This window comes from Chenopodium album, chromosome 17 (assembly GCF_948465745.1).
Source record: "Chenopodium album chromosome 17, dcCheAlbu1.1, whole genome shotgun sequence".
In the NCBI taxonomy this organism is placed as follows: Eukaryota; Viridiplantae; Streptophyta; class Magnoliopsida; order Caryophyllales; family Amaranthaceae; genus Chenopodium; species Chenopodium album.
This window is the reverse complement of record NC_137850.1, coordinates 40795741-40854146: the sequence shown is the minus strand read 5'-3', so window position 1 is coordinate 40854146 and position 58406 is coordinate 40795741. Positions and strand designations below refer to the sequence as shown.

The window sequence follows — 58406 nt, the reverse complement described above, 5'->3', positions numbered from 1 at the left end:
AATATGGCTGTCCAAAACGAATAAATCAGGGGCCCAATAAGCCATTATGAACTCCAACATGCATTTTTTTTAAATTTTATTTCTATTGTAATTATGTTTGAAGAGATGCATGCGTAATTGCGTATATTCGCTTATAGGTTTAGCTTGTAATCCTAGTACAGAAATATGTGACTATGTGCTGATCAACTGTGTGGGTTGGGTTAAGAATCAAGCCATATTTTATTGAATTTGAGTTGCGTCGGTGCTTTCATACATGTTGGATTTGAGTTGTAGTCATTTAAAATATAATCAAGTTGCACTCAAATTAAATTTTTGCCCTTCTGTAATCTCTTCTTATATTCTCATATACATATTGTCCATTGATTAATGAATGACATTCTACTTTTCTTTTAAAAAAGGTTGCTCTCAAATTGGGTAAGTACATTTTTTTTTTGAAGTCTACAATTACGGATTTATGGAGATGCTTATTTAAGACCAATCGTCTTAAGAAGAGGGGAAATAATTGTTTTTGATAATGAGAGTGTCCAAATAAGAAGAAATTGGAGAGAAATAATATGAGGGGGGATGGTAAAGGATTCAAGTTGAATGTTTAGAGTTAACATCACAATCAAGCCCTCAATTCTCACTTTTTTCACTCTTTGGGTACTCAATTTATTTTTTTCACTCTTTGGGTACTCAAATTCATTTTCCGGCCAACTAACTTACCTTTAACTCACCCTTAACTATATGTAATTAAATACTAATTAAATTTAATAAAAATCAAATGCAAAAATAAAAATAATCTGATTTCCAAAATAAAACTAGTCATTAGTGGCTATTAATTTGAGTTTTTTTTTTACGGGAAGCTCGACATTTATTAATTAGCAGGTGGGCATAAATTTGCCATTACATACTCAACAAGACCATGAGGAAATTCCTCTAACCACACTGTAAACCCATCAGGCCATCATACATTGGACTCAATCTAGCAAGGCTATGAGCCACATAATTACCCTCCCTCTTCACAAAAGAAAAAGAACAATAAGAACACTTGCTGGAAAGATGCAATATGTAGCAAACAATCGAGCCGAAAACAGTTGGGCAAACCGTGGAGCAATCCGTTTCCAGACACACGTTATGGAAACCCGAATCAAGAGCAATGATAAGGGCATACCGCAACGCCATTGCTTCAACTACGTCAACCTCAGCTACACCCTTCACCACCATACACGTTGCTACCACAACTTCTCCTTCAAAGTCCCTCATCACACCACCCAATCCTACCTGGCTATTAATTTAAGTTTACAGTAGCCAAAAAAAGCCATAAAAATAACCTTCTTCACCCCAAAAAAAAAACCATATCAGTAATGCAAAATTCAAAGCAAGATTTCCCCAAACAAAAAAAAATTCAGAACAAAAAATCCAGAAAATCAGTCCAACTTTCTCAAGAACAGATATCCTTCTCCCTTCTGTGTTCAAGAACCTCCCTCAAAACATTTTGCCTAAACAAATCAAAATGACCATAATCTAAAGTTAGCAACTTCAAATTGACAACAAAAACAACCAAATTTGCAACATTCGCCCATAAAATTATCGAGCAAAACTTTCTGATTTGCGACGCACAAAAACATTTATGATCAAACCCTAGCGCAATTTCTACAACAATTACCCACAATTCAACAAAATCAATCACACATAGCAGCAATATAGTACATCATAAGCACAAATTAATCGGAAAACAACAGCAAATCACCATTGCACTGTCGTTCTCAACCCATAAACTATAAACCCTAACTTGCAAAACTACACTATTCAAACACCCTAAATAATCGAAATAAAGAAGTAAAAAACAAGTAGAATACTGAAGAATCATACATACCTCAAAAAATGGCTGAGATTCTTCCTTTTTTTCCCCAAATTTGGCTACAATCCAAGCCCTTTTCCTCACCAAACCTCGTGACAATTTTCCAGAAAATGAAAAGAATATGAATAGGGAAGGAAGAAGAAGAAAGAAATGCTTTTTTTGGTGGATCCCAAAAGTTAACCCAAGGTACTCAATTTTTTTGAGTGAATTAATTTTTATGGCCGAAAATAGGGTAAGAGTACACAAACGGTGAAAAAAAAAATTGAGTACCAAACGATGAAAAATCAACAATTGAGGGCCCATTTATTGTGTTAACTCGAATGTTTAGGGTATAAAATTATAATGCATTGTATACTTCAAATCTATATCTATATATCATTAATTAAAAGTGGAGGCTAATGAGAGAAGAGCAAACCCCTAAATACTCCGCTGTTAGAGTGTCACCTCACTTGTCAATTTGTCATATCATATCAAATACGGAGTAATAGGCGACCAAATTAATTACACTTTTGATAACTTTAGCAATTAAGCAAGAAAAAAGGAAAAATTATCTTCAATCAACCTATAAAATATTTTTAGAAGATTTCAATAAAAATAAATTATATTTCCTTCGTTTCTTTTTAGTTTAAACGTTTCTTTAGTCACGTTTGTCAATGCACATATTCAACCGTTAATATCTTTAATTATTGAAAAACAAAAATTCTAAAAAGTTGATATTTTGAAAATACATATCATGACGAATCTAATAAAAGTATAAAACCTCACATGACTATATTTTCATTACGTATAGATCACAAAACACGGTTAAAGGAAAGTATGTGAATAATACTAAAGTCAAAATATATCAACTAAAAAAAATAAAGGTAGCACATAATACATCCGTGCAAAAATAGTAAGGCATGGATGCATACAAGTATCTTTTGATTGTTTTTTTTCAAAAAAAAAAAAAAAAACCCTTTTAAGTTTTAATTGATAAAATTCGGTAATCAAGAAAATTGTCTAGCCAACGCTAAAAAAGAACCATTGTGAAGATAAAAAAAAATGCCCACAACGGCCACAAGGCCACAATGTTCCATTTGGGTCAAGTGGGTGGTACGTCCGGCTATTATATATCGTGGTGTCTCTACTTTTTAACTTTTTGTGTTGAAAATAAATTCGAAAAGGGGAGGTTACTGGGTTTATCTTTTCTGGAAAAAATTCCCAATTATTCTCAAACTCAAAAACCAGACCAAACCCTAACCCTAGACAACGCCCAATCATGTCTAAGCAAGGTTCCTCTCTCATCTTTTTCGACAATTTACTTGAATCGATCGTCGAATTTTGCTTTGAAACTGACAATTTTTGCCCTAATTTTTTGCAGGTGGAAAGTTGAAGCCCTTGAAGCAACCTAAGAAGGATAAGACTGAGTTGGATGAGGTATTTAATTTTACGTATCTTTATTTTTTTTGTTTAGTATTGATTTGTTTGTGATTTGGATCGGAAATTAGGCTTTGATCTGTATTGATTATGCTTTGATTTGTTTTTTTTGGTGACTGTCGAATGAAAAGTTGTTTGATTTTTTTTTAGATTACTTTGAATGTTAATTTAGTTATTTTGCCAGTCTTTTTCTTTTAAATCAGTAATTTGTGCCTTATTTATTTATTTATGTCACTTGTGGAACTTTTTTACATTGGAGGTCCAGAAATTGATCCCTTTATAACTTAATAATCGAGCTAATACTTATTTAGTTATTTCGGAGATTTGATAGTATGGTATAGATTGGCTCAAGAATCTGTTCATCAATCCTTCGTTGATCGAGGTATTACTTCTAGACTGCATCTGTTTTCCCTGGATGTAGTAAATCTTTTAGTTAAGTTTGTATATGAATTAGTAACTTTAGTGGTCCTGATTGATCCATGATGATTACCGAGAAACCTAAGGCGGGGTGAGAGCTCGGTTGTTTGTCTTTTGCCTCAAAAATTGAGGTGAGTCATGATTGATCATTTCGTTGTCTGTGAAGATATAGGTTGGGTTTCATACCTGATGAATACTGTTTATTGTAAGTGGTGTACTGGAGTATTCCATGTGTTCTGCTACCATGATCTTTGCTCCAAATTGTTAGTCTTACACTTAACAAAGTGTAGTGGCTTTGTTTTAGCACTATGTTTAAACTATGCTATCCCAGGACACATAGTCGAGTATTACGAGGTCCACGTCTAACGCAGGGTATGAGGGTAGGGAGTCATAGTAGTCTACGTCTGTATTTCCTTGATTTGATCAATCATTTCCTTCATTGGCCCTCTACTAGATAATTTTTCCTAATATTTATTTTTTGTGAGGCATCAATTGTTCCATATGTCTATGTGGCTACTTTGGGAAACATTACTATGAGCTGTTCTCCTACTCCAAACTGCAACAATTAATTTTTCTTATTCTCGTTACCAAGTATTAGGCTCTTGTTATTTCCCTCCTATGCCAAGGATCTCCTAGTAGTGTTTTTTAAAATGTGCTAATTTATCTCCATGTTGGATGTATGCCATGTATTTGGTTTTCCATGGTATCTCAAGTATAATCGTATCTTCTTCTAGCTGTTTATAAAATGTTTTCTTCTGTTGGGGACAGGTTGTATTTGTTATTTTTTGGTATGTGTGATATGAATAGGACTTTGTCAGTATTATGTATCTAGATCAGTTTTTGTTGAAATACTTTTATGACTTCATTTGTTTGTGATGTAGGATGACAAGGCCGCTCTTCAAAGGAAGAAGGAAGAGGAGAAGGTGAGTACTTTGGATTTTTTTTCCTAGGTGTTGTGGCTTGTGGGAAAGACAGTTATATGATTTGATTTCTTTGTCTTGAGCAGGCTCTTAAAGAACTTAGAGCAAAGGCATCTCAGAAGGGACAGTTCGGAGGCTCAGGACTGAAGAAGAGTGGAAAGAAGTGAGGATGTTCCTGAAACAATATTCAATGAACCTTGCAATTATATGGTGTGATATTGTTATTGTGATAACTATCGTAATTTAATGGTTGATGTTATAATGCTAGTCCAACTCCTGAAGTTGCTAATGGTTTTTCTTATATAAAACTAATAATTTGAAGGCGAATACATTATCTTGGTCTGCATTTTTATTCACAGCCTATTTCTCTTTTTATACCTTTCTTGCCCCTGATGATCATCTGTTTTATTGTTCTTCGCTCGGTAACTGAGATATGTTCATACTTTGTGCTTAAGATATGCTTGGTCTTGCCTAGGTTCATTTTTTATACTACGTAGATCAGTATTGGTAAATATAAGTCGGTGCACATGTCTACTTTTGTCCATAGCCTCGGAAGATTAGAATTAGCAATTCTAACCTGATATTTATGCTTTTTTGGCCGATTTAATTTCAACTGATGATGAGGCTATGATTGTGTGAGAGGTCTGAGAACTCCAAAACTATTGATGCCGTAATAACTATCTTTTTCAAAAGTAAATTCAATTCATTAATAAACAGTCATACATCATTCACAAAAGAAATTGAATTTAACAAATACATAATCAATTGATTTTTTGTACTACCTCTGTTACATGTTAAGTGCAACAAAGGAGGTTGCACACTTCCCAAGAAAAAAAATGAAAAGGCTAATTAGCAAGAGCATGAACATGTGATTATGGAATAATTAAGTAATTAAGAAGCTCCACCCCCATCATCACTAACACCCACTGTACCACCACCACCACCACCAGCACCTATGTACAACACCCACAACAACCACCACTAAAACCACCATACCAACCACTAAACCACCGAAATCACCATACCGACCACCGAAACCACCATAACGACCCCCGAAATCACCATACCGACCAACAAAAACACCGAAATCACAGACCAACCAGGGAAACAAACATATTGACCCACCAAATCACCACATCAACCACCGAAACCACCATACCAACCACTGAAATCACCATACCAACCACCGAAATCACCATACCAACCCACCCACTACCACCAAGATTCAAAAACCCACCTCTTATCTACCCAAAACTTGCCATAACAACCCTATCACCACCACCACCACCACCACCAAGATCCGAAACCCACACCCATCCCGTAACATCACCGTTCCTTTCCTCCGGAATCGTCTTACCTTCCACCGTTTTTATTTTGGATCCGAGTTTTCAAGCTAAATCTCAAATTCGATTTTCTAGGGCTTCAATTAATGGTGACAGCTGTAACAGATGAAGAGTAGCGACGGCGGCAGTAATGAGGGGGAGGAGAAAGTGTCGACGACTCGGACGATGAGGGGCGGCGACTGATCTGGATGGTGATGGTGATGGTGGTGCGGTGGTTGTAAAAGGAAATTGAAAAGAAAAAGAGAGAGAAAAGTGGTGGTGGTTGAGAGGGAGGAGAGAGAAATGGTGGTACGGTGGTAGTGGTGGTGGTGGAGGTGGATGTGGAGTAAGGAGAGAGTGAGAAAAAGAAGTTTAATAAGTGATTAATTAATTTTAGTTAATTAGTTAATAATATGATTTGATGTGTTTATCAAAGTTAAGTAAGGGTAGGTTGGTAATTTCAAACAAAAAAATTTACTAAAAAAGGAAAGTTTTTGTTTGTTGTAGATAATGTGTAACATCCCTTTTTGGAAAATGTTGCACATAATATGTAACGGAGGTAGTATTATACCTTAGTACAGTATGACCTAAGTTGCAATGCGACATACCAAACAAGTCGCGGTTAATTACACTACTTCTGTTTATGCTACAAACAAGTTACGGTTAAAAGAACCTGGGTACCTTGTACAGTACGTGTAGTTCGGGTTCAAAATTATCTACTTGTAGCTAATAGTTTTGGTACTTTGGGAATAATATAGTCCTTGGAATAAATAAAAATGAGATTAGAGAGTATGATAAATCTTAATTCACAAGTATAATATGAAGTATGATTTTGTATATACAGAACAGTATTATGCTCTTATAAAATCATACTCCATAGCTTCTTAGCTAATTACAAGTAAATTCTAGGTAACTATAATTAGCACAAAGAAAAACATGCAAGTTAGAGAATTAAAACCAAAATATGAGGGAGACTTGGTAGTTGGTAATTTGTTTATACATTCTAATTTCTAATTAAGGTTATATCATCAGTCTTCTAAGTAACATTCGACATGGTCAATCCATGAGCTATTCCTGTCACATTTTGCTATTAAAAACAATTAACTTGACTGATTTGCCACAAAGGTTAGCAAGCCTAAATAAATTACTAATTAGAAGTCATTTATAACTATAACGATGGAAATTAAAAAGATACTTGGTATAAATTAGTCTTCAAATTGCGCCAAATTTTCATTTTCAAAGACGTGACATAATTTTATATCTTTATCTTTTTCAAAGGGTTACTTATGTCTCCTTTCTCCCATCGTTTTATTTTTATTTAAAAAGACTCTATTGCCATCTTTATATGTGACTATTAATTTTGGACAGGTACACGGTGTAATAGTGGAGATGAATTTACTTTTTTTACTATGTAAAAGCAAACATAACTGAACAAATAAGTAGAAGTAATAGCTTCATAGGCATATTTTGCCTCCAAAAATCGTCTCCTTTGCTCCCATAGTTTCCTGTTTTAGTTTTGTAACTTTTGTTACTTTTGCGTCTCTGCAAGTTATCTGAATACCGTTCTCTTGGTCTTTGTTATCTGCAAGATCAAGCCAACAGGGCTTGCTTACACTTATTTTCAGGTTCTGTTTCGCACTGTTATCATCTAATCTCATCGATCTCTTTACATAATATGATGAATTATTTACGATAAAGGTCAGATGAAAGAGGGAGCGAGTATATCATGTGAGAAATTGCATACACTCTGCATAAATCAAATGATAAAAGTTAAAACACGAGTACACAACAATCAGAAAATCATACATCAGAGATAATTTCCTGAGACTAAAAACAGGTTTAATTTGTAAACTATGTAACAAGATTTATGTAGTAGCAAGCATTTATAAAACGTATTTAACTCTAAAACTGTTAAGCCACACTATCCATCTTCATTCTGCATGAACTGATACACCCATGCGCATAGCCTTGCTTTGGAAACAACTCACTCTGCAAAATAACAGGACAAACAATGAGAATATATACTGTATAATGTATATCTTAAATTGTTGAATCTATTGAAGAATGTATGAATAATGAATAACGATTATGAATGTCAAAGATCTACCATAGTCTTGAAGGTTAGGATGAGTGGGTTGAAGGCGGTAGGGATAATACTGATGAGGCGATGAAGATGAAGTACCAAGCTGAAGTACGGTACTGCTACTTGGCTGGTCTTCTCCATAGATAAACGGCATCTGGCCCATTAGTTGTTGCTGCTGCTGCTGCTCTTGAAGTTGCCCACCTCCCATCAACTATGATATCGAATTAATTTCTATATTAAGATAAACGCGGTCTAGTGTAAGTTTTATTGTGACTTGCTTACCCAATGATACATGTTTCCATTGTCAGTCTGCAACAATTGTTCCTGCAGTACAGTCAATTATAACCCAATATGAATAATAATAATAAAATTATGTAATTAGTTTTAAGAATTTATGGTTAAGAGAATTAGTCCTGGCCTAGAAGAAATGGATTTAGAATTTAGTACAAACATAATCATTTATTAATTTGATTAACCTTTCTGCGAAGATTTTCCATTTGCTGTTGCATGAGCTGGTTCTGGAAGACCAGAAATTAAACATTATTTCAGAAATTTTTTGACATGATTATAAAAACATTTTTTTACTAAACAAAATTCTAAATAAAATCTCAAAACTTATAGTCCATTTCTTCCAGTACATGAAAAAAAATACGGAGTATTAAACAGCAGTGAATTTTCTTGAGGTTCATCCAAAAAAACAAATTAAGTCAGGAAAATAAAAAAAGACAGATTAATCACCTTTCGTACTCGAACAACATTCAAGGAGGACTCAAGCTTTTGTTCATGTTTATGCAAGTCCTCAAGGGGTAGAGGACCCAAATCCTCACCCAAGTAGTTCCTTATCCTTTGCTCGGCGTTGTGAATGGCTTCCCTTAACGCTTGCAGCTCGGAAAATAGTTCTGCCTGGACAAGGTATAATCCAACATTTTTTCTTTATATTAGACTTATTATAATTCATGCTAATCATGATCAATTTGGATTAAAAACAAGGGATTAATTAATCATCGTGTTTGTAATTAATAATTACCCGATTATCCTGTACTGGAAGCTGAATGCCTTGAATATTCATATACCTCTGTATGGTTTGCTCTAGACTGCTGTCATGCACACATACATAACACCTTTATAAGCTCGATCACTCTAGTTCTTACAAAAAACACTCGGACCGTGACACTAAGGCCATGTAGTCAATATCAAGTTATACACAACTGATTAATAAATATTTAATAAACAATAAATGTTTTTTTTTTTTTTAATTTTAAATTAGTATACATGCATTTTGCTATCAAATAAAAGCAGCTGACTAAATTTTGTAAAAACACAACAAAATTCCTCTTGTATAGTAGAGGGATTATATTTACCTCTTTGTAATCCTTACAAAATGACTAAACTTTTTAATAAAACGGATGTTCAGTAAATTACTGAACATCCGTTATAAAGTGACAATAAAATGCGCAAAAGTTACACTAAAACGCACAAAAGTTACTCTGGCATACATAAGTGTTATTTCTGCTTCATTGATAAATTTGACAAAAGTGACACTAAATTTGACAAAAGTGTACCCGATGTACAGTAAATTACTGAAAACCGGGTGTATACAAAAGCTGTTGTTTCTAGAAACTCGTTGAAGGGTCTACGAATCGAGTAACTAAGAGCCGATAATATAAGCACATAGAGGTCAAGAAAGCATTGAGGAAGTTGAGCTATTATTCAACAATTTAATTGAATGTGTGTATGTTACATTGTTACATAATTATATAACATCAAGGTCGTAGCAAAATTAACAAATAAAATGAATTTATATAATTGTATTAATTGATTAGTTGAGTAATGATCTTCTTATCGCCCCTCAAAATTAATTTTTAGAAATTGAGGATAGGGAGAAGCATGTAACATTTTCAATATAATTTACCAATAAATTAAGGGCGATATTAGACATACAAAACGATTACATATGCTAGGCAACTAAATTTACCAATTAATAGAATTATAATTTAGGTACATCACATGGAATAATCATTTTAGTAAGGATTAACCAAGTTATGCTTTAATTAAGTAAATTAACAAAACAGTATATATATTAGAAGAAAAAATAGGGTAAGAAAAATTAGATTAATTTTTGAAACCAAAAAAATTAGATTAATTAGTATAACATAATATAATTTTTTTTTTAAAAAAAAAAAAGATATCAGGAAATTGGTCAAAGATCTCCAGAGATCTGCAGTGAAATTAAAATAAAACTGAGTAAAAGTAATCATTTCAAAACCACATGAAAAAACATCAGAAAATTAATTAATGAGAGGAAAACCCTAGCTAGCTACATATAATCATACTACGTATATACTTACAATCAGATGCACAAGAAAATCATGTCAAATTTTATCATAAAATAATTGCAGTTAAAAAAGCTTTGATTTCCACTAAATCTAATTAATTTTATAAAATCCACTTTTATAATTGACATTGACCTGTTGGAAGATTCAGGAAAAGTATGAAGTTTTCCAGTTCCAGAAAAGATGATGAGACCAATTTGAGCATCACAAAGAATGGCAAGTTCTTTGGTCTTCTTCATTAGCCCTTGCCGTCGCTTCGAGTAGGTCACCTGCCTATTAGTCCTGTTCTCTATCCTCTTCATCTCTATCTTTCCCCTTCCCATGTGTGTATGTGTTGCTCAATTTTCTTCCTCCAACAAAACCGAAAAAAAAAAAAAAAAAAAAAAAACAAACACTAGTCAGAAATAATGTATGTTATCATTATGTAGGTTAATGTTAACAATTCGAGAAATAAACTTAGCTAGCTTCGTTTAGAATTTATTTGTTGAAGATATAAAGAACAAGAAATAATGTTGCTAAGTACATAAAATGCTGAGTAAATATGTCAAAAATAACCACACATTACAAGGTTTAAGACAAAGCCCATGTTAAGTAAATTTGTCAAAAATAACCATCATCCTCCAAAAAAATTTACAAGCATAAACCACCACATTTAATACCATACTATTATGATCGGAAATATAAAGAAACAAATTGTGTAGTAGCTAATTAGGCCGCGTCTTGTAGTTAATTAGACCGCGGTCTAGCTTAGTACTAATGGTGTGATTGATGAAGGATATCAAAAACAGGAATATAAAGGGGAAAGGGATCAAATTCTAGGGGAAAAAAAGGCAAAAATAAACATAACAATAATTAAAAAAAGCCCTTTCATTTAACACCATTTGAAGAGATGATCAAGGAAGGTAGCAGAAAAGTCTTAGAAGCTTACTCTTTTCTTTCCTGAATTTACACAAATTGGCCCTAATTTGGATTTCTTGATTTCTCTTTCTTACTTCTTAAACTCACTTCTACTCCTCAAGCAAGAAATCATAACTATATGTAATAAGAAAAAGGGTTTGTTTTTATTTATTTTTTTATTAAAATAAAGGCTTTTTTTTAACAATAATTGTATGTGTTATATATAGTTCATATTGTCTATTTAAAGTTAACCAACTTTTAAGTTTCTGAAATATAGTCTTTCTATTCTAGGAAAAAGTAGGGTTGAGTTCAATAAACCTAAGTTAAATTTATACCTTTGTTTTGCTTTCACATTATGTGAAAACTAAGAATCAACATCCAACCAACCCACTCTTCCCTGACTAATTATGTTTAATTTGTGTGATGAAGACTTATAAGTGGAATCATAATCAGATGAGATTGTTCATATATACTATCCTCTTTATAATAAACGCGTAATTTTTGGGTTTACTTTATGCTCCGCGTAACTAATAGTCTTATACCTTAGTGTGTTATGACCTGTAACGCAACAAGTCATACTAATTACACTATTTCTATTTATGCAACAAGTCAGTGTATTAACTTGTAATTTTGGGTTCAAATTTATATACTTGTTGCGTATAGTCTTGTACCATAAAAATGTGATCGAGTTCAAAATACAAAGACAATGATTATTGATTAGAATGACTTTTTATTGAACAATAATGCAACACTACAAAAACATGGAAATAAACCTCCTAAAATTGGCCTAAGAAACCACTTTAGAGCGGGTATTAAGCTAGAGATCTCTTAGAGAAATCACCTTTTTTAGGGGGTTTGTTTGCTTAACATGAGAAACCCCTTTTTACTGTTTCTTTTGGCCATTTTTGTAGTAGTGCAATGAGATGAACGAGGTTAAAGAGTACAATCAATTAACTCATAGCTACATAGCTAGTTACAAGCTAAGTAATTTTAGGTAGCAATAATTAGCATATAGAAATATATAACATATTAACATGCATGTTATAGAGAACTAAAACCAAAATATCACAATAAAAACTTATTAAAAGTTTGTACATTAATGTTTTTTTTTTGTAAAGATTTGTACCATGAATTATACTCCCTCTGTTTTTAAATACCTTGCTCCATTTCTCCATGTGCGGAGTTTTAGGAGAAATTGGAGAAAGTAATAAAATATGGAGGTAGTAGGGTCGGTGGAAGAATAAAAAATTGTAAAAAGTAAAAGTAGTGGAAAGAATTGGAGGAGAGAGAATATGAAATTAATAAAATATGATTAATGGTGGGTCCACTTGGTGAGAGAAATTAATTAAATATTGTAAAAACTTTCCAAATAAGGAAATAAAGCAAGTATTTAAAAACGGCCATAAATGGAATGTGAAGCCGGTATTTAAAAACGGAGGGAGTAATTGATAGTTTTGGTTGATAATACACTTTTTTTTAGTTGATCGACGAAGGATATCAGTTTACACCTTTCTTATTTTTATCTCCAAATTCCAAGCACGAGACAATAACATGTAATTGTGGTGGGGATTTGCTTATCGTCTTCCACAAAACAAATATCATCCAAGCCTCTTCACTTACTAATTACATTCTAATCCACTTGATCCTTTATATAGTTTAGGTCTTAATTTAGAGTCAATCAATTTTATTTGATCAATTTTTGCTAAATTGGTGTTAAAAAATAAAGAAATTACTAAAATAGTGTTCACTTTAAAATATTTCTCAAAGTAGTGTTCAATTAGGATTGGAAAACTCTAAACCTAATTTTTAACGCTTCGTATTTAAAGTCTAACTAAAAAAAATCATTGGAGTCTCAAAACTATTCTCTAAGGGTTGTAATTCACCATTGTTCCAAACATTGATGTTTTATGTTACATATTTTTTTTGACAACTTATATCCATTACAAATATGCTAGAAACACACTGCAACAATCTATTCACTTATTTGAAGCAGGGGAAGGAGGAAATGTCTAGCTTTGGTCGTATCATTGTTAGGGACATCCTTAAGCTAGCTTCTTTGTGCTCCTTTATTGATTACTCGCAACTCGCAAGTCAGCAAATGTGGGAACGTGACTGCCCACAAACGTGCTCAAAATAGTAGAAATTATGAGGATTTGAGAGTTTGGGTGGAAGAGTATATATCCTTCTTGTATTAGCTCTGCTATTTTGTTAGATATTTCTAGCTTAGCTTAATAAAATTATTGGTTACTAGCTATGCTATTTTGCTAGATTTTTCTAGCTTAGCTTAATAATATTCTTGGTTACTTACTGTAAAAAAATGCTAGAAAATTTTTAAACATTTGTATTACTACATCATATTCATAATCCATAGTGCTTATATCCATTTTTACTATTAATAAAATACAAAAGCATTAATGATGAATTGATGAGGCTCAATGTTAAAAAAAAATTAAGATATTGTAAGCATTATTTAAGATAAAAAATTTGATGTTTGACTTGATAAATTTAGATATATCTTATGCATATATAAATGAAAGTTTAGCTTAAAGAAATCCCACCTACTGTAATCTCTAATATGTTTTCCTTGATTAAGGTTTAAGTAATTAATAAAAGGAACTCTCTTTGTGTCAAAAATAAAATAATAAAATAATAAAGAATTTGATGGTATACATATTAATAAGGATTTTATTAGAAAAAAAGTTCTCTTCAATAATTTTTTAACCATAACCTAGGTTCGTAATTTCCGAACCTAAATGGACACTAAATTGAGAATTATTTTTAGGTGAACACTATTCTATTAATTCTTTGTTTTTCAACACCATATTAGCAAATCACTGCCTAATTAATTATACGCTATGAGTATATGTTTCATTTTTATATTCTTTAAAAACAAAAATTAATCAAAACACACAAAAGACATTGCGGAGTATTACTATATCTTGAGAGGGTGGAAAATTAGGTGAAACATAAGTCAATATCATAAACATGAAAAGCTAGTGGTAACATAATAGTAACATGAATGGTAAAAAATGATTGGAAAATTCAGAAGAGTTAGTGGAGAATAAAGTGGTAAAAACATGGGACTTTCTAAATTTAGTAATTACAAAAATAAAGGGTGGTCCTTCCAACTAGAGGAAGCTGGCATACATACTTCAACATAATTTGCATTCTATTTGTAGTATGTTTGTTTATCTCTTTTGTCCCTCCAAAACAGTTTTTTCACATGCACCTATTCCTAATCTTCTTTTCAAATTTCCATGGGATAATACTATGGTTAATTATTAAATCCGAGTAGCAACAACAATAAGACAAAGAAACCTAAATCTCTCTGTGATAGGCCGGGGTCGGCTACATAAACCATTATTTTATCATAAAGTTCTTTTAAAATTCTCAATTATTTTAACTAAAATGTCGATAAACTATATCCAATACAGTTGTTCCAACAGTCATAGTAGAAGTAGCCTCTGTAACTTGAGTGTACCAATGATATTTAGTGACATTTATAACCAGATCGAATACAAACTTAATTTTTACTTAGTCATGCCGTCAATAAGTTGCTAGGGGTCAGTCCCCGTATCATCGGGTTGTGACATGCTAGTATGCTACCAACCTCCATATTAGTTTGTCTTGAAGTTTGTCATGTCAAGTTTTTCATGGCTCGCGCCATGCCCAGCTGGGTGAGGTTGTCTTGGTTGTTCAGTATTTGTGTGGTTTATTAGGCCAGTTTGTCATAAAGCCAACCTACCAACAAAGTAGAAAAATTTCCTACAGCGCAGCTTATCTCAATAAATAAGTATTTGAATGTGAGTACAATCATAAATATGATTAATTTACTCCATAACTAATCAAAATATTGTTTACATATACATAGATAAACCAGGGCAAATAAATAGAAGATAAACATTTCTCGGGACAGTGCAAATTCCTCGATCATTACTTGAATCCAACAGGTGACAAAGGCCGCTGGAAACTTCTGCAATTTGCACTCAAGCTCGGGCGCTTGAGCAATTCCTCCAAATCTACACTACTTGAATTGAACAGGTGACAGAGGCACGCGGTAAGTTTTGCAATGTGCTCTGAACTGTCATCATTTGATCTACATTTGCACTGGGATCCGGGTATAAGACCAAATTCTCCAGAACTAATGCATTTGTCAGGAAAAACTGGATCAAATCTATTTCCCTGTCATATCCCAAGAAATTTTTAATCACAATTTTTTTAAGATGATATCTGCAACATGTAGGAACATCTACCAGAGCTGTTCTACAAAACTGTTGTTCTGAAGCAAGTTCCTCCTCGTCATATAACTCAGGATATACAGTTAATCCCTGCAAATTAGATTGACAATAAAAGTAAATTTGTTAAACCATTCCTGAATTCAATCCATGTATGTGAAAATATATCAAGTTAGAACAAAGCGACATGTACACTAACCTCAGGGAATACAAGTGTTTCCAAGACAGGCGAACGATTAAGAAATCCCAACAATATACTATCCCAAAAGCTACCTTCATTGAAACCCAGTTCTAAACACTTCAAATAACAAAAGACAGGCAGTTGATCCTTTAACTCTTTATGGTTTAATTCCTAAAGATAACAAGCAGTCAAATCAGTTAATCAATTAAAATCAAATTGATGACAGAATGGAGGCAAGATCAGAAATTGAGACAAATTAAACCTCTAAGAATGTATCGTTCACAGTCAAATGCTGAACATTAGACAATGGCCTCAAAAGGCTGAGTTTTACTTGGCCAGAAACCTCAAATGCAATCTCCAATGAGTCATTTTCAATAACAAAGTCTGCTTTGACAAGGCGATCCATGTTTGTGATGTTGTAATGTGATGCTAAATCACCAAAGTAGTAAAGATACTCCAAATTAGGAGTATGAATAAGCACCAAGTTACTGCTGTGATGCTCCTCATATTTGTTCAACACTGTCAGAAATAGTCTCCGAAGAGAAGGCGAAGAGATACTTATATAACAGGCATGTTTCCAAGTTGCAAGCAAAGTGAGATCTTCAAGTATAGGGCAGCTTGAAACAAGCCTTGTCACAAGGCCATCGTCGGGAATCATAGCAGCATGTAAGGAGAGTAGTTTCAGGCTAGGAAGACAGAAGGATGTAGAGGTTGAAGCTTGATCAAGACCAAGGTTAGTATCAAGCTTCAAAATCTCTAATGTCTCACACGTGAAAACTTCCGGTGGCAGCTGAATAACCCCTTCTTCCCTCACATGAATACGGAGGTTGAGCTCCTTGAGTCCAGAAAAGGTTAAAGGAAAAGAAATCCACGCATTAATATGCGTGGATTTCAAGTCTGGACAACAGCCGTTAAGACACCGATATTCTCTATGCTTGGGATTATCCCTGGACCTCTCAAGAAAGGGCGCACCCACTCCAAGACTAAAGCTTGTAAGATAGCAAGAGTGGTATGATTGGAGAACAGAGTCTACAAAGGCAACAAAAGTGGGGAAACGTTCGATTGCATAGGGTGTCACCGAACAATGACTTATAGGCGAATCATCAAAGTTAAGGTGAGTAAGCGAAGGGAATATATTGGTAATCATCCTCTTAGAGGAGGCGCAAGCAGCAGCAGCATCCTTAGTAGGAAGTGAAGAAATAATATAAATTAACAATTCATCAGATAGGCAAGTAAGTCTATCAAGGTTTCTATTATCAACGTCCTCTTGCAAGGTAGTAGTGGTGCCGGTACAACGTTTCAACCTCATATCTATATGATGTCAGATTGGGTTGGCCTCGTTTAACCTCAATAACAACAACAACAACAACAACAACAACAACAACAAATTAGACAACAATAACAGCAAAAGTTAAACAACAATAAAAAAATTCAACATCTTGTGCAATAACAACCAGAACTATTATACTGTGATTGAGATTGGAGATCAAAGATTATCAACATTAAACCAAAATTCTGAATTTAACTTTAGAATTTCTACCCCTTTTCTCGAGATACCTTAATCAAGTATAAGATTTAAATCAAACTCAACCACATTATCAATTCCTTTTAAAAAACTCACAAGATCAAGGTAAAAAAACAAAATCAAAACAATCCAGACCAACATTAGCACAAATTAAACAAGCAAGGGAAAAAATACATAATTTTAGGGATATTTGATTCAATAATCGAATTTGGCTCATAATTTTGGTTATGATGTTTCATAATCTAAAAATTTTAAACCCTAAACTTAAAGCACTGATAATTAAATTAGATTGTGAAATTGATATGATGATAACAACAACAAACAAGTTACCTGAAATAACTCTGAGAGGTGGCCTTGGATCCCTGTTAAAAGCCATGACCAGCTAGTTATAATTAAATTAGATTAGCACAAATTCAACAACCAAGAGGAGAGAGAACAGAACAAGGGCAAAGACTTTAACTTTCCTAAACTCAAACCAAAATTTGATACAAGTTATTATCCTTAAAAAAAAACTTTAAATTGAATTTAGGAAAGTTTAGAATCTTTGTCCTTGTTAGAGTCTAACAAAGGCAAAGACTCTAACTTTCCTAAAAAAAAAACTTTAAATTTCAGATCTGAAATTGAATTTACTTCTTTACTGCTCATATGATGTTGATTATCTCAAAATGCTTGATTATCACCACCTGTTTCAAGTATTTTTTAAAAAAACAGACAAAATTGCTAATTATCAAATAATTTGATAATCACGCCAATTACCTAATTCGATATTCTAGGCACATGGCGTGAATCAACAAATAATTTGATGATTTAAAAAAAAAACCCAATTCTACAAGACAGTAGCACTAATCGATAATTGTTGATTGAAATGAAAAAAACTCACCAAAAACGGAGAACACGGACAACGTTTCAATGGAGAACCAGCGCGGAGAAAATCAATAATTTCTAAAATTAAAATGGAGTTTTATTGCTAAAATCAAATTAAAATGGAGTTTTATTGCTAAAATCAAATTAAAATGGAGACATAATTAGACAAAGAAAGAGGATAGAATAAGAATTAGAGAAAGTGACCGAGAAAGCCTGAGATGAGAGGAGTTAAGTGTAAAGAGGTGAACTTTGGCTTGATTTCATTAAACCATGAGTAGCAAAATACGGAGTATATACAAAGTACTAGTAATACAAGAAGACTAGTTTCCTAATCCTACACAAAAACGTGTGTTGCTAGCTAAGGAAACTAAACATAAATATTGGAAAATATATCCTTGAAATTTTCTATAAAAAAAAAATATCCTTGAATCTAAATATTCACCAAATTTAATAAAAATTTGTAAATTACAGCCATTTAAAACATATACTCCGTATTTGGCAAATTGAAGTCATTTAAAACTTGTATTTTGCAAATTGAATCCTAATCGAGTAATCCTTGACTTAGTAATCCACGACCAATTAACTCAATTAATCCCGGCCATACATAATAATTTATGTAAAAATTTAGATTGTGCAAATAAAAAATTGTCATATAAACTTCAGGAATTTTTTTTAAAACACTATTTCCATAAATTATTTTCACGTAAAACGGTCAATCACCACACCGTCTATGAAGTAATTCACCCGGATTTAACACATTACGTGATAGCAAGTACCGAAAGCTACACCTGGGTTCGCTTAAGAATTTGCAAGACACCCTAGGCTTTGCACACGCCTTGAGGATAGGGTATAGTTTAGGCATCAAATGATGCCTCGGGGCTTGGTCAAGGACAGAATGTTAGCTTGGTCCTTTTAGTGGTTGGGAATATTGAAGCAACAGGATTAGCTCTTTCAGTACCAAGAGAAGACCACTGCACAAAGTACCTGAGTCCCTGATGCTTACGCGAGAATAAAGAAGTCCAAACAGCCCCTCAATCAATATATATTTAGAAGTTGATAACTCGAAAGGAGATCAAATCAGACAAAATGCAAGAGGAACAATGCTAGATAACTGCTTCAACTCAAATAAGGACGTGTACTGGTGGGGCAACTCGGCTTTATGAAACAAAATTGTTTCTTCCACCAGCCATTTACTTATGAACAATATACATCTCCTACAGTCCTACCATACAAAAAACATTTCATAGGGGGCAATACGATATACACCTCATTAATCCTAGAGTCTAACCAAAATTTTGAATGAGATAACTGCACATTCATTTACACACAATAACTGGTTCTAAGATGAATCACATGTAACAAAGTTTCAGTGTTTTGCCATCGGCAATATTAGTGAGGAAGAAACCTCATTTCGGAAGCTGATTGATCAGAAGGGTCTCAAGCTGGCGAGCTACACTCTTTCCTTGGACTACGAATGAAAGGAATGCAGCATTCTGCATGCCATCCTTTAATCGATGTGCTTGGACTCGACCTTGGAGACCATCAGTAACAGCATTATAGATTTCTCTCTTTAGAATTTCCACTTGGGTAGCCAAGTTTAGGTCAGTAAAGGAGGTACTCATGTCGCACCAAGCTTCATTAGCTTTATTCACAATAGCAGTAGAACCAAAACAATCAGATTTGTCATATTTCAAAGGCATCTCATTTGCATATACAGAGAGATGTAAATCTTCAGCTCGTTTGACTAGAGTTTTAGGTACCCCTTCTCTTTGGGCAGTTTCAAATGCGAGGCTCTCTTTACAGATTCCATCAACTAACTTCCAAGTTGGTATTGTTTGACCATCAACAAATTCTGCAGTCATTGCTTTGTTAACAGATTTGCATCTTCTCAGTGGCAAATCTATTCCATGCAAGTGAGTTGATACAATACCCAAACAGCCAACTGCATCCAGAGTTTCAACAACACTACCTGCAATACAAGCTCCCTTTGCTATTTCTGTTCCTCGGCAGATTTCATCTACGAGAACAAGACTTCTTGAGGTCGTTGCAGATAGTAGTGAACGCATCTCCGACATTTCTATCTGTATTTTTGTATTTAAAAATTTCATTTAAATCAGAAAATTGAATGCCACCCAAGCATAAACAACTGAATGTAATTGCAAACTAGCCACCAGGTATTAATTCTTTTAAATCTTCTATTTTATAGATATCCCAGGTGACATACCTGAAAAGAGCTTTTCCCATCAACAAGGCTATCATAGGATTTCGTGTGAAGTATGACAGCATCAAAATAAGGAATTGAAGCAGACTCTGCAGAAACCATAAACCCACATATTCCAAGTAAAGCGGCTGCACAGACTGATCTCAATAAACTTGATTTACAACCTCCATTTGGTCCTGTTAGAAGAAACAATGATTTCATGTTGACAGTATTGCACACTGCATTGCCTTGAGCTATATCAAACCAGTACAGGAATAGACAGGTCATCTCCATGCTTAAGGATTCACCATCCAGCTTTCCATTCTGTATACAAACATGGATACATCAAATACCCAGTTTCGTAAGTAAAAAAATATTAATAGATCAAATGTGGCCAAGAGGAAGGATCAGCACGTCAGGAAAGGGCAGGAGGAGTGATTCTCCTTTTTTTTTTTGGGGGGGGGGGGGGGGGGGGGGGGGGTAGAGGGGGTCGGAATCAGGAACACTACCTGTGAGCTGCTAAATTCCACCAGAGTAGGAAAGACCCATTTCCTTCTCCTTCTGTCACTGTAAATACAAATGAAGATTGGCATGTATTAATTGCATTGCTTGATCTTGTGTCAAAATTTTCCAACTCTCGGATGGCAAAAATGTAGTCCTAATATTAGAAATTTTGCAAAGATACAAATAAAAAGAAACTAAATTGCACATGTATCAACTGTGAAAGCATTGCAACTGGCTGGATACAACTACTAGATGTTTTATTTTTTTTGGGACGGGCAACAACTAGTAGATGTTAAATGCCAAAATGTTTAAATTTGATTAAATATGAAGGCATAAACAGTGCTCATATTATCACTTTTGCCTAATGTCCTGGTACACAGATATAAGAGTCATACACCTTAGCAATAAAGCCATTAATTACATCAACCAAAGAATACCATCCTATGTCAACTATTAAGGATAACTTAAACTGCTTCAAAAGATAGCAAGAGTACCGACTAACCTGACAAGAACATTGATTTTATGTTGTAACTCAGCAGACAGACCCCTCAGCAATCCAAGAACTTTGGCTCTAGCCTTTTCATTAGCTTCATGGTACCTGAAACCCAAAACTTATTTCTTTAACATTTTTCATAGTTAAATCAGAATTCACCTCAAGTTACAAATCAGAAACAAACCTCATCAATGCATCCTCCACCTTTGTCCTGGTAAACCATTCTTCACAGACTTTCATCCCTTTCAAATCTAATACATGTTTCAGCTGTTTAATTTGTTGCTCCCCTGGGGACCCAGACCATACTGATGCTACAAACTGCTTTACTTTAAACCACCAAACAGCCACATGTTCTCGAGCATAAAGAATTTCACCCTTTGGCCCCCCAAGTGGCGCTATAGAAGCTCTTATCCTTGAAATAATGGGTAGAAAATCCTCCGACACCTAAAATATGGAAAAAGGCACAAATGATCATTGGAAGGTATCTCTGTAAATTCCGGTAAGAAACTCTATCAAATACAAAAAAGACACAGCAACTGGGTCATGTTGAGTGATGAATAGATGCATATAACAGCTACAATAAGCATCCCACTCAATGTGTTTGTATACTCCAATCCTAGGCAAACTAGAATGGTACTCAATTCTTTGGTCACAGGAGCAAGGATACAAACAATTATAATTTAACCCCCTGTCAAGGTAGAATCCTCATGTGAGGAGCTTGGTTGATAGTTTCATATACTTTTTTTCCTTGGAGAAATCAGGTCTTGTCACATACATTTGAACATGACTTTGCTCAAATTACATCATGATCCCCATATGATAAAAAGAGAACATGATACACAGGAATTGCGTATAAATGATATTCAAGTGTGTGAAAAAACACATTAAGGTGTATAATTGGTCTTGAATTCAAGATCAAAATCCTAACAAATGAAAAAGATTTCATGTGCAACTTAGTTATTTTTATTCTTTCTCATTCTATCAAAATCAGAAACTATTTTCAGCCAGAAAAATATACTCACATCAATATCTCGAGCAGCTTCTCCGATTGCTGACCACAAAAAAAAAGATAAAAGATAAATAAATAAAAAAATAAATCCATAATATAATATAATTGTAAAGTTAATGCCCTCAATTAGAAAATCAAGATCTCTCCAAAGTATCAAAATTAAATTTTATTACCTGAAGAAATTGGAATTGAACCCAATTTAGTTCCCAAAAACAGTATCGCAGAGGCGTCACCGTCGATGGGCGGAAACCCCACTATGCCGCCGTTCCGAGGAACCCGAACGGAGCGCGCTTTCCGGGGAACAACCAAAAGGTCCAAAACCCTAAGAACACGGAGCAAAAGCCTTCTTGGGTTGAGTTCCCATGAGAATTCGACCGAGTCACCTTCTCGAACGCGCAGCTGCCTCAAGAACATACCCCATTCGGTTTCAAGAGTCCGAACCTTTATACGTTCGGAACCCTTGTGCTTGTGAGTGAGGGAAAGATTATAAAATCTGTGATTTTCGGCGGAGAAAGCGTCGAAATACACCCTGTGTACGTCGACGGCGGGGTTAGCAGTGAAGTCGTGAACGCCGTGAAGTTCTTCCGCCGTAAGAACCGGCAGGAAAAACTCGTTCATTTCTCCGTCCCGAATGTTGAGACGCGATTGCCATTGCTTCCCCTGCATCCGACGAGTTATCGGATGCGGCGGTTGCGGAGGTTGCGGTGGTGGTTGAGGCGGTTCCATTTAACGGTCGTTGTTTTTGAAATTTTTTAATTATTTTTTTTAATGATTTTGAATTATTTTGTTTTTTTTATTTTTTTTTATTTAGGGGATGAAGATTTTGAACGTGATAAGTTAAAACTGTGAATTTATATAACTACTGTAAAGTTATTGGCTACTCTCCATTATGGCTTATTTTGGATGATGTTTATAATCTTGTTAAATCTTTTCATACTTTTAAAATTTCTCTACGGTTGTAATAAGGTGGGATATCGGTGATAGTTCGGAATTAATTTGTATTAACTCTTTCCCGTAAAGTCTCATAGACTTGGCAGATCTTGACTTGAAATAAATGCCTGCTAACGTCTTTCCTTAAAAAAAAAAAATTGGATGATATATCAATTTAAATTTTTAAATGAGAAAAATAAATTTAAAAACACAAAACAAAATTAAATTAGAATTTTCAAAAAAAGGGTAAGATTTGTGTAAAAAAAAAGGGTAAGATAAGTCCTTATTTTTTTTTGGTGCTCTAAAACAAGTCCTTAATGTTAGAGTAAAGATAAATTAGATAAATTATCAGAATATTTTTTTTTTTTTACATCATAAAATTGGTCAACACATAGAGGTCAAGAGATCTGCAATTTTTTTTTTAAAACCTCAAGAGATATACAATTAAATTAAATCAAAACTAAGTAAAAGTAATTATTTCAACGCGTAATTTTTGGGTTTACAACTTTATGTTCCGCATAACTAATAGTCTTATACCTTAGTGTTACAACCTTTATTGCAACAAGTCATACTAAGACCCTGTTTATAAGTTCAGATAAGATAAGTTTAGGAAAAATAAGTTCAGATAAGGGTTAATCAGGGCTACCAAGTTTAATGTATAACTAAAATAAGTTCTAATAAGGGTTAATAAAATCAGATAAGTAAAAATCAGGTGAATAGAACACACCCTAATTACACAATTTCTATTTATGCAACAAGTCATAGTTAGTAGAATAATCAAAGTACCTTGTATAATGTTTCATCAACCTTCATTCAAAAATAAAAGTTGCTTTTATATTAAAATTATCAATGGGTGGGGCGGATGCACGATCCGCATGGTGCATCCGCTGCGGAATGTACATTATGTTGTATCATAATGTACATGGTTGTAGAAAGAACATATTGTTCAATTCTAATGTACACGAGTTATATTGAGCTTCTTTTTTGTAAAAAAACAAAAAGATAAATAGTAATTATTTTTTTACCATACAGTAATTTCAAAACATTTTAAACTATACTCTCTCTAGAATTTTTCTTTCTCTACAAGATTTCTCTCCCAAAAAAGAAAAAACTGAAAACCACTTCAAGTTCATCAAACCTTAATAAAGAAATCGTTAATTTCAAACTTCTTGGTGCAAAATTGTTCAAGGTGGATGACGAAAACAAAAGGTAAGTACAATTTCGACATGCATAGTTGTTCAATTTGAGTTCGATTGGTAGTTTTTTTGCAAGTTCTTGGTGTGTATATTTGTAATTTATGTGGTTTTGGTGTTGCATGAAGTTCTTGAAGAAAACCAACCAATTATTACATTTTGAAAAAAGAAAGCAAACAAATTAGCAAATCTAGAAAAAGTTGTAGATCTAAATAATACAATGTACATTAAAATACAGTAAAATGTTTTTTTTTCATATTTTATAAAGCGGATGAACATATTATAGAAACATAATGAACATATCTATATAGTTACAATGAAAAGAACATACTATTAAAATACAATGAACATATACCTTAAGTGAAAAGAACCTACTATTAAAATATAATGAACAGATACCTAGAGTGAAAAGAACATGCGTGCTATTTAATAATGTTCTTTATCTTCATGTTCTTTGATAGTCAGTATAATGTACTTTTATTTGTGACATAAAATTTATTGTTTATTTTGAAATGTTCTTTAAATTTTGTTTTTAGATTATGGTGGTTGAATACAAATAATATTCATTACATTATATTATCATGTTCTTTATTAATATTACAGATGTTCTTTAGATATATATAAAGAACATCAAGCTATATGTTCTTTACAAAACAACTATATGTTCATTACAAAACAATTATATGTGATGTTCTTTATAAGATAAATATATGTTCTTTACAAAACAACTAAATGTTTTTTACTGAACAACTATATGTTCATTCCGCCTTTTTTTAAAAACAAAATTGGATGCACGACGCATCGTGCATCCACTTGCAGGGAAAAAATATTATAAAATTATATACTCGTAGCTTGTAGTCTTGTATTATGAAAATGTGATCGAGAAAGTTGTGATTATTTATTAGAATGATCTTATGGAACAATAAGACAATGAGATGAGCGAGATTAAAGAGCACAATCAATACAATCATACTCATAGCTACATAGCTAGTTAAAAGCTAAGTTACCTAATTTGCTAATTTCTAGGTAGCAATAGTTAGCACATAGAAATACTACGTATAAAATATGCGGAAGACTTGGTATACACAATAAAAACTTTTTTGGGAAATTCTCACTGGTGAACTCCAATTACTTAATTTTACAAGTGGTAAACATTCTTAAAATTAATTGTCAATGGTAAACCCCAAATAGAATGACTAATCAATTGGTAACCTTAATAATGATTTATTCTAATTATTTAACTATGGTTAACATTTAAAAACGTTTTTTTAAGAAAAAAAACCCTTGAAATTCCTATTTTTCCCTTATTTATTTCCCCACCCACCTAGCCACCTGACCCAAGCCCTAGCCACCTGACCCACCCAGCTAGCCACCTAATCCAACCGCCTATCCACCTGACCCACCCACCTAGCCACCTAATCCAACCGCCTAGCCACCCGACCCACCCACCACCCACCTAGCCACCAGAACCACCTGCCTAGCCACATGACTCCACTTCGGCACCAACCCTACCGGCGGATACAATTAATTGCTTTTTTTTTTTAAAAAAAACAACCCCTTTTCTGCACCCACCTAACCACCTGACCCCTTCCCCCTGACCAACCGGCGCCCACCCAATTGACAATTTTCGGCATCGTTTGTGGGTGGTGGGGCGAATTAAAGGAGGAACAGCAGCAGAAGCACTGCTATTTCGGTGGTGTTGCGGGCTGGTGCTAGGGTTGGTGGTTGTTGAAATCAGGGAGGAAAAGGAAGGGGGTTGCCTGAAATGGGGAGGAGAAGGGAGAGGGTGGCCAGAATCGGGAAGGGGAAAGGAGTTGGTGGTCGGAATCGGGGAAGGGAATGAAGATGGTGGCTGAAATCGGGTAGGGGGTCGGTGGTTGGGGCGCCGGGATCTGGGTTTGGGAGATATCGGGATGAGGGAAAGAGAGAAGGTAGGGCAGGGGTGGCTGGGCGTCGTCGGCCGAGGATGGAGGAGGTCGGGAGTTGCCGGCGGTGGGGGAGGTCGGGCATCTCCGGCAGAGGCATGGACGCCGGCAGGGAAGGAGTGCCGGTGGCTAGGTTGGGTGGGGGAGGGGTTTGGTTTTTTTTTTTTTTGAAAAATATTTTTATAATAATTTAATTATTAAAAAAATAAAAAGCTAACCATAGTTAAGGATTTTTTATTAAAATAACACTTATCAATGGTAATCAAAAATCGAGGTTTACCATTGATAATAAAATTTAAGAATATTTACCACTTAGAAAATTAAAAAGTTGGAGTTCACCAAAGAGAATTTCCCAACTTTTTTTGTTTTTATTTATTTTTTTTGACAAAAACAATAAAAACTTTTTAATAATTATGTAGCCTCATAATTATTTATGTACCATGAATTATACGGAGTAATTAATAATTTTGGTAGATAATACACTACTTTTTTCTTTTCTTTTTTTTTCTTTTTATGTACCATGATCGTTGAAGGATAACAATTTACGCCTTTCTTATTTTCATCTCCAAATCGAAGTACGAGACAATAACATGTAATTGTGGTGAGGCTTTGCTTATCGTCTTCCACAGAACAAATATCATCCAAGCCTCTTCACATAATTACACTCTATTCGACTTAATCCCTTATATTGTTTGATTTTAAAATGTTGTAGTTATACTGCCTTACACGCTACAAGTATATGTTTCATTTTTTAATTAATCTAAACACACAAAAGACATTATGGAGTATATATATTACCTCCAGTTCATATTACTCGCAACAAAGGGGTATTATTTGTGAGACATAAAATATTCATTTGTTGTAAGTAATAAGAACCAGAAGTAATATATCTTGAGAGGGTGGGAAATTAGGTGAAACATAAGTCAATATCATAAACATGAAAAGCTAGTGGTAACATAATAGTAACATGCATGGTAAAAAAATGATTGGAAAATTCAGAAGAGTTAGTGGAGAATGTAAAAACATGGAACTTTCCAAATTTAGGATTTACAAAAATAAAGGGTGGTCCTTCCAGCTAGGGGAAGCAGGCATACATACTCAGTATAATTTGCATTCTATTTTTAGTATGTTTCCAGTTTCCTTATCTAGTTATCTCTTTTCACATGCATATATTCCTAACTTCTTTTCAATTTTCCATGGAGCTAATACTATGATTAATTAGTATATAAAATAGCAACAACAATAAGGCATGGAAAACTACTAGTATAATTTAGGGACTGTTCTCATTGACTGAACTCAGCTGAACTGAACTGAAAAAAATATTTTATTAGAGAGGGAAATTAGGAGCTGAACTGAACTGAACTGAACTGATTAGAGCTGAACGGAACTGAACTGATTAGAGTTGAACTAAACTGAACTGAACTGAACTGAGAATAAATGTATGAGAACAGGCCCTTAGTGATAAACCGAGGTTAGGGCTGTCAAAAACTGACACGATACGACAACTCGACACGAAATAAATGAGTTTGGGTCAAGAACTCTCAACCCGTTTAATTAATTGGGTCGACACGAACCCGACACGAAATTAAACGGGTTAGGTTTGGGTCAAAATTTTCAACCCAAAACCGACACGCATAACCCGATTATATAAATGGGTTGAACGACAACCTGTTAACCCGGACCCGACACGCTTAACCAGTTTATTATGTAGTACAAAAACTATTTTATTTAAATCTAAACTTTTAGTTTTGTATAAAAAAAACATTGGCGTTGTTCATAAATGTTGTTAAAGTTTGGCGGAAAAATGAAAAAATTTAACTTTTCAACATTTCGAAGATTCTAGATACCTAGGCTTAGTGTCTTACCTTACTCTTATTTAAGACTTTCACCTATCTTCAGTTCATCAATTTTCAAGCTATCTAGCTTTCACGGTTGTCATTTAAAGGTTGAATTGGGACAATTCTTATGTATGTTTTTGTTTTTAAAACTACTAACTTTAAACTTTTGTAGTTGTTAAAACTAACTTTAAATTCTTGTATCTTTAATGGTGTATGTCTTTTTAATTTTTTGGTTGAATATTAATCAGTTTATTATATAGTTATATGGGTGAAAGGTTACCCCGGTAACCTGTTTAATAAACGGGTTAGGTTGGGTCAAGGGTTTTCAACCCGTTTAATAAACGGGTTAGGTTTGGGTCAAGAGTTTTTCAACCCGTTTAACATTGACACGAACACAAACCCGACACGACCCGACCCGACCCGTTTGACAGCCCTAGCCGAGGTCGACTTCATAAACCATTATTTTATCATGTAGTCCTTTAATTTAAAAGTGCTCAATTATTTTAACTATAATATCGATACACTACCTACATAGCCACATAAGGCCATAGGGGTGTAGGTAAATATTTGTAACTTTTGTTGGGTCATGGGTTTACAAGCCCACATTTGAAATGACCAGTGTGAAATTTTTGAATCATGAAATACATTTAAAAGGGAAAGGAGCTGAGGTATAGTATAAAGCTTCTCTAAGCTACGTAAGCCTGAAAACAAGTGCAATATATTACCGTATCAACATAATGGCCAACTACATAACTCCAAATAAGATGTAATTAGAGAGGTAAACGCAACTTACAAGGAAATGAAACCATCCTTATTCCTTGAATAACTAATCAAAATATTGTTTACATATATATAGATAAACCAGGGCAAATAAATAGAAGATAAACATTTCTCGGGACAGTGCAAATTCCTCGATCATTACTTGAATCCAACAGGTGACAAAGGCCGCTGGAAACTTCTGCAATTTGCACTCAAGCTCGGGCGCTTGAGCAATTACTCCAAATCTACACTACTTGAATTGAACAGGTGACAGAGGCACGCGGTAAGTTTTGCAATGTGCTCTGAACTGTCATCATTTGATCTACATTTGCACTGGGATCCGGGTATAAGACCAAATTCTCCAGAACTAATGCATTTGTCAGGAAAAACTGGATCAAATCTATTTCCCTGTCATATCCCAAGAAATTTTTAATCACAATTTTTTTAAGATGATATCTGCAACATGTAGGAATATCTACCAGAGCTGTTCTACAAAACTGTTGTTCTGAAGCAAGTTCCTCCTCGTCATATAACTCAGGATATACAGTTAATCCCTGCAAATTAGATGACAATAAAAGTAAATTTGTTAAACCATTCCTGAATTCAATCCATGTATGTGAAAATATATCAAGTTAGAACAAAGCGACATGTACACTAACCTCAGGGAATACAAGTGTTTCCAAGACAGGCGAACGATTAAGAAATCCCAACAATATACTATCCCAAAAGCTACCTTCATTGAAACCCAGTTCTAAACACTTCAAATAACAAAAGACAGGCAGTTGATCCTTTAACTCTTTATGGTTTAATTCCTAAAGATAACAAGCAGTCAAATCAGTTAATCAATTAAAATCAAATTGATGACAGAATGGAGGCAAGATCAGAAATTGAGACAAATTAAACCTCTAAGAATGTATCGTTCACAATCAAATGCTGAACATTAGACAATGGCCTCAAAAGGCCGAGTTTTACTTGGCCAGAAACCTCATATGCAATCTCCAAGGAGTCATTTTCAATAACAAGGTCTGCTTTGACAAGGCGATCCATGTTTGTGATGTTGTAATGTGATGCTAAATCACCACCGTAGTAAAGATACTCCAAATTAGGAGTATGAATAAGCACCAAGTCACTGCTGTGATGCTCCTCATATTTGTTCAACACTTCCAGAAATAGTCTCCGAAGAGAAGGCGAAGAGATACTTATATAACAGGCATGTTTCCAAGTTGCAAGCAAAGTGAGATCTTCAAGTATAGGGCAGCTTGAAACAAGCCTTGTCACAAGGCCATCGTCGGGAATCATAGCAGCATGTAAGGAGAGTAGTTTCAGGCTAGGAAGACAGAAGGATGTAGAGGTTGAAGCTTGATCAAGACCAAGGTTAGTATCAAGCTTCAAAATCTCTAATGTCTCACACGTGAAAACTTCCGGTGGCAGCTGAATAACCCCTTCTTCCCTCACATGAATACGGAGGTTGAGCTCCTTGAGTCCAGAAAAGGTTAAAGGAAAAGAAATCCACGCATTAATATGCGTGGATTTCAAGTCTGGACAACAGCCGTTAAGACACCGATATTCTCTATGCTTAGGATTATCCCTGGACCTCTCAAGAAAGGGCGCACCCACTCCAAGACTAAAGCTTGTAAGATAGCGAGAGTGGTATGATTGGAGAACGGAGTCTACAAAGGCAACAAAAGTGGGGAAACGTTCGATTGCATAGGGTGTCGCCGAACAATGACTTATAGGCGAATCATCAAAGTTAAGGTGAGTAAGCGAATGGAATATATTGGTAATCATCCTCTTAGAGGAGGCGCAAGCAGCAGCAGCATCCTTAGTAGGAAGTGAAGAAATTATATAAATTAACAATTCATCCGGTAAGCAAGTAAGTCCATCAAGGTTTCTATTATCAACGTCCTCCATATCATGTTAGATCGGATTGGGCTCGTTTAATCTCAATAACTACAGCAACAACAAATTAGACAACAACAACAACAAATTAGACAACAATAACAACAGAAGTTCAACAACAACAACAAAGTAGACAACAACAACAACAAATTAGACAACAATAACAACAGAAGTTCAACAACAACAACAAAGTAGACAACAATAACAACAAAAGTTCAACAACAACAACAAATTAGACAACAATAACAACAGAAGTTCAACCACAACAACAAATTAGACAACAATAACAGCAGAAGTTCAACAACAACAACAAATTAGACAACAATAACAGCAAAATTTCAACAACAACAATAACAGCAAAAGTTGAACAACAACAACAAATTAGACTACATCAGAGAAACTACGACGACAACAACAGCGAAATTCGGCAACAACAACATCAATTAAACAACAACAGCAAATATTCTGATAACAACAAGAAAAATTCAACATCAAATTTCATAGTCCAATCTCAACATTAAAGGGTTGTGCAATACATTAGCAACCAAATTTGATTCGAAAAATCACATACTTTTAGGGATATGTGATTCAATTATCAAATTAGGCTCATAATTTTGTTTTCATAATCTTAATATTTAGAACCAATAATTGAGATTTTGAAATTGATATGATAATTTCTAAAAGAAACAATTTACCTCGGAAACTGCATCAATGGGGGATATAAGGCCTCGATGGAAAACGGCAAGTGCGATGTTAACTGCACTTCAATGGAGAACTCAGAGAGAAAGGAGCAGGACTAGGCAGGCCTATGTTCATCGGCCTTTTTTTATTTTTTTTTTTTTTTTTTTTTTGTGGTAACTTATGAGGGTATAAAAGTCTTTTCAATCATTTATTATGGGTATAGTGGTCATTTCCTTTTGTCTTATTAGGACGTTTTGCCACATTTGAAATTCACGTACTACTACGTATTACAGTTGGCATAACGGCACCTAACAGCAAGTACTCTGTTTATTCCCACAATGTAAAAAAAAAAAAGAAAATTATCAATGATATATCCCAGGTTTTGATTTTTATCAATGATAAATCACATTAAACTTTTATTATCAGCGGTACACTTAAATTTTTCCCTAATTAACTTCAGTAACCTGAACGTTGAGTTGTTAAGTAAACGTTAATTATGATTAGTTGACAGCGATTTAGGTCTGACTTGGCTTGACGCAAACATGATCATATGGAAAATCGAGCATAATTCAGAACAAAATCCAACAACAATTACAAATTGTATTCATAATCCAACAAATTACACAAAGATACATACATTAACTTAAAGCTAACAATTTAAACCAAAAAAATCCAAAAATCCAAAGAGAAATAAGCACTAACCTTTTTAAATTAATCCACAAAGTATCGCTAAATCTCCAAGGATTTTGCTTCACTCGAGCGTCAATTAGGGTTTAGAGAAGAAGAAGAAGAACAGGGCATTTTAGTCAAGCTAAGTCAAACTAAAATCGCTGTCAACTAATCATAACTAACAATTACTTACAAGATTTCCCACTCTTTTAAACCCATTGCAATGTAAAATGAGAAGAGTATTTTGCATATTAAAAGATTTCCCACTCATTTTAACATATCATGAGCTCGATATTTTGCCTAATTCTTCCCCTCCCGCAACTTCCCATGAACCCCACAATGCCCACATATTCATATACTTCCTCCGTTTTTATTTAGTTGACACCGTTCTCTTTTCACGCTTGCCAACACACTATTTTGATGATTAATATCTCTAATTCTCGACATTGTAAAATTATAAAAAGTGAATATTAATAAAATATACATTGAGACGATTTAAACAAGATCCCATTTGACTATGTTTTTGTCGTAGCTATAAATCACAAATGCTAGTCAAAGTGTAGTTTGTGAATAGTGTAAAAGTCAAACGGTGTAAACTAAAAAAAACGGAGGTAGTATGATAACATGAGAGCAAACAAACATCTAAATTAACAAAGGAACAAATATTTTATAGATAACTAGTATTTGGACCCGTGCAATGCCCCAGATTATAACATGGAATTGAACATTAATATACGTTGTAATGTATGATTTAATTTTCTTGTAATTAAATTTGTCGTTCATATTGTCATTTGCTACATATTAATGTTTTGTATTCAAAAGATTGAATAAAAAAATCACATAGCTTAGTGGTAATATATACTTAGTTCTAGAATTAGAGGTTGTGGGTTCAATTCTTGCGGAGAACTTTTTTTTTATTATGATGAGTGCATGACATGGAATGAAAAACAAATGGAAGGAGAGCACGTGGCGTAATATGACATGGAATGAAAAATAAATGAAAGGAGAGCCACGTGACGTAATAAATAGTTAAGTAGGTGACGTAGCGTACTTGTGAATTGATTCTTCCAACCACACAGGCGTAAATGAACAACAATTACGTCATATATGAAAAAACTTAAGAGATCAAAAGAAGGGAGACAAGGATTCAAAAACACAAATACACAACTTCATATGGGAAGCAAAAAAACGAAAGAGAAAAAAGCAGCACTCATTAAAAACCAAACCCCTACATGGGAATATGAGATCTTAATTTTGTACCATTTCCATGAACATGATACTAATCTCATTGAACATAAAGAGGTCAAAGCATGCACTACAAAAGAGACTTCATAGTTCATACTAATATCCTCTTCTAGCAAGTTCACAAGACTAAACTGGCACAGAAAGATACTCCATAAAACAAAGACCGAGTTCACAATGGAACCCAGAAAACGAAAATAGATCAGAAAACATATAAGGACACCCAGGGAACATATAACATAGTAGCAAAATACCGCATCCTTTGGAAGAGTTGATGAATCAACTAAAAATGCTTCAAAAGATCAAATCAAGGTTAATAATCATGTACCTGTACCGTAATGATACTGATAAATAATAGGTTAATATTATCTTGTTTATATTCTGTAAAGATATATCTTGTGTAATTAGGATTCTCATAATTAAGGTTATACATACCTATATATATTTGATGAATGAGAATACTCCGATTAAGGAGAATTACATGTAGGGAATTAGGTACTTTAATGCGGAATTTCACGAATCATATTCGTTTGCACCTAAACAGGATCTACAAGCATAACACATAAAGAATCACATAATACATACCTTTGACGCGTGATTCCCACAAGCGATTGACTGTCAATTAGAGAGATAATAGAGCCCCAAGTGTTGCTCCTCTACTTAGTCCACGGGATAGGATTGAACCTCCACTACTGCTAGGTAGTTGGACACGAACACTTCAAACCACCTTCTACGGAGAGGGGAGGAGAAAACCAACCACGAACACCACCACACCACCACCGTGCACCACCTTGCACCGTGCGGCCGTACGACTGTACGGACGTGAGGAAGGAAGTGAGGAGAGAGATTACGTGAGGCTAGGGTTTGGTTGCTTACTAGTCAATTCTCAATTGACTGGTTAATTGTTGTATGTCAAACCCTAGGCAAGGCCTCTATTTATACATCATATGTATAATTAGAGTCCAAACCAAGCCCACAATACTCTCCCTTTAATCCCACATGGCCGATCACTCCATGAGGCCCAATAATGGGCTTCTTTCTGTTGTTCAATCCAGCACCCTTTTGTGTGACCTTATAGGATCCATTATATTGGGCTTTGGACTATTTGACTAACCCAAAGATCATTGATCACGTCTAGCAATAGATAATGATGACCCAAAAGAACGAACTTAATTATCTCCATAATTTGATCTATTATATATCTAGTAATTGCACTTGACGAAGACATAAGTCCTTCATTACACTATTCTACAGATACTAATCATGTGAAACCACAACAGATTAAAAAGCATTTTGTAGTAGAAATCAACGAATTAAACTACTCAAGAACATGTAACTATTAAAAATATTAAATGACCAACAACTTTTTTCCATGATTTTAAACACTATGACCGAATATTCAAACATATTTGAACAGGCAAGTCACAGCATAAATAATTGACAACGAACATTAAGTACATGTTGGGTATCCACAAAGGACACATAAGATAAAAGAGATTAGTAATGCCTTTTGCATACTTCAGTGCAACATGTTTCGGGTGATTTTTTGATATCCTCGGACACTAGTCTCGCTCTGCTGACAAGTAGACTTGGGCACCTGCAAAATGAACGAATATTCCTTTTACGGAATATTCGCCTCCGACGATCAAGTTAGAGATCGGAAACGGAAAAGCTAGAGAGAGAAAGTAGAGAGAAGTTGGAGCTTTTTAATGCTCTGTTTTTTGATAATGTTGCAATCCACCCCCCCCTCATAAATGATTGGGGTATTTATAGGGGTGGGAATCTGTGCCCTTTTAGGGTTTGTACCCTAAAATTCTGCGACGTGATTGGCTGCGCAATCAGGAGCCGCCACGTGTAGTACGGGGCGCCGTTTTGCGGCTTTCATGAACATTCCTCTTGGTATTTGGGCCAAGATGTAGGACAGCCCTCTTTTATGCTGATTATGGGTGCCCTAATGAACACAAGCCACGTGTCATCTTCCTACAGGGCCACGTGTCGCTCTCTGGGAGGGCCACGTGTCGCTGCGGGATTGGACCACGTGTATGGGGTATTTTTACCCTAAACATTTTCCCCTCAGAGGGAGTGGCACGTACGATTACCGGCCGCTTCCTCTGACCGTTTACACCTTTCGGATTTTAGACTCATCGCCAGCGGGCTAATAGCTGAGGAGACGTACAGAGACGTCCGTCTTTGTAGGTTGGCCGCATAGGGCTGGTTGGCTATGCCGTCTGCCTGAACCCCTCCTTGAGACCACTAGTGTCTAAGAGTTGGGCAGACTGATCTAGCCACCTGGCTTCTCCAAAGTAAAGCTCGGCCGCCCGAATTTTCAGAGTTTAGACCCTCTGTTCTGCTCACTCGGACGCTTGGCACGGATTCACCGTTAACCGTCCGTCTATTTTTTCTGCTAAGATTGACGGAACTTTTGAGACTTTCCGGATTCTAGGTTAAGTTATTCAAAAAATAACCGTTCGAACCTTTGGGCGGGAAGCATGAAGTTACCATTTTTTCCCTCATAAATTTAGCTTATAAATAGAAGAGGTTTGACCTCATTTTGGCACTTTTACAATCTTGAGGATTCTAGAGAGAAGTCAGAGCTTTTAGAGAGAGAAAGTGAATTTCCCCTGAATCTTCAAGAGCTCCGCCGCGTATTTGAGGTTTCCGGAAACATTTTTGAGTTTTCCGGTCATCCTTCAGGACTTTCAAGAACTTATCAAGTTTTCAACACGTACAGAGGTAGGCCGACTGTTTTCCTTTCTTTCTTTATTACTTGCTTTATTTTCTTTTGATTTTTAAACCTGGCTCAACATTTGGCTTCGTTCGTTTCTCCTCATGAGGCCGGCCGTTCGCCTGGGACTGAGGAGTCTAGAGTGGACGAGGACGGGTGGTCTCCTCCATGGAGTGGGTCCATTTCAAGTGTGTACCAACTCACTACCACCTATTCTTCTCTGTCCCTGCAGTCGAACATGGCTAGGATCAGGAGTACGCATGATCCCAATGCGGCCAGAAACCCAGACGGCAGTCTGGTTAACCCCAGGGTACCTCGTGACCCCTATCCGGGTGTAGAAACCGGATCAACCACAAACACAACTTCCACGGGAACCCATTGCTCGGCCGTGGAAGTGACTTCTTCCTTTGAGGGACGCCAAAGAACACAGGGCGTTCCTTCTACTACAGGGGTGTCCGGGCAAGCCCCAGAACTTGAGCTCCCCAAATATACCCGCTCGGCCAAGGACCCGGCCGAGTTGCTATCCATTGAGAGACCTTCTTCCCCTTCTCAGGCGGACGCAACTAAGCCGTCCGTCCCAACTTCTTCACAACCCCATTTCCAACATAGCAGGTCGGACAGACCAAGAACTGGAATCTCCATCAGAGAACCGTCCGACTGCCCCCTCGCAGCGCCCCTTCTTCCGGAAATCAGGCGGCCGCTGCAAAAGACAAAGGCAAGGGCCCCTTGGTCGAGGAAGACCTCCCTCTTACTGGAGGCGGCCACGGCTCCAGGAGCCGAAGCTCGGCCGAGGCAGCACACTTGGATAAAGTGCTGTCATCAGAGTTTGGGGCTGCCCCTCACCCAGAAGAGAATGAAGGTGAAACTGAGGCTGCGGGTGAGGCGGCCGAAGATGATGCGGCGGCCGACGAGGTCGCCAACATTGATAACTTCAAAGACCCATACGCCTGTATGGTGGGTAGCACGGCCTTGGGCTACCTAAACGACAATTTAGAAGAATACAAGGCATTCCTCCAACTTGGGGAGGGATTTGAGATTAAGGCGCCACGGAGGGCTCGTGTGGTGGCCGCCTGGGAGAGTGAGCGGGCACAATGCAGGCAGTTCTGTGTCTATAGGGCCGCCCTGGATGTTGGGCTACGCTTCCCCCTTCACCCATTCGTCCGCACAGTTCTGGACGAATGCAACATCGCCCTTTTCCAGCTGATGCCAAACAGCTGGTTAAACATTTTTGGGTACTTGGTGACGTGCATCCGCCAAGGCTTCAAGCCGGACTTTGCGGTCTTCTGCGAGATGCACTCTATGACCAAGCTAGAGAGATACTCGGACGACTGGTTTATTCTGAGCACCATTAAGGATTATATGGTGGTTTACGACCGTGTCTCCAAATGGCGCGATTGGAAGAATCGTTTCTACCGCGTCAAGACTGACGATGTTGAATTCAACCTGCGGATGAATCGGTTTAATGCCAAGCCGATCCAGCTCGGACGTGGGGACCACAAACCGTATAAGCCACCCGTCCACCCTAGCCAAGAACACCAACTTGACTACTTCAGAGTCAAGAAGGTGAAGAGGGGCGGGAAAATGGTGACCGTGCCCCAGAACTGGATTCCCTTGTCCGGCTGGCTTAGGGACCCAATCTTCATGTCGGCCTGCGGCCTGTATAAGAATTTGCCCCAAGGTGGACGCCTAGATTTTCTTTTTGCACGCGTACTGATTTCTTTTCAAGATTTTTCTAACACTTTCTCTTCTTTTTTTTTTTTTTTTTTTTTTTTTTTTTTTTTCAGAGGAGGCATACGCCATGCTGGATCCCGAGAAAAAAGGAGAGGTGGATATGTCCGAGCTTGACTTGGTCAGATATAAGGCTCGGCAGAAGATGTACGAGCAGACTAAGGAGGTAAAAATTCTTTTCAGTATTTTCCGTCCGTGTTGCTATGCTGGGAGGTGACTCCTTCTCCATTCCACACGGACGTTCTCTTACGTCCGTGTTGGTATGTTGGGAGGAAACTACTTCCTGCTTCTGCACGGACGATAACACATTTTTCACTTGTCATTTTCTAACATTTTGCTCCTTTCAGCTGAGCACTCCCACCCCAAGATCCAAGCGCAAACAGCCGTCCGCGGCTGCTCAGGGCGGAAAGGCGTCCAAACAAAGGAAGACGGTCCCTGGCAAGACCTCTTCCGCATCGGCGGCTAAGACAAGGCCGCAGACTGCTTCAAAGCAGTCTGAAGGAGAGCCACCCCGGCTGGGTGAAAGCGGGGCCTCCAAGTCCGTGGATCCGGCCGCTGGGCCCATCCATGAGGAGTCCGTGAAAGCGGACGAAAAGGGTAAGTCGGCCCTGGCAAATCCGACCGGTTCCTTCTCGACTCCGCATGTCGAGAGAGTACGAAAATCTGACTGGCTGGAAGCCTCTCAGTCGGCTGGGGAACAACCCAGTCGCTCCGGCGGGGAAGGCGATGCATCAATGCCGCCGCCTCCACCTGCCTTCCGTAATATAACTCCTCCGAACCTCGCAGACGGTCAGTCTAGTAAACTTTTTACATAACTTTTCTTCAGTTTTCACAAGTCCTTTGGCTCAATCTAACCTTCTGCTTGCGTCCGTTCACAGATATTGCGGAGGAGATGCAAATGAAACTGCCCGACCAGTCCCTCACTGGTGCGGACAGAAAGGCCATGCGCGAAGCCATGGCCAGGGCCGTTCCCCCAGCACAGCGAGACAAATTTAGGGGGATTCATGAGGGCTTCCTCGGCCCTATGATAAACTGCAGCGCCGAGGTAACTTTTCCACAACCATTACTGGCTTTATCCTTAGCATATTTTTCCTCAATAGCTGCTAACTTGCTTGGCTTTGTTCGCAGCTCTTCCTTCGTCTAAATGCCTTCCTTGAATGGAAGGAAAAAGAGAACGAGCGACTGAGGAACGCTTGGCTAGAGATTAGAAAGGCTGAAGACGCCGTAATTGGGACGGCCGCCCTCCAGAGGATTAATCTGGAAACTCAGATCAATGCGCTGTCTGAGAAGGCAGCGCGGCAAACTGAGGACCTGGTTAAACTGGGCAAGGCTCTTGAAGAAGAGATCATGGCTCGGGATGCCATACAACAAGAGAGGGATGCGGCCCTTCTGGAGCTCACGAAACGGAAGGCTGACTTCGAGGCTACTGAGAAGCTGAAGGGGGACTTGACCCTGACTCAGCAGAACCTCAAGACGGCCTTAGACGAGGCGGACACTCTCAGGGCCGAGGTGGAGACCCTGAAGAAAACAATTTCGGAGTTAACCGAAAAACTACAGGCACCTCGGCCGCCTAGCGTCGAAGAAGTCGTCCGTATTGAGCACAACGCTGAGGAGCGGTTGAAGGCCCACTTCTTCGATGCCTTCGAACTGATGGTAAAACCAGGCGAAGTTGCCTACTACCAGGAGCGCTTCGCCAAGCGCCTCGAGTTCGTCTGCCTCAGAGAAGAGGCTAGAAGGGCCGGCCAGCCCCCTCCCGAACTTGCTGTCACTTCCCCCGAATCCGGAGAGGACGAGGAGGAAGCTGAGGACGAAGAAACGGAAGAAGAGGAGGAGGCGGCCAATGGCGGAGATGAGCCCAAAGATGATGATCCGGCCTCCTAGAGCTCAGGTCCTTCAGCCGCAGCTACCAGGCTTCAGCTTTTCTATTTTTCAGCCTTAGCATTATTTGCTTTTTGTTTGAACAAATTTTATTTCTATTCGGCCGCCTTTTTTTGAGCGGCTTTGTAAGACTTTTTGCCGCCTTCTAAGCGGTCTTATTATGATGATTTACCTTTTTCTCTTCCATACTTAGCAAATTTTTTGCATTTTTCATGCTTTATTGCTCCTGTACGACCCTATGGGGGTATGCCCCTTTATTCGGCGTTCGCCTAGTCCATACTCTGAGCGGTTTGATTAACTTGGTAGTTAGTCATACCTTGAAGGGTAACTCCCCCAAGCCAAACCTTTGCTTGTCCCTAAGCAAAGAGCTCATCAATGAACATATAAAACATGCCTCACCCCAAATAATCAAAATCAAGAACAACCAATTCAAGGCAAATCTAACAAGCATGCATCAACATCAACCAATCTCATTCATTCAATCACTCATCCTCCCTAACAATTGTCAAATAGAGCAAACCACAAGAGCATACAGAATTCAAGACTAGTGCTCACACACTCAACTCTCATTTATGTGGCGAGTAAAAGATCTACTCGATCGCTCTCCATCCCAACCCCTTTAAATGTGAACAATGCCCTCCCAAACTCACAACACTCATGTGTTTAAGAAAACATACACTCAACCTAGTAGTCGACTCGGAATATGTCAAATCATTCTTTGCATTGATAATCAACTAATTTCACATTTACACAACTCTATGCACAAAGGTCGGAAGGTCTTTAAAGCTTGTAATGTAAGGTTAGGGTAAAAGGTAGGATAAATATTTAAGAATATGTGAGAGAAAAGCTATGCTTAAGGGAGCCAAATCCTAATAAAACCAAAGGTCAAAAATAAATAATGACCAAACAACTCCAACATACTCAACTCTACAAAAATTCACCAAACAACCAAATCATAACAATAATTCCAACTCTTACAACTTCACTCATAAGAATATAATAATGTAGAACTTGAGTGAACAAACAACTTTGAACTCATTTTTTTATTTCAAACTTGAATTTTTTTCCTTGAGCAACCTTCAATTAGAACACTTGAACATTGAAACAATTTTTTCTTTTGCCCTTTTTTTTTCTTTTTATCTCACATTGGAATATTCAACTCTGAAACATCTTTTCAATTTTTTCCAATCACAAAAATAAGAACAAATAAATAACTTCTCAAATCCACCCAAATTGTGCAAATTATGCACACACTACAACTCCCTCACCTCACTCACTAATAGCTCCCCCAAGCCAAGCTTGGGACTAGTAACCAATGGGGCTAAATAGGATTGTAATGTGGTTAAATAAACAATAAAAGGGCACAAGCAACAACATGGGTAGCAAGAAGGGAACAAACGTATCTAATATCGTCTGAAGGCCACCTAAAGAACAAACGCCTTCGTCCTCCTCAATGTGCATAATAGTGAGTCGTACAAACATTACTCAAAGTTAAAAACCAATACTCAACTTCATTGACATACCAGGAACTAACATACAATTCCTTACCAAATCAACTAGTCAAGCACTATATTCACAAGTAGTTGGGCAAAATTGACGCATGTTAAGGCATCTAAGCAATCAAATATCAAATCATGGTTAACCTATCCACAATGCTCATCATCATATACCAAGAATCAAAATAATTTTCAAATATGGGGCACAGGGAAGCATGATTCATAATTCATTGGAACGTATTTTTGTATTTTTTTATTATTATTTTTTCAAAGCAATAAAACTACACTAGAAAGCAATAAATCTAAACTAAAACACACCAAAAACAAGAGAAAGAAAAGAAGAAAGATACCAAAATCCAAAAATCTCCCCCAAGCCAAGATCAGACAATGTCCTCATTGGCTCGGGAACTAGCCCAGCATGGCTAATCCTCATCATCCTCATCCATGGAGCCATTACCTCCACCGCTACCACCTGCATTACCTCACGCTCATAGAGCTTTTCGAGCCGTTCCTTTTGCTCAAGGGATGCAATTCGAATGGTTGGCCACTGTGGAAGTTGCAACTCCGGATCATATTGTTGGCTCGAACTAGAACTCCTCCCAAGTAGTGATCGTGCCCTCTTTGATGCCATTAGAAAATATGGGTTTGGAATAAATTTGTTGAAAATTAAGAATTTTTGGTATAGGAATGTAGAGGATGAAGAGAGGAGTAAGATTATGTAAAAATTATTGAATATGGGTAAGAAATGGAGGAGAGATCTTAGAGAGTAGTTAGAGAAAAGTGAGTTTTTAGAGAGAGAAACAATGGAGGAAAGAGATGAGGAATGAAAGAAAGAGGAAGAAGAAAGAAAGAAAATGGGCGTACGAGCTCGCGCCTGGTCGGGCGCCACACCGCCCGGTCGGGCGATCTGACAAATTTTATTTTCCCTTTCTCGTGCCCGGTCGGGCGCCATCTCGCCCGGCCGGGCGATTCAACCTCTTAAAATGTCTTCACTCTCGCGCCCGGTCGGGCGCCACACCGCCCGGTCGGGCGATAAAAATCATCGTAATCGTCAATCCTCGCGCCCGGTCGGGCGGATTCTCGCCCGGTCGGGCTAGAATTGGTGACTTTTATACTTAGCTCTCGCGCGCCCGGTCGGGCGCTCTACAGCACTGCGAGTACGAGAATGCTCTTCTCTTTACTCCAAGATTGACTAACTCTTTTCCTTCAAATCTGTACAAAAACTCATAAAACTCATTAAATTCTCTCCCCTCTCCTCTCATAAGAAAAAGAAAAAGTAAAAAGAAGACTAAAACTAATAAAAAAAACATACGGGTTGCCTCCCGTAAAGCGCTGGTTTATCTAGGTCCCGCACGACCCTCTTACCACAACTCGAGAAATTAAGACTCTTGGCCCATCGCCTGGTCGGGTGGTTCCTCACCCGGTTGGGCAATCTTTAGACCACGACTTCTCTTCCTGGCACGACCGGTAGGACGCCAACTCACCCTATCGGGTGGATCCTCCTTGGTTGGAACTAGTGGTTCCTCATTAATGCTCGCAAGGGAACTCTTTTTGGCTTTTGGTTTCCTCGGTCGTCCACTTGATTGAGCAATTGCAACTCGATCCGGTGGGATTTTCACTGTAGGCTCCGTTTTTGCAGTTTGCTCAGTTATCTCTACTTTCTCATCGTCGAAGCCAAGACCTTCACAGTAAAGGGCTCTTTATATTGCATCAACTTCCTCTTGCCATCTGTTTGTTTCTCCTGTAAAAGATGCAACACAAGATACCGACTCCGATGGATCCTTGACAAGGGCTTGGAGCTTATTAGAATGATCATCAACCACATCTATTCTGAAACATTCTTCCTCTGTCATGGGGCTTTTAGGGGTGTTATTCAAATTAAAAATAATTTTATCATCCCCCACTGATAGTGTCAGTTTACCACATTTCACATCTATAATTGCTCCAGCAGTATTGAGGAATGGTCTACCCAAAATAATTGGAGTTTGCAAATCCTCAGCCATATCAAGAACAACAAAATCAACAGGTATATAAAATTTACCTACTCTAACAGGAACATCCTCTAAAACACCTAGGGGGTATTTAAAAGAACGGTCGGCCATTTGCACAGTAATATTGGTAGCCTTTAATTTACCCATCTTTAACTTAGAGCACACAGACATTGGCATGACACTAACTCTAGCACCCAAATCACACAGTGCGTTATCAATCAAAAGATTGCCAATATGACAAGGGATAGAAAAACTACCCGGATCTTTTAGTTTAGGTGGAGATTTATTTTGTAGTACAGCACTACATTCTGCAGTAAAAGCAACTGTCTCTACCTCACTAATAGACCTTTTTCTAGTCAATATTTCTTTCATGAATTTTGCATAAGCAGGAATCTGTGTAATTAATTCTGTGAAAGGGATCGTTACCTGCAAATCTTTCACCATCTCCAGGAACTTACCAAACTGCATATCCAATTTAGTCTTCAAATGACGATTGGGGAATGGTAGTTTGATAACTGGTTTTTGAACATCATTGCCCTTATCTTGCGTTGTAACCTTCCCTGGAGTTGTACCCTGCAATATAGTATCAGAAATATTAGTATTATCCTGTAGCCCTACAGGGCTTATATCGTTTGTTGTAACAAGTTCATCAATTCTGGGCATAGGAGGCCCATCATAATGTGAACCACTCCTCAGGGTAATTGCAAATGCTTGATCTGTAGGCCTGGTTGGCTGCGATGGCAGGGTTCCCTGTTGGCGGGCTTGCAGAGTAGAGGAAATCTGCGCAATTTGATTATCCACGATTTTATTATGGGCTAAAATTGAATCAATTTGAGCATCCCTACTCTCCATACGCTGTTTCATATTTCCTAACATCGCTTTAATTTCTGCCAAAGCAGGGTCGGTAGGTGGAGGAATTTGTGGTTGAGAATTCTGGCTAGAATTGGGATGGTAATATTTCTGCTGTGGTGGTGGTGGCTGTTGTGGTTGTAGCGGAGGTGAAGGGTTTTGTACATTGGTGCTCCGGTAGGAAAGGTATGGATGATCTCGATACCCAGGATTATAGGTGTTGGAGTATGGGTTATTCTGCTTAATGGATTGAAAAGCGTTAACCTGCTCCATGGAACTCCTACACTCCTGTTCCCAATGACCTACAATTCCACAATTTCCACAAAAAGCATCATTAGCATTGTTATTAATTGCAGAAACATTAGCTACATTAGAATTAGCAGTACTGAGGTTATCCAATTTCTGACAGATAAAGGTTAATTGAGCTTGCAAAAAGGATACTGAATCAACATGGTGTTTCCCCTTGTTTGCAAAACCTCTAGGATTCCCATATTGGGAATTGTGAATCGTCATATCTTCGATAACCTGTCCTGCATCATCAACATTAAGATTCATAAATCTCCCACTAGCTGCAGAATCTAAAATTGTTCGAGATGAATTTCCAATTCCCATTGTAGAAAGCTTGGATCAACTGCCACTGTGCTAAATTATGATGGGGACACTCTCTCTGCAGATCCTTAAATCTTTCCCAAGCATCATATAACGTTTCACCTGGCTCTTGGGCAAAGTTTTGAATAGCACTTCTTAATAAGGCTGTTCTTTCTGCAAGGTAATATTTATTATAAAAATTTAACATAAGAGTCTCCCAGTTAGTAATGCCAAGTGCAGTTCTATTTAAACCATTAAACCACAATTTAGCTTTTCCACATAAAGAGAAAGGAAAAAGAATCTCCCTGATTTGATCTTGTGTGACCCTAGCTTGCCTTATGGTATTGCAATATTGACAGTAGTCGGCGATGTGTAGATTTGGGTCTTCACCCTTAGCTCCACTAAATTGCTTCCTTTGTATCATCGTGATGAACTGGGGCTTGATCTCGAATTGTACTCCTTCAAGAGCCGGAGTAGGAGTAAGGTGGGGAAAATCCGTCAGGGACGGCTGCGAATAATCGCTGAGCTTTTTAGGTGGATTTCCTGTCATATCTGATTCTGACTCTGAATATATTTCTGAATCACTAGAATCAGGTGGAGGGTCTCCAGGAATATCACCACCAGAACTTGCCAGTATTTGCCTGTATAAATTCTTCTGTCTATGAAAAGAGCGCTCGATCTCAGGATCGAATGGAATGTAACCTGATCTGGAACACCTGGGCATAAACAGAGAACTAGACGACAAATATGAGAACTGTCCCAAAGAACTCACGTTCTCTGGGACGGAAGAAAATAATCTAGACTACAAAAATAATCAGAAATAAAATAAAAAAAAACCGTTTCCCCGGCAACGGCGCCAAATTTTGACAGGGTAAAGTCGTATCCCCAAATCAAAAGTAATACCTAAATCCTCTAACTAAAGTAGATAGGGAAGTAGGGTCGAGTCCACAGGGAAACTGGCCTTCCTATTCCTAATTAATTAATATAATCTAAATTATTAAAGTAATCAAATTAATATCAAAGGAATGCTAAACTACTAAGAGTAAAAGTAGGGAAGAATGAAGATAGAGAAAATCAATAAATAAAAGACCTAGGGCTTAGGTTCACCAATAATTAATATTCCAGGATAAAACATAACAATCAATAATTAATATTGCACAAATAACATGATTAACAGGCTCTCGCAATTTATTAATCAACATAGATCTAACAGGCTCTCGCAATTTACTAGATCTAAGTTCCTATTGAAAATAGCCTTTAATATCAAATTAACATCTGCTCGATTCATCAATTCAATATTGCTATACTTTTACAAGTGATCACATCTGCTCGATTCATGATTCAGTTGTAAAGCGTTAAAACAATTCAATGAGAAATTATCATGCAATATCAATAATCAACAATAACAAATTATCCCTTCATATTAATTATGGATCCCCATAAACCCTAGAAAGGAAACTACTCAGACATAATTAAAACTAAACTAAGCAAAGCAATTAAACAAGGCATGATAGAAGAAAGAGATTAAATTAAGAGAGAGAAATTGATACCAAAGTAAGGGAGAAAAGAGATGGTCTAAGGACAATCGTCTCACACAATGATCCGAGACTCCCCAAAACTAAATTAACAAAAGTGTATTTATACTAAATTAGGGAATCCTAAGCTAAAGCAAATTAAAACTGACGCCTAAGCTTCCAAATACACGCGCCCGATCGGGCGAGGCACCGCCCGATCGGGCGCGCCTTTTCTTCGTTATATCTTCTTTCGCGCCCTACCGGGCGCCACACCGCCCGGTCGGGCGCGAGATCGGGCGACTTGAATTCTTCCGCCCCGCCCGGCCGGGCGCGCCATCGGGCGGGACCATCTTGGCCGAGCGAGGCCATCTTGGCACGATTTGGACTTCGATTGGGCCCGATCATTCGGCCCAACCCGGATTTCCTCTTTGGGGCTTGACTCCTCGGTCCAATTGCCTTGGTATAATGGTCGTACTCCTCCAATGCTCGTAGTTGCTTCATAAAATCCCGGGAAAATGCTCCAAAAGTGCACTTTCCTACAAAACTCAACCAAAACTACGAAAACACTGAAAAACACCAATTAGTAATAAAAGTGGCCCTAAAGAGCCAAAAACACTACTAATTACGACCAAGAGATGGGGGTAAAACACTATATAAAATAGACATATCAGTATGGCAACTAGTAATTTAATCAAATCATAATAATGATTTCCCTTGGACTAGGTGAAGTGCCGAATCAACCACTTATGCGGCCGTTTTACCGGCTTTTTGCGAGCCGTCCGTTGAAACTATCGCTCGGACACACTCGAGAAATTTTAAGTAATATCACAACTTGAAATCTCTTAGTTTGGCTGGGTTAAAACACCTAGATATGCCCTTGCCCTACTTATAGGAAACAATTTGGGACACCCATTGCCTATGTCGTCCGTCTTGTTAATAGACGGACGTGCATTGTGTTGCTCTTAGCGGCCGGATTGCTATGTTGCAAGCAATCTCATAACCGTTTTCATTCGGCATCATTGATTAGCCATTATTAGGCTGCTGCTATGTTTTGAACAACATTGGTATCGTTCTTACTCGGCGTTTCTGCTTAAATATTATCAGTGCAAATAAGCATGATTAAATCACAGAATAAAACAGCTAAATATGATAACAATGTATGACTTTTTCATTAATTTTGTCAAAATTACATTGTTGCGGCCGTACGGCTTTAATTACATAGCTCGGTCATCTAGACCTGGCTGTTTACACAGCTTTTGGCTTAGTGCTTGAATAACTTAAACATGATACTTTCTCAAGTTGTCCGTATTCCATGTTCGTGGAATAGGACGGCCATCTAAGGCTTCAAGACGGTACGTGCCATCTCGGATTTCTTCCCTGATTCGGTATGGCCCTTCCCAGTTTGGGGTTAACTTGCCATCTTCATTAGCTCGGCCTACCGCTTCCATTTTCCTTAGTACTAGATCTCCCATCTTGAGAGGACGCTTAGACACTCGGCGATTGTATGCCTTTGCCATTCTAAGGCGGTAAATTTCGTGTCTAAGCGCAGCGTTGCCCCTGGCTTCTGGAAGAAAGTCCAGGGCAGTCTTCATGGCCTCCCAATTTGCCGTCTCGTCATACAGCATCACCCGAAGGGTGGGCTCATACATTTCAATTGGGAGCACTGCCTCGGCCCCATAGACTAAAAAGAAGGGAGTCTCTCCTGTGGAACTTTTTGCTGTTGTCCGTATGGACCATAACACGTTAACCAACTCATCAGCCCATAGGCCGCCTGCTTTCTTAAGCTTGCGCTTGATACCATTAGAGATCAACTTGTTGTAGGCCTCAACTTGACCATTGGCTTGTGGTCGGCCAACCGAGGCAAAACGGTGGGTTATGCCCTGGTCTCCCAACCAATCCTTGAGCTGGGGCGTTTCAAATTGGGGCCCATTATCGAACACCATTGACTGAGGTACACCATAGCGAGTAATTATGCTCTTCCAAATGAAGGCCGACACGTCCGTCCACTTGATTCCTCAGACAGCCTCAGCCTCAACCCACTTTGTGAAGTAGTCCACTGCTACTAACACATATCGCCTTTGTCCGGAAGCCGGCGTATACGGACCCAAGATGTCCATGCCCCATTTTGCAAAGGGAAGTGGACTGCTTATGGCCGTCAAACTATTAGCTGGACGATGGATTAGGGTCGCGAACCTCTGGCACTTGTCACATTTTTTCACCATTTCCATGGCGTCCGACATCAAGCTCGGCCAGTAGTACCCTAATCGAGTGGCTTTCTCAGCTAAGGCTCGCCCTCCAATATGGGAACCACAATGCCCCTGATGGAGGTCGTCCAGCACATCATGCCCCTTTTCAGGGGTAACACATTTCAAATAAGGCCTCACAAAGGCTTTCTTAAACAGCTCCCCATTCTTCATTTCAAACCAAGCTGCTTTCTTTTTCATTAGCCAACTTTCTTTTGGATCGGCCGGAAGGTGTCCATCCTTTAAGTAAGAGACAATTCCGTCCATCCAAGTTGAGCTTCTATCAATGGCTTGAACCGGCTCGGCATCAATACTCCTCTTTTCCTTTACTTCCCAAAATACTGATCTGGGAGTATCACATGATGCTGAGGATGCTAACTTGGAGAGAGCATCCGCTTGTCTATTGGACGAACGGGGAACATGCTGCAGAGTGAAGTGCTTTAGGCTCTCGGCCTCTTCTTTTACCATCTTCAGATACTTGATCATGGCCGGCTCCCTAGCCTCAAAGTCACCGTTAACCTGGCTAACTATTAGTTGGGAGTCCGAGCTCATATCAATCTTCACAGCTCCTGCCGCCTTACACATTCTAAGGCCGGCCAGGAGAGCTTCATACTCGGCCTCATTGTTTGAGGCTTGAAACTTAAATCTCAAGGCGTATTCAAATTTGTCTCCCTCGGGAGACTGACAAATAATCCCAGCGCCACATCCAGTTGCTGTTGCACTGCCGTCCACATATACCTTCCAAATCTGGTCCCCGGCCGGCTGTAAATCCGGCCGTGTCATTTCAGCCAAGAAATCAGCAAAGGCTTGCCCCTTTATAGCTTTTCTGGGCTCGAACGTGATGTCGAAGCCCCTTAATTCCAAAGCCCACTTAAGCATGCGGCCACTGGCTTCCAGAGTGGTAAATGGCTTCTTGAGGGGTTGGTCGGTGTAGACCACAATTGAGTGCGCCAAGAAATAAGGCCGCAGCTTTTTCGATGCCATATACAATGCTAAGCCAAATTTTTCAATAGGGGGATACCTCAGTTCGGCATTGTGTAACACATGACTGATGAAATAGACGGGACTTTGATGGCCGTCCCTTTCAGCAAGTAGGACGGCACTTAGAGAGTGCTCTGAAATGGCAAGATAAACAAACAGCTTTTCATTGTTGAGCGGACTAACCAGCCGAGGCAATGTATGCAGATGATCCTTTAGGCGTACGAATGCTTCCTCGGCCTCGTCCGTCCACTCAAACATGGCTTTCTTTTTGATTGATTGAAAAAAGTATCGGCATTTATCCCCTGACCTGGACAGAAATCGACCAAGTGCTGCCAAACAGCCGGTCAGCCTTTGCACCTCTTTGATTGTTCTTGGTGACTTCATGCCTAGGACGGCTTGGATTTTTTTAGGGTTTTCCTCGATTCCACGTTGATCAATTAAAAATCCGAGAAATTTACCGGACTCAACACCAAAGACACATTTCTTTGGATTTAACATCATCTTATGCCGCCTGAGTTCGGTAAAAGTTTCTCGTAGATCCTTCAAATGGTCGGCCGGCACTTTTGACTTGACAATCATGTCATCAATGTATGCCTCCATGTTCCGGCCGAGCTGATCTCTGAAGACTGTGTTGACAAGTCGCTGAAAAGTAGCAGGGGCGTTCTTTAGGCCGAACGGCATCACTTTGTAGCAATACAACCCCTGCTCAGTAACAAATGCAGTTTTTTCTTGATCTTCTTCCCATAGAGGAATTTGATGGAATCCGGAGTATGCGTCCATGAAGCTCATTAGGGCATGCCCGGCCGTTGAATCAACCAAACGGTCGATTTTGGGCAAGGGAAAACTATCCTTAGGGCATGCCTTGTTTAAATCAGTGTAGTCAACGCACATCCTCCATGTTCCATTCGGCTTTTTCACAAGTACCACATTAGCTACCCAATCAGGGTAGTAACATTGCCGAATGAAACCAGCGTCCAGCAGCTTTTTAACCTCAGCTGCTGCCGCCTGATTCCTCTCCTCTCCATGATTCCTCTTTTTCTGTCGAACGGGCTTGACAACTGGGTTCACAGCCAGCTTATGCACGGCCAGATCAGGACTTATACCCGGCATTTCATTTACTTCAAAAGCAAAAACATCCTTGAATTCCCTTAACAATTGAACCAATTCATCCCCAAGCAGTCCCACGGCTATAGTGCCAACACTGACTGTCCGACTTGGCTGGTCAGGGTCCAGCACTATAACCTGGTGATCGCCGGCCGGCTGGGGCCTTAATTCTTCTGGCCGGCCGACGGTCAGTAGCTGCTAGGCCTGCTCTACCTTGGCCGCCTTACGCTTCTGGCCGACCTGGTATGCTGGGAGTGAGGGGTCTTCATCTTTTTGCTCGGACAACTTTGGTCCGCGTATGGTTGGCTTTACCGCCAGCTGATTACACTCTTTGGCCATCTTTTGGCTTCCTTGAATTGTGCCGACTTTCCCATCCGTTCTTTCAAATTTCAGCAGCATTAAATGAGGAACAATGACTGCCTTGGCTGCATTCAAAGTGGGGCGGCCGAGAATAGCATTATAACCTGTAAGCTCTTTAACTACTAGGAAGCGGACGACCATGTCCCTTCCTACCCCCTTTTGTCCGAAACGGACGGGCAAGTCAATCTGCCCCACTGGGTGAATTATATTCCCCCCAAACCCAACCAAGGGGTGAGTGATATCCTTGAGGGCGTCTTCTGGAAACTTCAAATTTTTCAAGGCGGCCAAACTGATGATATCGGACGAGCTGCCTATGTCAATCAGTATTCGGCCCACCTTCAGATTGGCTATCTTCATTATGAAAACCATGGGGTCGTTATGCAGGGCTTTGACTTCTCCCCTATCAGCCTCGCTGATGACAATTTCAGGAAAGGGTTCAGGCTTTACAACATCCGCCTGCATCACCTTTCCCAAATTCCAGGCGTCTTGCTTGATTCCTTTCATTGTGGGGCCACCTGAAGCAAATCCCCCCGATATTACGGCCACAAAGCCCGAATCGGTACTGTTCCCATCATCTTCCTTGTCATTCTTTTTCTTTTTCTTTTCGGACGTGTTGTCTGTCCGGGTATATGTGAACTTGGACTTCATCACATACGTATTCAACATGCCCTTCTCGGCCAGTTTATCCAGGAGTTTCTTCAAATTGATACAGTCGTTCGTGTCATGCCCCACGTCCTTGTGGTAATGACAGTACTTGTTCTTGTTCCTGAACTGCGCCGAGCCTCTGAACTGCGCCGAGCCTCTCAACGGCTGAGGCTTCTCAAAATCAAATTTATCCTTGATTTCCATTAGGATTGAATAGCAATCTTTGTTGAACTCATACTGCGGCTCGTACGTTTTCAGCCTTTTTGACTTGGGCTGCTGGCTGTCTGCTACCCAGACTTCTTTCCTTTTGCCCCCTTCTTTCTTTTTACCGGCCGAGTCTTGCTGGGAAGATTGTTTCTTCTCAGCCCCCTTGGCCGGCACTTCTGCTTTAGTAAGGGAGCAAAAGTCAGCTGCCTCAATGTAGGCTTCGGCTTCCCGCAGAACGCCTGCGTATGTCCGAACCTTTTTTCTTACCAAGTCAAATTTAAATCCATTATGCCTTAATCCCCGGAGAAATTCAGAGTACGCCATTTCATCCGGGATATTATGAATCTGGGCTTTTTCTTGATTAAATCTCTGCACGTACGAGCGCAGCCCTTCGTTCTTTCCTTGTACGATTGTTGCTAAGTTGAGACTAGTTTTTCTAGGAGGAATGTTGTAAGAGAAATTTCCTACAAATAGTAGACTGAGAGTTGTGAAGCAATTAATGCACCCGGCCGGAAGGCTGTTAAACCAGTCCTGCGCCACACCTTTCAACGTGGCCGGGAAGCATTTGCACCATGTAGCATCATCGACGCTTTGCAGATACATCAAATTTCGATATGAGGTGATGTGCTCCTCGGGGTTGCCCGTACCATCATAAGCGCCCACCAGAACACTCTTCACCTTAGCTGGTTGTGGTGAATTCAGAATATCCTGCGAAAATGGAGGCGGCTTATCCCCAAGAGCCAACAGGCGCATCTGCCAATCGATGGGCTGCGGCTGCACGGCCAGTCCGGTCAAATATGGAGCCGGACCGAGCACCGGGGCGTACTGCCCGTATTGCCCTAAAACCTGAGGACTGTGTGGCATCATGCCATTGAAAAGTTGAGGAGGATACTGAAGTGGTTGAACTGGAATGGGGGTTGGAGTATAGACAGCTTGACTTCTGCTGGAGATGGCCGTGTTGGTATGTTGGGAGAGTGATTGATTAGGGAACTCATCCGGCATCGTTGGAGTTGAGGCCGTGTCCGAGTATGCGGCACGCTCCCGTTGCTTATGCCGAAGGTAGTCCCTCGCGTCCTTCCACCTTCTGGACGGTTCCGGCTCCTCTCTCTGAGACCGTACGCCTCTCCCCCCAGCCGACTGTGTTTTCGCCATCATGCTTGACAGATTGGTCCGCGGGACCCTAGGAGACCTTCCTTTTGGCCGGCGGAACGGAGTGTTCCCTGCATCTGTTGCATTGGCCGCCTTGCTCTGAGTTCTTTTTGAAGCACCTTCTCCCTCTCTCCTGGGCTCCTGCCTAGAGGTAGAAGGTCTGATGCTTTCAAACTCATTACGAAGTTTGCTGAGCGCGGCCTGCAAAGAAGTAACCGTAACCGAAGGATCCTCGACCTCTTGGAATGAGGCGGTCAAAGGATCGCTGGAATGAATTGTAAGTTCTAGATTCTCTACATGGCCGTTCTCGCCAGGGCGAGGGCCAGTATTCGGTGCCTGACCGTCTATTGCCATAGCGTACGAGTGTCCCCACAGACGGCACCAAATGTTTCGGGTGATTTTTTGATATCCTCGGACACTGGTATCGCTCTGCTGACAAGTAGACTTGGCCACCTGCAAAATGAACGAATATTCCTTTTACGGAATATTCGCCTCCGACGATCAAGTTAGAGATCGGAAACGGAAAAGCTAGAGAGAGAAAGTAGAGAGAAGTTGGAGCTTTTTAATGCTCTGTTTTTTTATAATGTTGCAATCCACCCCCCCCCATCATAAATGATTGGGGTATTTATAGGGGTGGGAATCTGTGCCCTTTTAGGGTTTGTACCCTAAAATTCTGCGACGTGATTGGCTGCGCAATCAGGAGCCGCCACGTGTAGTACGGGGCGCCGTTTTGCGGCTTTCATGAACATTCCTCTTGGTATTTGGGCCAAGATGTAGGACATCCCTCTTTTATGCTGATTATGGGTGCCCTAATGAACACAAGCCACGTGTCATCTTCCTACAGGGCCACGTGTCGCTCTCTGGGAGGGCCACGTGTCGCTGCGGGATTGGACCACGTGTATGGGGTATTTTTACCCTAAACACAACACTTTGCAAAAATAACCTTATATAAGATGAAACCTTTTTTTTTTAAAAACCAGTTAGTGCATTTTATTAAGTCATAGTAAGAGAGTCCACAAGTACATACTACGAAATTTCGCTAGGAGCATAGTTCACACAACATTGTTCACTACCAACAGGCACTAACCTAGCTAAGTGGTGGGCTACAAAGTTCCCATCACGTTTAACATGAGACAAAAAATAGAAGAAAAATAAGAACTAGAGTAAACAATATCCTCGACAATGCATATAAGATGAAACCTATGTTCAAGCAAATTCACTTATAAAATCAAATGTTTAAGACACTCATCACTTGATGCGTTCAATCACTATAAAAACTAGTCACTAAAAATCCATTCATCTCCAATTGATGGTCCAATGCATGAACCCCTTCTTGGTCTCGACAAAAAGACAAATGTCAATGCTTGCTGCAATATATCATTACTTACAGGTCAAAAACCAATCAACAATAGATACACATATGCACTTAGATCAAATGAAATTCTAAGTTATGTAAAGATTCACATCATTCAGTCACAAAAATAAAATTAGAAAGACAAAATACATGCAGAAACTCAGTACTCTATTAAGTTTTCAGAGGGGAACCGAAAATGTTAAGTAAGAAAAAACCTCTATCTCCTTAGGAATTTTTTTTTGCAATGACACACCTTTGGCCGAGAGAGAGGGTTTAACCATGTTTTCCAGCGTTGACCTGACCACGTGCGAGGGACGTTACCTCTTAAAACCACTCTCCAACTACGCCAACCACCAAAACACATCTGTCCAGTGTAGAACACCGAAACATGAGCCAATCTTATGCCCAGTCGTGTGCCAAGTTTGTCTCATGAATAACCACATAACAATAATAACAATAATAATAACAATGCATTGCTAGTGCTGCTCTTACGCCTCTTGTTAAGCCTGATGGTGGTATTCGGCCTATTTTTATGGGTACCGTTTAGAGGCGTTTGGTTTTAAAGGTTGGTGCTGCTTCAATTGATCCGCGTCTAGGAAGCTATCTAGGAGGTCTTTAATTTGGTGTTAGGGTGTCGGCGGGTGGTGAGGCCATTCTTCATGCTGTTAATTGTTTGGTTGAGGCTCGTGGTGGTGATGTTGGCCTCTCTAGGTTGTTGGTGGATTTCAAGAATGCCTTTAATTTGGTTGATCGTTGGGCTTTGTTGCGTGAGGTTTATCTCCGTTGTCCAGCTCTCTCGTGATGGGTTGAATTATGTTACTCTACTCCAGCCAGGTTGTTTTACGGGGAGCATACATTATGGTCATGTCAGGGAGTGCAATTAACAGGGTGATCCTCTAGGCCCTTTGCTTTTTTGCTTTGGTTTTTCATTCGTTGGTGTGCGAAATCAGGGTTTCTTTTGACTTATGTTTACAAGCTTGGTATTTAGATGACGGAACTATTATTGGGGACACCTTAGTGGTAGGAAAGGTTTTGGATTTGATTTTGGCGGACGGACCTCGTCTCGGCCTCCATGTCAACGTTGAGAAAACGGAAGTTTTCTGGCCCCTCGTAGCCGTCTCGTCGGTGTCTTTCCTCTAGATATTGGTCGTCCGTCCTGTGCATGGTGTTAAGTTGTCGGGTGAACCTGTCAGTGTGGATTCCTCTTTCTGTGGTGAGCTTGTTTTGCGGATGAGAGTGTCGAAGACCATTGTGCTAATGGATGTTGTTGCTAAGCTTGATCATCCCCAATGTGAGTTGTTACTACTTCGTGCGTGTACTGGGGTTTCAAAACTCTACTTTGCTATGCGCACTTCTCCCCCTCGTCTTTTTGAAGCGGCCCATATTTATTTTGATGTGGCCCTTCGGGCATCTTTAATTTGGAGCGCATTGTTACTGCTTTAGGGCCTTATTTTGGTGATTGGCAATGGCGCCTTGCCACCTTGCCTTTTGCTTATGGTGGACTGGGTGTTTATTCAGTAGGTGATGTTCGACACTTGCTTTCCTTGCGTCACGTTTGCAGTCTACTGGTATTCAAGCTACACTTCTTCGCAATTCTGGTATTGTTGGAACGGGACCGGCCTTCGATGATGCTCTTAGTCTTTTTCATAGGAATGTGGACACTGACCTTATGCGTAACCCTAGTGAGATCGCTGCCTCCAAACTCATGAAGAATTTGCAAGTATATATTTCACGAAGGTTACTACTTTTACAACATCCACTTTATCCTTATCTCCGTGTCAGGTTGCCTTATGGAAATCCCAGCAAGGGGATCACTCTTCTACCTGGTTGCGGGCAGTCCCAATATCGGGGTTGAGCCAGACTATGAATGGTAAGGCTTACCGTTCTGTTCTTTGCTACAGATTGGGTGTTCCATTGCTCTCGATTTTGGCACCGTGTTCCGCTTGCTCAAGGGTTTTCGATGGAGATATATTTCGAGATCATGCAGTGTCTTGTACTGGGTTGGTGGGTATTAAACATCAACATAATGTTGTTCGCGACACCCTTGTTGATATTTGTTTTCAGTCCGGGATTTCTGAGAGAAATGAGTTTAACGTTGGGTTGACTGGAGGCAACGATGGGGCTCTTCGACCTGCAGATGTGTTGCTTTATTCTTGGGATAGAGGCCTTGATGTGTGTGTTGACTTGACGGGGTCTTCTCCTTTGACTCAATCAGGGTTGTCTGACTTTGTTCCTGGACGTGTTGTGTCGGTTTCTGCTCAGTGGAAACGGGACAAGTATGGGGCGCGTTGCAGGGCAATTGGTTATGGTATTCTTCCCTTCTCCTTTTCTTCTTTGGGGGATTTAGAAAAGGATGTTTTTTCGTTAATAAAGCGGGTTCAGGTGTTCGCAAGGGCTTAGGATATAGGTGCTCGTGCAACTACTCACATATTCAGTAGGATCGGGTTCGCTATAGCTAGAGGAGTAGGGGCCCAAATTGTATCTCGGCTCCCCACTAATTTCTTATAAATCGATTGACTTTGTAGGTTTTTGTTAATATTTAATAATAATAATAATAATAACGATAGCAACAACAACAACAATAATAATAATAATAATAATAACAACAATAATAATCATAATAATAATAATAACAACAATAATAATCATAATAATAATAATAATAATAATAATAATAATAATAACAACAACAACAACAATAATAATCATAATAATAATAACAATAACAATAACAATAACAATAACAATAACAATAACAATAACAATAACAATAATAATAATAATAATAATAACAATGGTCCTAAAGTTAGAATGGCAGCAGCATCTCCGTCGATTGGCGGCAGACCCTTGATTGTGCTGGAAGCCTGGAACGACGCACATGAACTGACCGGGGCTTTTTCTAAACAACTAAAACCCGGATCAATCGAAGTCTTAATCTCATAGGATCCATTTCCTAAGATAATTCGACGAAATCACCATTTCTAACACGTAAGTCACGTACAAACTTGCTTCACTATCGTTCAAGAGTACAAACACGAATAAGATTCACACCCTTATATTTATGGGTTAGGACAAATACATATAGTTTGTCGTTTTTTACACTCACAACATCAATAATTACCCTATGAACGTTCACATCTGAGTTCTCATTAATGGTATTAACACCTTCAATTTCTTCTGCAATAAGCATCGGCAATAAAAAAGGAATCATAACTCCATGTCTGACATTAAGTCATTAGTTTTCGCCATGTTATGTCTTCCATAGGAAGACTAACTAATTGTGGGGTATTACAGAAAAGTGGTATAAAATAATGATTAATCTATCAATACCAATAATTATATGTGACAAAAATGTGCAATATAATACATATGTAATTTCACGTAATTTGTTAATTTATAAATAATTATAATTTAATTTATTTAAACCACCTATATAAACTTGTGGCGAAGCAGCAAGAGGAGCCTCCATTTCAAATATGCTCCATTCTCTTTCAAGCTAAGAGTGCAAACTTTAATTTGAGTCGCACCTTTATGTTTGTGCGTTAGGGCGACAATATAAGTTTTGTTGGTTTTTGACGGACACGGCGTCGAAAATTACCCTATAAAGGTTGGCGACAATGTTTTCATCCAAGGTGTTGACACTGTCAATTGTTCTGCCGTTAGCATCGGCCTGAAGAACGCATTTATTACTCCATTTTGGACGGTAAGCCGAGTTTAGACCTTAATACGCTCCTGGCCTTTGTGCTTGTGAGTTAGGGAGACGGTATAGGTTTTTTGGTTTTCGACGGAGAAGGCGTCAAAAAAAACCCGATGTACGTTGACAGCAATGTTAGCCTTAAAGTTGTTAACACCCTGAAGTTCTTATGCCATAAGCACCGGCGAGAACTTATTCATTTCTCCGTCTCGGACGTTGAGTCGCACTCGCCATTGCCTCCCAGTATCGGACGTGGTTCCATTTCTTAAAAGTAACGGTCTTTATTTTTGAATTTTTTTGTTTTTTTTGAATTTTTGAATTTTTTTGAATTTTTTTTCCAAAGATATTGATTTTTTTTTTTGAGGGAACGAAGATTTGAACTTGAAATGTTGAAACTGTGAGTTAAGGGTAAGATAAGTCCTTAATTTTTTTTGGTGCTCTAAGACAAGTCCTTAATGTTAGGGTAAGAAAAATTAGATAAATTATCAGAATATATTTTTTTTACATCATAAAATTGGTCAA

The 58406-nt window shown here is 38.4% G+C and overlaps 4 protein-coding genes, 1 long non-coding RNA gene and 1 other non-coding gene across 7 annotated transcripts; 2 read left to right on the top strand and 4 right to left on the bottom strand.

Moving 5' to 3' along the window:
* Positions 1–2929: 2929 nt before the first annotated feature.
* On the top strand, positions 2930–4921 carry LOC145587976 (uncharacterized). The gene is made up of 4 exons (XR_014101507.1): positions 2930–3114; positions 3204–3259; positions 4558–4599; positions 4683–4921. It is a non-coding gene; the product is annotated as an uncharacterized LOC145587976 (long non-coding RNA).
* Positions 4922–7829: 2908 nt separating this feature from the next.
* LOC145588988 (MADS-box transcription factor 23-like) lies at positions 7830–10966 on the bottom strand. Its single transcript, XM_081645567.1, has 7 exons — positions 10470–10966; positions 9029–9095; positions 8740–8904; positions 8478–8519; positions 8284–8325; positions 8003–8212; positions 7830–7907 (listed from the first exon to the last, which is right to left on the bottom strand). The coding sequence occupies exons 1-7, from the start codon at positions 10655–10657 to the stop codon at positions 7830–7832; spliced, it is 792 nt and encodes a 263-aa protein (XP_081501693.1). The 5' UTR covers positions 10658–10966.
* Positions 10967–15039: 4073 nt separating this feature from the next.
* LOC145589715 (F-box/LRR-repeat protein At4g14103-like) lies at positions 15040–18317 on the bottom strand. Of its 2 annotated transcripts, none has more exons than XM_081646394.1 (5): positions 18053–18317; positions 17503–17554; positions 15910–16993; positions 15666–15818; positions 15040–15559 (listed from the first exon to the last, which is right to left on the bottom strand). In XM_081646394.1, exons 3-5 carry the CDS (start codon positions 16954–16956, stop codon positions 15251–15253), a joined length of 1509 nt encoding a protein of 502 aa, XP_081502520.1. In that variant the 5' UTR covers positions 16957–16993; positions 17503–17554; positions 18053–18317; the 3' UTR covers positions 15040–15250. The 2 variants fall into 2 exon arrangements, with proteins under 2 accessions (XP_081502520.1, XP_081502519.1); XM_081646393.1 differs by having other exon boundaries at positions 17503–17534.
* An 827-nt stretch (positions 18318–19144) lies between these two features.
* Positions 19145–23049, bottom strand: LOC145587975 (DNA mismatch repair protein MSH1, mitochondrial-like). The gene is made up of 7 exons (XM_081644620.1): positions 22416–23049; positions 22256–22284; positions 21418–21677; positions 21243–21338; positions 20746–20803; positions 20261–20560; positions 19145–20117 (listed from the first exon to the last, which is right to left on the bottom strand). Exons 1-7 carry the CDS (start codon positions 22966–22968, stop codon positions 19443–19445), a joined length of 1971 nt encoding a protein of 656 aa, XP_081500746.1. The 5' UTR covers positions 22969–23049; the 3' UTR covers positions 19145–19442.
* Positions 23050–28802: 5753 nt separating this feature from the next.
* LOC145588986 (F-box/LRR-repeat protein At4g14103-like) lies at positions 28803–30798 on the bottom strand. Its single transcript, XM_081645566.1, has 3 exons — positions 29791–30798; positions 29547–29699; positions 28803–29441 (listed from the first exon to the last, which is right to left on the bottom strand). The coding sequence occupies exons 1-3, from the start codon at positions 30796–30798 to the stop codon at positions 29133–29135; spliced, it is 1470 nt and encodes a 489-aa protein (XP_081501692.1). The 3' UTR covers positions 28803–29132.
* Positions 30799–44689: 13891 nt separating this feature from the next.
* On the top strand, positions 44690–44796 carry LOC145590300 (small nucleolar RNA R71). Its single transcript, XR_014101936.1, has one exon. It is a non-coding gene; the product is annotated as a small nucleolar RNA R71 (small nucleolar RNA).
* Positions 44797–58406: the final 13610 nt, after the last annotated feature.

Bases quoted from the DNA above. Each gene is read 5' to 3' on its own strand.
- LOC145588988 (XM_081645567.1), bottom strand. From the start codon at position 10,657: ATGGGAAGGGGAAAGATAGAGATGAAGAGGATAGAGAACAGGACTAAT. The intron at 9,096-10,469 runs GTCAATGTCAAT...GCATGACAGCAG, and splicing joins TTTCCTGAATCTTCCAACAG to TCTAGAGCAAACCATACAGA. The intron at 8,213-8,283 runs GTAAGCAAGTCA...TCGATATCATAG, and splicing joins ATGGAAACATGTATCATTGG to TTGATGGGAGGTGGGCAACT.
- LOC145589715 (XM_081646394.1), bottom strand. From the start codon at position 16,956: ATGAGGTTGAAACGTTGTACCGGCACCACTACTACCTTGCAAGAGGAC. The intron at 15,819-15,909 runs GTTTAATTTGTC...TGTTATCTTTAG, and splicing joins TGAACGATACATTCTTAGAG to GAATTAAACCATAAAGAGTT. The intron at 15,560-15,665 runs GTTAGTGTACAT...TCTAATTTGCAG, and splicing joins AAACACTTGTATTCCCTGAG to GGATTAACTGTATATCCTGA.
- LOC145587975 (XM_081644620.1), bottom strand. From the start codon at position 22,968: ATGGAACCGCCTCAACCACCACCGCAACCTCCGCAACCGCCGCATCCG. The intron at 21,678-22,255 runs GTGAGTATATTT...TCCATATTTTAG, and splicing joins AAGCTGCTCGAGATATTGAT to GTGTCGGAGGATTTTCTACC. The intron at 20,804-21,242 runs GTTAGTCGGTAC...TTGTATTTACAG, and splicing joins AAAATCAATGTTCTTGTCAG to TGACAGAAGGAGAAGGAAAT.
- LOC145588986 (XM_081645566.1), bottom strand. From the start codon at position 30,798: ATGGAGGACGTTGATAATAGAAACCTTGATGGACTTACTTGCTTACCG. The intron at 29,700-29,790 runs GTTTAATTTGTC...TGTTATCTTTAG, and splicing joins TGAACGATACATTCTTAGAG to GAATTAAACCATAAAGAGTT. The intron at 29,442-29,546 runs GTTAGTGTACAT...TCTAATTTGCAG, and splicing joins AAACACTTGTATTCCCTGAG to GGATTAACTGTATATCCTGA.